This window comes from Scomber scombrus, chromosome 15, assembly GCF_963691925.1.
Source record: "Scomber scombrus chromosome 15, fScoSco1.1, whole genome shotgun sequence".
NCBI lineage: Eukaryota > Metazoa > Chordata > Actinopteri > Scombriformes > Scombridae > Scomber > Scomber scombrus.
The window spans coordinates 29,096,433-29,162,376 of NC_084984.1; the positions used below are offsets into that span (position 1 = coordinate 29,096,433).

The 65,944-nt window shown below is 38.4% G+C and overlaps 3 protein-coding genes across 6 annotated transcripts in view; all 3 read left to right on the plus strand.

Moving 5' to 3' along the window:
- The window catches only part of il6st (interleukin 6 cytokine family signal transduce), a 21,113-nt gene extending 10,018 nt beyond the window's left edge, over nucleotides 1-11,095 (plus strand). For 2 of the 4 annotated variants that reach the window (XM_062434065.1, XM_062434066.1), the window contains 9 exons: nucleotides 561-640; nucleotides 1,538-1,772; nucleotides 2,253-2,420; nucleotides 5,834-5,935; nucleotides 6,496-6,642; nucleotides 6,754-6,894; nucleotides 7,991-8,087; nucleotides 8,293-8,374; nucleotides 9,254-11,094. In XM_062434065.1, coding sequence (XP_062290049.1) covers nucleotides 561-640; nucleotides 1,538-1,772; nucleotides 2,253-2,420; nucleotides 5,834-5,935; nucleotides 6,496-6,642; nucleotides 6,754-6,894; nucleotides 7,991-8,087; nucleotides 8,293-8,374; nucleotides 9,254-9,844 — 1,643 coding nt within the window. In that variant the 3' untranslated portion in view covers nucleotides 9,845-11,094. Of the gene's footprint in view, nucleotides 1-560; nucleotides 641-1,537; nucleotides 1,773-2,252; nucleotides 2,421-5,833; nucleotides 5,936-6,495; nucleotides 6,643-6,753; nucleotides 6,895-7,990; nucleotides 8,088-8,292; nucleotides 8,375-9,253 lie in introns of all 4 variants that reach the window. The other 2 variants (XM_062434064.1, XM_062434067.1) reach the window with 2 other exon arrangements.
- A 5,114-nt stretch (nucleotides 11,096-16,209) lies between these two features.
- purg (purine-rich element binding protein G) lies at nucleotides 16,210-22,831 on the plus strand. The gene has a single exon (XM_062434856.1). The coding sequence runs from the start codon at nucleotides 16,705-16,707 to the stop codon at nucleotides 17,731-17,733; it is 1,029 nt and encodes a 342-aa protein (XP_062290840.1). The 5' UTR covers nucleotides 16,210-16,704; the 3' UTR covers nucleotides 17,734-22,831.
- A 7,518-nt stretch (nucleotides 22,832-30,349) lies between these two features.
- slc38a9 (solute carrier family 38 member 9) lies at nucleotides 30,350-60,261 on the plus strand. The gene is made up of 15 exons (XM_062434068.1): nucleotides 30,350-30,563; nucleotides 32,708-32,851; nucleotides 35,620-35,749; nucleotides 37,541-37,659; nucleotides 37,759-37,822; nucleotides 37,924-38,017; nucleotides 39,790-39,960; nucleotides 40,956-41,015; nucleotides 42,420-42,629; nucleotides 45,022-45,129; nucleotides 49,138-49,244; nucleotides 49,540-49,653; nucleotides 52,767-52,915; nucleotides 57,212-57,301; nucleotides 59,113-60,261. The coding sequence occupies exons 2-15, from the start codon at nucleotides 32,754-32,756 to the stop codon at nucleotides 59,276-59,278; spliced, it is 1,680 nt and encodes a 559-aa protein (XP_062290052.1). The 5' UTR covers nucleotides 30,350-30,563; nucleotides 32,708-32,753; the 3' UTR covers nucleotides 59,279-60,261.
- The last annotated feature ends 5,683 nt before the right edge of the window (nucleotides 60,262-65,944 follow it).

Consider the following 65,944-nt stretch of genomic DNA (forward strand, 5'->3'; position numbering starts at 1 on the left):
CAACTGGGTGCTGTTTTATAAAAAGTTAATAAATGACACATAAAATAACACAGTTATAATAATATAAAATATGTCTTCATACGAGTAAAGTTATACATTAATAAACACTTAAAATATCCTTATATTTGCTTATAACTACACTATAGAGTAGCTCGGGAGAGGAGCCAGATGAGGTGGCTCGGGCCTCTAGTTAGGATGCCTCCCGGACGCCTCCCTGGTGAGGTGTTCAGGGCACGTCCCACCGGTAGGAGACCCCGGGGAAGACCCAGGACACGCTGGAGAGACCATGTCTCTCGGCTGGCCTGGGAACGCCTCGGGATCCCCCGGGAAGAGCTGGACGATGTGGCTGGGGAGAGGGAAGTGTGGGCTTCCCTGCTTAAGCTGCTGCCCCCGCGACCCGACCCCCGATAAAGCGGCAAGAAGATGATGATGATGATGATGATAACTACACTATAGAGTGTCATGAACCATTTAAATGTTTAAATGCTGATTTATAAAAGCTAAATAGGCGAGATGTTACCATGAAAGATTTAGTGTTCTGTTCTTTTCCTTTGGCAAAGGACCAACAAGTAAACCGGATTTATGGCTGTCGAACAAGAGTGACAGCGTGAATGGACGACAAGTGACATTTATCTCTAAGGTAAATTCCCACATCACACTCAATCTAACATATTCATTTTTTTAACTTTCAAATATGTTTATTGTATTTCACCATTACATAAAATAATATGGCATGCTTAAACAAAACACATAAAGGTACTTTAAATACAACATGGCCAAGGCACATTCAGCTGTTATACCTGTAGATGGGATACTTAAAAATAAATGATCCAACACTCACCCAATCGGAAGTTTGGCGGTTTGATTCCCGTCTCTTCCAATCTGCATGTCCATGTGTTCTCTGGCAAGATACAGTTAAAATTGGTCCCGATGTTTGCGCCAACAATGTATGAATGTGTGTGATTGTTAGTTTCCCTCCTGATGAGCAGGTTGCACCCTGCATGGTAGCTCCTGTCATCAGTGTATGCATCTGTATGTATGTGTGTGAATGGGTGAAGGTAACATGTAATGTAAAAGTGCTTTATATAAGTACAGTCCATTTATCATTGAAGCTAGGAGTGTTCCCCTCCTACAGTGTTCTCTGTAGTAATGACAGAACCTGCACTACTCTGCCTCTGATTGGCTAGTACTGGTTGCCTTCCTTGCTTGGGTTGGTTAGGTTTAGGCATGAGGAGCTCTGTCAGGATGGCTGGTTGGTGATGTTTCTTACCTTTCATGTTAATGGTGCTACCTCTAATGTTGCATCTGAATTTCTTGGTGTTGTTGATTGTTATAACTTTATACCATATGTTTCTGGTCCCACACATACTGTAGAGCTGGGCATATTCTGGTTTTTCACACAGCCTCACTATTGAAAATGTTTCCTTGGAGGATTCCTTGTCAGTGAAGTCTGTGGTTTTTTTGTTTTTTGTTTTTTGTTTCTTGTAATTTGGATCCACTGCCCAGTAACATACAGTTTGTGACTTTGCCCTTCCAGGATCCCGTGTTTCCCAACGGGAGGATAACAAGATTTGACATAAATATCAAAAATGGAAGTATGATCTTGAAAAGAGTCCAGGTCAACGTGTCAGAGGCAGACCGCAGCTCTAGCCAGAGGAAAATAACTGTCCTACAACTGGATGACAGGGATTCTATTCAAGTGCGGATCACTGCCATCAATTCTGTGGGGAAGTCTCCTGAGGCGTTTTTAGGCATCCATGAAAAAGTGCATGGTACGTGTACAAGCTGAAGGCCACAGTCTCCAGGCCAACAAAATCTGTGTTTGGTACCAGGTACCAAGTTGCATATGTAAAAAGGCTTTGTATTATCAGACATAATTATCATCTGAAATTCCTTAAATAGAATAATAACCTTATAACACTGACAATAGTTTGATGTTCTTGTTTATCAGCCAATAACATATTGATACATACTATACACCACTGTCATATGTCATCTAGCACTAAAAGAAGTCATTGTCCTTTTTCTGTGTAAGAGGAGAATGTTATTGTTGAAATGTAACAATGTGTTTTTTCTGAGGGTTATGTTTGCTCAGTAACTTGCTCTGCAGTTCTTGTCACTGCTAACTCCACTGTTAACTTGAGGAGGGCTACAGACTTGTGTGGGAATTGTTCAGTTTCCCACCTTTGGGTGTGGTGGGGTTACTCTTCTGTGTCATGTTCAAATACAGAATTTAAATGTTTTTATTACAGAGCCTCCCGCAGTAGAGGGGCTTAAGGTTGAGCCCTGTGGTGCCCAGCTGTGTCTGGAATGGAAACCCCCTCGCAGTGCAACAGAGTATGTGGTGGAGTGGATGGCCTATGGTGATCAGATGGACTGGCAGAGGGAAAACAGAAGCACCAGACACACAGCCATTAAAGGTAATCTCTTTCCCTTAAATAATTAGGAAAGACTTCAGCAGACATTTTCATAATTTGATTTTAAATGTGCTGATGGAAATTAGTTTTTAGGGTTAGTTTGTATAGTTTCTTAAAATTCTAAGTCAAATCAAGTGTCACACCAAGATATTTAAAATCAGTGGTGATTATGTCAATTATTTCACCTTTGATGAGAATATCGGTATAAATAGGTTTTAGAGAAAACATACATCTGGTCTTATTTACATTTAGACTCAGACATGAATCATCAAGCCAATGTGTGATCCTTTCCAATGCAACTGTTAATTTAGCAGCTGTTAACTCCACTGTTTTCACATGTGTGTACACAACAGTATCATCTGTATACATGTGAAGCGCTGCATCATAACATTGTTGAGGGAGATCATTATATATAGGCTGAATAATAGGGCACCCAACACTGATTCTTATGGAACACCCATTGTGCACTTTATCTTTAGAGTCAGTCCGTCACAAACTTTAACACAATGTGTCATTTTAGATAAATATGAAGACATCCATGCCAGTGCTCTGGATGAGAAGTTAAATGTAGACAGATTTCATATTAAAACATTATGATTGACTGTGTCTAATGCTTTATGCAGATCTAAAAATACATTGCTGACTATAGCTATTCATTTGTCAGTACTGGTAGTATACATATTGGTCAGGTTTCAAGGTGATTTCCAGATTTAAAATGGGTGTAACAATGGCACATTTCCAGTCATCAGGTAAAGATGTGTTTAAAAGACAAGTTAAGTAAATGAGTAATTAGGTGAGTTAAAACATATTTGTGTGATTAAACAAATGTGTCAAACTGGAAAGCATCTCTACTTTTGGACCTTTTTCAGGAGCTGATGATTTTGTTTTACTTGTAATTCATTAGTCTCTACCAGCTCAAAAACCTGACCTGTAGTATCTATAGGAATTATATCTAGTTTCATTTTTGTATTTTTTTACCTAGCTCATATACAGACTCAAGAAAAAAAATATTAAAGACAGAAACAACGGCAAGATGATTTTAAAATCTAACTGTTCCTTAAGCCTTATAAATCAGCATGTGAGTGTCTCTTCTAGTTATAATTGCGTTCCTTAGGACAGCATCTTGGGATTTCATTAAACCATATTAAATTGTTTTTATTTTTAGATTTGATCTATATCTTCACATTAAATCTTTCCCTCACACGGTTGATTGTGTGAGTAAACGTTTCACAGCCATAGTCCAGATCATCAGAGAATAGTATAACATCACAGTTCAACCTGTTGATTTCACTGACACTACACTGCTTCTTGCGTAGCTCTATGCACTGAAGGATCATTGTTGGTATCATGTTCCTAAATCAAGGATCTTTTGTCAGTTTACCTGCGGGTTAGGTTGTGATCTGACCACAAAGTTCAGACTATGCTTTTTTATTACTGCAGTGATATTAGAGCACACCCCAGTGGTAATGCAGTTAACTGCAGCTTAGAGGACCTAGTGTGGTTGCCAATCTCAGCTCCTTAACTACAGTGGGCAGAACAAGTATTTGATACACTGCTGATTTTGCAGGTTTTCCCACTTACAAAGCATGTAGAAGTCTCTCATTTTTATCATAGGTACACTTCAACTGTGAGAGACTAAAATCCAGAAAATCACATTGTATCATTTTTAAGTAATTAATTTGCATTGCATGACATAAGTATTTGAAACATCAGAAAAACAGAACTTAATATTTGGAACAGAAACCTTTGTTTGCAATTACAGAGATCAGATGTTTCCTGTAGTTCTTGACCAGGTTTGCACACTGCAGCAGGGATTTTGGCCCACTCCTCCATGCAGATCTTCTCCAGATCCTTCAGGTTTCGGGGCTGTCGCTGGGCAATACGGACCTTCAGCTCCCTCCAAAGATTTTAAATGGGGTTGAGATCTGGAGACTGGCTAGGCCACTCCAGGACCTTGAGATGCTTCTTACGGAGCCACTCCTTAGTTGCCCTGGCTGTGTGTTTCGGGCCGTTGTCATGCTGGAAGACCCAGCCACGACCCATCTTCAATGCTCTTACTGAGGGAAGGAGGTTGTTGGCCAAGATCTCGCGATACATGGCCCCATCCATCCTCCCCTCAATACGGTGCAGTCGTCCTGTCCCCTTTGCAGAAAAGCATCCCCAAAGAATGATGTTTCCACCTCCATGCTTCACGGTTGGGATGGTGTTCTTGGGGCTGTACTCATCCTTCTTCTTCCTCCAAACACGGCGAGTGGAGTTTAGACCAAAAAGCTCTATTTTAGTCTCATCAGACCACATGACCTTCTCCCATTCCTCCTCTGGATCATCCAGATGGTCATTGGCCTGGACATGCACTGGCTTGAGCAGGGGGACCTTGTGTGCACTGTAGGATTTTAATCCATGACGGCGTAGTGTGTTACTAATGGTTTTCTTTGAGACTGTGGTCCCAGCTCTCTTCAGGTCATTGACCAGGTCCTGCCGTGTAGTTCTGGGCTGATCCCTCACATTCCTTGTGATCATTGATGCCCCACGAGGTGAGATCCTGCATGGAGCACCAGACCGAGGGAGATTGACCGTCATCTTGAACTTCTTCCATTTTTCTAATAATTGCGCCAACAGTTGTTGCCTTCTCACCAAGCTGCTTGCCTATTGTCCTGTAGCCCATCCCAGCCTTGTGCAGGTCTACAATTTTATCCCTGATGTCCTTACACAGCTCTCTGGTCTTGGCCATTTTCGAGAGGTTGGAGTATGTATGTGTTTGTGGGTGGACAGGTGTATGGGTAATGAGTAGAGAACAGGAGGGCTTCTTAAAGAAAAACTAACAGGTCTGTGAGAGCCGGAATTCTTACTGGTTGGTAGGTGATCAAATACTTATGGCATGCAATAAAATTCAAATTAATTATTTAAAAATTTAATTTTGTTTTCGAATCCGTCTCACAGTTGAAGTGTACCTATGATACAAATAACAGACTTCTACATGCTTTATAAGTGGGAAAACCTGCAAAATCGGCAGTGTATTAAATACTTGTTTTGCCCACTGTACATGTTCTACTTTGCATTTCCAAGACATTTTCCATAGACACATCTGTCAATGAACACTTGTGGACTGTTAATATTGTGTGATTCATCACAGCCAACATCATGTCTGTATTCATTGTCATCATGGTAATGCAGATTAAGTGCAGACTGATTTGAAAAGTCTGCACAGTTATAACAATTATTATGTTATTTCAAAATATTGAACTGATATGAATCCAGTGCAGCTGCTTTCCATGATATAAATGATAACTTATTACAGCCACCTTTCTATCCTAGACTGTACTTGATACATTTCAGTGGAGTATTACTTTACTGATGCATAGTCAACAGGCTTTACTGCAAACTAACATTTTATTTAACTCTTGGTCTTGATCTAGGCAACCTTGAGAAGTTTGTTTGCTACAAAGTATCTGTGTATGCAATATACGCTGGGTGGATTGGGAAGCCAGCAATTGTAGAAGCCTTTCTAGAGCAAGGAGGTAAGTCAGCCTAATGAGTGACTTCCTGAATGTTTAAGTCTTGTGAGTTGTGAATGATAAAACCAGGTCAGAGTTGGATTATAAAAGTATTATTTGCAGATAGAAACATTCCAGCAACACTGTTTTATGCCCCCCGATTTACAATTAATAAGCAGTATATAAGAATTGAATAAATGGCATAGAGATATCTTTATTGTCCCTGTGGAGAAATGAGTTTCCATGCTCTATTAACAAGTAATGGGCTCTTTTGATATAGCTGTATCACTAATCAAATACAGTAGCTTTGTTTTTGCTCAGTATAATGTTGTCACTTTACAGAACATCCACAGTCACATTATGTAATGATGATTGTAGATTTCATTTATCTCCCAAACTATTTGATCAGTACTTGTCTAAGCTTTCATGAATAGCAGCTATTGTTGTTAAAAACATTATAACATTACATACAGTCCCATTGGAGATGTGACCTCGCTTTATCAGTATAAAGTCAGTCTATATTTGAATTCAGATAAACCACAGTTGGAAGATTAGCATACATGATCTTGCTGTTGTGGTTGCAGCTCCGTTGGAAGGCCCATCTGTTAGACTGAAGGGTACACCAGGACGTAATGGGGCTGAGCTGGTGTGGGAGGAGATTCCCAAAAACAGACGACAAGGTTTCATCACAAATTACACAATTTGTTACACAAATGGGATTAAAAGATATGGTATGTACCTGTCAGACATTTACAGCTTTCTATTTGACTGCCAGAATAGTTTTCCTGACAGTATGAGAGCTGACAGTCTTACTTGCTACTTTCTGTTTTGTTTATTTGTAGACATAATAGTTCCAGGTAACACCACCTCATACACTCTGACGTCACTGTCTCGCAACACCAAGTATGACGTTTGGATCAAGGCTTCGACTATCGCAGGCTCAGCAAATGGCTTTAACCACTCATTTACCACTCTGAAATATGGTGAGTGTGACCTCTTTTACATGTTCCAAAAAATATGTGAGTAACGTTCTGCTCTCCAGACAGATAATTGGTAGTGAAACAATATAATCAAACACACAAATCCACAGCCAAAGTTCAGTTTAGATTGTGATATCTAGTATTCTGATACTACTTATTGATACATACGACTGTGTCACAAAAATACATTTGACAATGAATTCATTCAATTTAGAAACAAAAGGCATAATATTTAAAAGCTATAATAATTTAGTCTAGTATATTATGTATATAATATTATGAGAAAAAAATGTAATATTACAGGAATTCTTTTTTTATTTGGTTTGATTCTATTCTCTCATAAAACAACCTACACATAAACGCTAAAAATAATAAATAACAAAGAAACAACTGCACAACGTTGACATGCAGACACAAACAGCACCAAACTAAATGAAGCATGACAGAGGATAAAATAAACTACAGATACACAGAGATGCACAGCAACAACAATTATAACAATAACAACAATAATAATAAAAACATGACTAATAATAATGGTAGCAGAGGTTGTCAAGTAGGGCCACAGGGCAGAAGGCGGCCCACAACCACAAATCCAGATTCTACAACTCTGGAGGCATACCTGTGAAATGAAAAAGCACTAAACTGTGGGAGAGAGAAGATGCTAAGTTATTAACATTTATTAACGGGGCATTAATGGGTACAGATGGAGAGGGAGGAGGAGAGAGGAGCTCAGTGCATCATGGGAGTCCCGCGGCAGTCTAACCCTATAGCAGCATAAACTAGGAGCTGGTCCAGGACAAGCCTGGCCGGCCCTAACTATAAGCTTTATCAAATTACAATAATCCAGCCTAGAAGTAACAAATGGCTTGGCTAGTTCTGCTGCATTATGAGACAGGATGTGTCTTATTTTTGCATTATTTTTGTGGGTGTTAAATACAAATCCTGATCAAATATAACTACTGTTCCTTACAGTGGTGCTGGAGGCCAGAGTAATGCCATCCAGAGTAGTTCTATCATTAGATCACGTGGTTCTAAGGGGTTTTTGCTCAGTGCCTAGTTTTTTTCCTTCTTTAAATGTCCTCTGTGTTTCCCTCAGGACCCGGAGAGATCGAGGCCATCGTGGTAGGAGTGAGCCTTGGCTTCCTGTTTATTGTTCTCATGACCATGCTGCTGTGTTTCTACCAAAAAGATGTGTAAGTTGCACTTTAACACCTACAAATGAGCATTCCCCTGGCATTAAACCACAGGGCAGTCTAACAGCTGAAACTATTTACTACTGTAAGCCCCATTGTTCAGATACATTGTGATTGAAAACATTTTCAAAGTTGTTTCAGAGCTATTTTTAGCTTTGGACCCACAGGTTGTTTTTGCACATTTCTAATCCTAGCTCTCTTATAGGCTAAAGGAGAACTGTTGGCCTCAGATCCCAAACCCTGGAGAGAGCACCATTGGAAACTGGTCACCTGATTATCCTTTGAAAGTATGGACTTTTTTTACAACATACATGAGAGTGGCAACATGTGCAGGGTACAATACATATCAGCAGACTATAACAGTATAATCTATGGAAGGTTTACTTGTAAAAAGCAGATTTCTAGACATTTCTAAAGTCCATGTGGTTTTCCAGCTGATAGTCTGCTTTTCATTACTGCAGCTGACCCAGTCACACCACCACACTGACCACCTCTCTCTCACTCTCCACCACTCAGTAGATAAGCTGCAGCACTTTAAAGAGTCTTAAGCAGGGCACTTTCAGAGTTTGTGATTAATAACTTTGTCCACTCAGGGTAATTGATTGAAGCCACACATTTCTGGTAGATGAGCCTGTTGTTCTTACTGCAGCCACCTGCCTTTATTGTGAAATCCTGCCGAGTAAATCTCCTCTCCTGTTACCTTCATGAAATATATCACAAATAAGGAATTTGAAGCCGATTAGCCCATGAAGCTCGCAGGTTATGAATGAGAGCAAGAAAGCGGACATTTGTTCCAGAGTTTGTCCTAAAAGGATAAGTCAACAATGAACTGATCTACTAACAAGTGTTCTATGTACTGTATATCCAAAACCTCCCATTTTTGTCCAAAAACTATTAAACACACATTGAGTTGTTCCTTCACCCTGAAGTCAGTGGTTCTAGTTTATTTAGAAACACTCCAAAGAGTAAAAACAACAATCAGACACCAATACATGGCTAGCTTGTTGTGCTACATAACATAACCTAATAACATAATAGCTACATAACCTTGATTATAGTTCTGTAAGAAATGTACAGTGTAATACAAACACTAGCAGTCTGTAGGCTTATTAGTTTTCAGTCTGATTATAATAATGAGACTTTTCTCTTCAACTTGTCCTCCACAGGCAGAGACACCAAAGGAGAACTGTCTGTCTGGCATTAGTGTGCTTGATATGGATGTGTGTGATGGAAAGTCTGTGTTTGAGGAGGACAAAACCAGTCTGCCTCTGAAGAAGGACAAGTATCTGTCTGAGGAGCACAGCAGTGGCATCGGAGGCTCCTCCTGCATGTCTTCACCTCGCCAGAGTGTGTCTGACAGCGATGAGGGCGGTGACATCGCTGACACCACAGCCAACACTGTTCAATACTCCTCTGTGGTGGCCTCAAATGCTTACAAGGGTCAGAACCCAAACTCCCAATCTCAGCAGGCCATATTTTCGCGGTCTGAATCCACGCAGCCTCTGCTGGACTCTGAGGAGAACCCAGATATGTTGATGCAAGAGGGCAGCAGACAGTCACAGCGTTTTCCCCGACAGTCCTGCTTTACACATTCTGCAAGGAACCAAGACCAGCTGGAGATGGAACAGCAGGAGGTTCTGGAGCCTCTGGACTTCTGTCCCCTGGAAGAGGACTCTGAGCAGATTACACCTACAGATGGTCAGTCTGCACTGGGCTCCAGCTACATGCCTCAGCTGGGTGGTTACAGGCCACAGTAAGAACACAGATAGACCTGACCTGTTTCATCCATGTCAGTGGTGCTGTGCCTTGGTTAGTGAAGAAGACTGTACTAGTTTTTCTTTTTAGCTTTTAACCAAGTATAAATAAATAGTCAAAGGTGCTTTGGGACATTATATTAAAGTGCCAGCTTTGCACTCACATTGAAAAATACACAGCCATATCTTTATAGTATCATGATTCCCTAAACGTGCTTTGAGCTATACAGTAAATGTCACAGTGCATTTCAAAATGTCTCTTAAACTTCTAAATATGACGAGTGTGAACCACCGCTTCAGGAGTGATGGACTACAGTCAGCAGCCTCAGGGTGAAGCTGTCTCTGATTTGTGTTTCTCTCCTGGCAGCCCAGTTTGACCAGTGTTTCCAGTTTGTTAACTGGGTATTGTCATTTCACATAAATGTTTTCAGCTCAAGTATATACACTGCACATGAAGGTAATCAACTGATACAAGTTCACACTGACATGTACATACTGCTAATGAGATATCAGTGTATGTTCAATAAAAAGTTTCATTTTTACTGCCTTGGGAAGAAACATGTAACGCATGTCTATGTAATTCCTTTACTTTGTAAATCAGTTGGCATCACTTAGTTCATGGAAACTGTTTCATTTCATTTGTAGAAGAAAACTGATTGTGTTTACTTTGCCAGAGTAAACTGACAACTTCGACTTGTTTTCAGTGTTCCTACAATACCCATCAGTCACTGTGGAAGCTACATTTCAGAGCATGCACTGCTGTTTTCTCATCTTCCAATGTTCAAACACAATATTGAATGTACAGCCACCATACTGCTTCTCACTATAAACCCTGCAATCACAGCTGCTGTTGATAACATGGACTTCACTAACATCAGTGCAATCCTTTGTTAAATTCATATCCAGCTGGTGATGATCAATAGATTTTTGTTATTTCCAGACGATGTGGCATGCAGCTTTGAGTAATTATTGAGAAGCAACTGGACAATGTGATCATTCACTCAGTGTGATCACTGATCTGGGTCAGTCCTGAGCTCTACAGCAACAACTCATAATGGCTTGCTTAACTGCTCTGACTTGTGTTGAGGACTGCAAAGTTCTTCTGGTCAAAAACATCCATGGGATAAAGTAAGTGTCATGTTACATGAAAATGTAACATGACACATGAGGTCAAGTATTTCCTTACCTGCTGACAGTGAAGGAAGGTTTTTTCTGTATTGAAATGCTGTAAATGAGTATCACTATAACATTTGAAATAAATGTTTTAACTAATGTGTTGAAGTCAGCTGGCATTCTTCAGACATGTATAATTGTCTGACATGTTTCCATTCCAAAGAATCAGTTCAAAAGAAAGAAAAAGGATAGATGTAAGTTTAAACTTTACAACAATAAAAATACTCATGGTATCTCAACATTTGAATTACCACATCAACATTATGAGATGCTAAGTCAAAATTTAGACTTTTGACTTCATACCCATTAATTATTATCTAATAAATCTGTCAGAACATGTGCATCTTTGCTTTTTATTTCACATAACTTCTTATCCTGGAAGAAATGGACTTGGGAAGCCTGGACAAGCTGCAAAGTGAAAACAATTCTCTACTCCAAAACTGCCAAACTAACACATGTTATGCTGTAGAAATAGAAATGGTTACAGGTACTCATACTTTCTGATTAGCCCAGCTGATTCATCCCACAGTAACAACATTAACAATGATCATTTACATACACAATCTTATTCACAGATGGCCTAACATAGCCTTGGTTATGTGGATCTAATTTCAAACAACTATTTGACTCAATTACACTCATAGATTATAATTTACTCAAATGCATAAAAAACACACTTTAATATTTACTTATCAGCTGAGCAACGTGAGAACGATCACCAGTGAAAGAGACAAAAGAAGTCATTGGAGCCACCTCAGGTTACAGGTACTCATACTTTCTGCTTTATATACACAATCTTATTCACAAATGGCCTAACTAACCTTGGTTGTGTGGATCTCATTTCAAACCATGTGGGCAGCTATGGCAGGAGGTAGAGCGGTCGTCCTCCAATTGGAAGATTGGCGGTTCGATTCCCGGCTCCTCCAGTCCACATGTCCATGTGTCCTTGGGCAAGACACTTAACCCTAAATTGCTCCTGTGTGCCAACGGTGTGTGAATGAGAATGAATGGTTAAATTCCCCCTGATGAGCAGGTTGGATCCTGCGTGGTAGCCCCTGTCATCAGTGTATTAATGTGTGTGAATGGGTGAATGAGTTGTAGTGTAAAGCGCTTTGAGTGGTCGTAAAGACTAGAAAGGCTACTATATAAGTACAGTCCATTTACCATTTACAACTATCTGATGTAACTACACTCATAAATGATCATTTAGTCAACTACATAAAAGCCACATTTGAAATATTAACTTTTCAGCTGAGCGCTGTGAGGACAGTCAGCAGCAAATGAGACTGAAGAGATCATTGGAGACACCTGCAGTTACAGGTATTCATACTTTCCAATTAACCCTTTCAGACATTTGCCCATAACCAACATGTGGCTCCTGGTTATGTATATCTCATATCAGACAACATTCTGACTTTTAAGGTCAACGATGAATGGCAGCTCAGCAGTGGAAAACAACAGACAAAACCAGAAAGAGGAATCATAACTTCAGAAGAGCATGGACAGCTTCACACCAAGTCACACATGCAGTTTCATTTGATACACCTCACATGGATTTAGTCTGCATTTCCTGTACTGCTGCTATGTTCCCTTGGGAGACATATAATTGCATTTATTATATAAAATCTATATAGAAATGTACATATCTTCTGTCATCAATCCCTAAACCTTTGTATGTCAAGTTCTCCTTTTGGTTTCTTTTTTACTCTTTACCTTATATGTAGTCACATAAATGTCTCTTCTTCACTTTATTTCTGTGCCTCATCAGTGTGTGTGTGTGTGTGTGTGGCAGAAGTCAGTCTTATCATCTGATTTATATGAAATGTATGTGGTGTGGTTTACATGTGATATAAAGCATTATGACGTGTAATCAGTGGGTGTTCTCTTGCACCATATAGTGGATACAAGAAGTAGTTATATCCTACATGCAACATTTCTGGTCAAATGTGACCAGCAAAAATGATTTTAGGTATAAAAAATAAAAGTACTCATTCTGCAGAACAATTGTCCCTGTCAGTGTTTTACTATTATACATGATGTTATTATTACTGCCACATTGGTGTGTGTATGTTGCATTTACTGCTGTAGATGTTTACGGTTGTGCTAATTTTATCTACTTTATACACTGTTGGGAGGCTAAATCAACAACAATGCATCATATTATATATAAGATCATAATATGTTTGTAGCTTCACTTTCCAGTGATAACCACGTATTTCTAAAAAGCCAATTTTTCATGAGCTCAGAAAAACAGCCTGTTTCCAGCTTTGTGACAATTTTACAGCTAATCCAAGGCTTATCTTTAAATAGTTTATTTGACTTAAGGAGTGGGAGAATTTCCCCAACCTGTAAAAGAACACTTAATCCTTCAGTTTTTCACAAACAAACAAAGTCACCTAAATCACCTGATCTGCTAAATGCGCTGCTAACGCCAAACTTTATGTCTCGAAACAGGGTAAGAGTGTCCATTCTTGATTGAAAGCTCTGTTTTCTCTTTTTAGAGAACTTCTCTCTTATTCTTGTCACATCACCTCTCTGTTCTCTCCCTAACATGCTGGAATCGATCAGCAGAACCCTGAAACTCCACCCTCACTCTGCACTGAGCCGAGCAGATCACTGACTGCTGGTGTATTCAAAGTTTATAAGACGTATCACAGGTCTAAATTGCACCAAATTCTTTGTTCCCTAAGTGTTGAGTTGATCATATTAACTGTTTAAGAGATACGCAACACACATACATATAGACATATTCAATTTTATTCAATTCAATTTTATTTATATAGCACCAAATCACAATAAAATTCATCTCAAGGTACTTTTCACACAGAGAAGGTCTAAACCGTACTCTTTAAATGAATTTAAAGAGACCAAACATTCCCACATGAGCAGTATAAAACTCCTTTTTAACAACACAGAAACCTTGAAGACAAGAGAGCACAAAAAAACCGATATAAAATATACCTCTCTAAGTTAAGTTAGTAACATGACAGGCAGCAGAAGAAGGCTGCACTGTGTTGTTTTACCCTGCCCAAAGTCCAAACCAATGATATCCACAATTAACCCTGCCCAAATTCAACAATTAAACCAATCAAATTATGGTGGGTGGGATTAAACATTTGACTTGGAACACTGCACACACCCATTTTGCAGACTGCAGCTAAGTACACTTGTCCAACAGTGGGTCAGCCAACCAGTGGTTTAACTTAATCACCCAGTCAGTCAATCCTACTATGTTCTACTATTATTGGTGATCTTGAAGAAGGCCTGATGGTTGAAATGTCATCTAACTTTAAGAAAAAATCATATGGGGCCGGAATGTGTGACACTTACTTCCTACTCGTTTTCTATTTGTTCACATTCATGTACCATTAATGATACTTACTTAACTTCCCTGCAGCTTTTGTGCTCTCTTGTCTCACAGATTGCTGCAGAAGCCTGGGACCATGGACGTCCAGGTCCCCTGTGCTGACTGATACCCATGCATGCTGCTGTGTATCATCATTAGCAGAGGTGGGAAGTAACCAAGTATTTGTAATTTGTTACTGTACTTAAGTAGATTTTCCAGGTATCTGTACTTTACTTGAGTATTTATTTTTCTGATTACTTTTTACTATTACTCCCTACATTTGAACACAAATATCTAGATTTTCTACTACTTGAATTGTCAAAACAGGCTCGTTACATTATAAACAGAAGACATGATGTGCAAATAACCAATAGAAAACCAATTTTATTTTTTTCTCTTGGTGTGTACACCACTCCGTGACGCCCCGGTCACAAGCACATGGAATCAAAGTCCAACAATGTGTGTAGACAGTGCGGGAATATGACCAACACATGCTGAGCACTGTGCACAGTTTACAGAGGTTGATTATAACAGCAGTCTGTGACAGTGAGTGAGTCAGTGAGGAGAGATTAACGTGAGTTCAAACAGTAACGCGTTATGCTCGGCAGTGGCAATCATAGGATCTGGGGGGCCTCAGCCAAAGAAGCCCACTGTGCAGGTTGTTAACAAAAGAGGAAAACTATCCTATTTTTGTTTTGTTGAGTTTTTACTTTTTACTTTTGAACTTAAGTACATTTCACAGCCTGTACATTCTAACTTTTACTTGAGTAAAGGAGTTGAATCAGTATTTCTACTTTTACCAAAGTCTTTTTCTACACATGTATCTGTACTACTTAAGTACAGAATGTGTGTCTGTTTGTCCTCTGATCATTAGTCATACTCCTATTACTACCATTGTTGTTGGTACTGTGCCTCTCTGTCATCTCTTCTCTATTTCTCTCTCTACCTCTTCTCTCTCTCTCTCTCCTTCCCTCTTTCTCTCTCAACCCAACCGGTCGAGGCCGATTGCGGCCCACTTAGAGCCTGGTTCTACTTAAAGGGGAGTTTTTCCTTCCTGCTGTCGTTAAGTGCTTGCTCATGTGGGAATGTTGGGTCTCTTTAAATTAAACAGACGGTCTAGACCTGCTCTATATGAAAAGTGTCTTGAGATGACTTTTATTATAATTTGGTGTGTAGCAGCCAATAACGTAACATGATAACAACTGATAACGTAATAACATTATTATCATAACATTAAAAACCAGCAAAAATATTACATTACCGGCCATTATTACGTTATCGGCTGTTTTACGTTTTCTGCTGCTAAATTGTGCTATATAAATAAAACTGAATTGAATTGAATGTTGACTGACCAACAACTCACTTTAACCCCTTGCTGTCTGTTACATTTCCATTATATGTTTTTCCACTGATCATAGCCAGATAGACATCCCAGGGCTCCTGGTGCAAAAATGAACTCTTGGCCTCTGTTGTCCATCTAGTCTTAAATAGACTAATTAATATGTTAACTGATGATGACAGTAGGGTCCAAATCAATGACGAAAATTCACCTCATTCACAGAAGTGACTGCAACCCTCTGTCATCATTAGGCTATTATATTATATACGTACAGTCCATTTATTATATTGTCTTTATTATATAGTGTCATTATAATGACACAATATCTCCATTCTGACTTATTGCTTTATACTCATACGTTTTTGACCATATATAAATATATACCTGAATCCTTCCTAAATTATTTTGGTTTTCTAGAAAGGAAATCATTTAGTAACTGAATGATTGTATGTATGTTTTGATCTTTGGGGGCATTATTTCCTTCTAAATATATTTTTCGTTTATAATAAGTGCAGATGTGCTCGCTGCAGCTGAATAGAGAGTATCCGGTGTGAGAGGAGAGCTCCAGCCTCTACAGTAAATCGTGTCTCTTTAACTGAGGTATTCTCAGGACGGGTGGTGGTGATGGTGGTGAGAGGAGGGGGTGGGGGTGGGGGGGTTCATCGGGTTCATGTAGTATTGGACGCCTCCTCCCATTTCAGGTTGGCTGCTTCACTGGCTCCCTCGGTGAAAAAAGGGTAGCTGTAAGGCAAATAGGTGATGGAAATGGCATGGAAGTTTGCAGTAGAAATGGCTAAATAGTCGAGCCTGACCTTTATTTGGGACTCAAAAACTCGATCAGCTGATGACTCCAAACTAGCTGCCATTTTCAGGTCATTCGAGGCATTTCGCTAACTTGTTTCAAGCTCCAGCCAGTTGTATAAGCTTGCTTAATTCGTCTACTAATCGCCCACTGGGATGGGGAAATCGCTTTGTCCTGTGCTGGCAAGTGGTGGAATATAAATCATGATGGCTGATGGATGTTGCAGAGGGATGGAAAGAGGCAAGGGTAAGATTGCATCAGATTCTTTATCGAGACCCACATTTTCTCAGCAGTTTGTCCAGACCGGATCACAGCAGCTTGGCAATGACATCCAGGAGTTAGCCTCCAAACGCGTCGACATCCAGAAGAAACGCTTCTATCTGGATGTGAAGCAGAGTGTACGTGGACGCTTCCTCAAAATAGCCGAGGTGTGGATTGGAAGAGGCCGTCATGATAACATCAGGAAGAGCAAACTGACGCTGTCCATGTCGATGGCTCCCGCTCTACGCTACTGCCTGGGAGACTTCATAGATTATTACGCCCGGATCGGGCTGCGGGGAAGCCTCGCGCCTCCGCAGCTGGAGGAGCACAGCAACAATGGTCAGGGCCGCGCGCACGATTTCCGCAGGAGAGCGCAAGAGCACCACACGGTGCTGTCTCCCACCGGCTCTGCGCTGTCTGACGACCATGCACACCGCGTTCTTAAGAGCGAATTCATCGAGAGAGATAACAGAAAGTACTTTCTGGACCTGAAGGAGAACCAGAGAGGTAGGTTCCTGCGCATACGACAGACTGTCAGCAAAGGACACGGCACGATGGGCTACTACGGGCAGGGCATCGAGCAGACCATAGTGCTGCCCGCTCAGGGGCTCATCGAATTCAGAGACGCGTTGTCACAGCTGATTGAAGATTACGGCGACGAAGACAGCGATGACCGCGGCCGTGTTGGATCCAGAAACCACGACGACAACCCCGAGCTTCCAGAGGCTGCGTCCTTTCGGGTGGACAACAAGAGGTTTTACTTTGACGTCGGTTCTAACCGGTATGGTGTATTTTTAAAAATTAGTGAAGTGCGACAGCCGTACAGAAATACCATTACAGTTCCCTTAAAAGCCTGGGCTAGATTTGGTGAGAATTTCATCAGATATGAAGAGGAGATGCGGCGGATTTTCTCCTGTCACAAAGAGAAGAGGACAGACGCGCGGCAGGACAGTGAGGAGCAGGAGGACTGATCTGGGCAGTAGGCTGTGTCTGTGCTTTTGCATGTATTCTAGGGATTCTGTTAGTGAAGAAAATATCCAGACCTGGCAGTAAGCCCAAAATACATGATGTACTGTACGTATCCCTACAATACTACACTAGATGCAGCGTCCCTCGTTCACTTTTTGGCTCATCTACCAAGGGCTGGTAAACAAAAATGTAACCTGCCAAGAAATCATTCATTCATAGCCTAATGCCTACATCCAGTCACTTTCCAAACATTTCATTTCTCAGTGCAATGTAATGCCCTTTAGCCAGTTTGCCAGGGCCAGCCCAAGCCGATGTGGGGCCCTGAGCAGAATTTTAAAATCCCCCCCCCCCCCCACCCCTCCCCATTTAAATTTGAGCTGCACTGTAAATTTGTAAGTGACATAGAAAGGTGATTTTATGAATGTGGTGTAAGCCACTTTAATGTTTTCCCACAATGCATATTGGTTAACAGTTTTACAGTGCACAATGGTGCAGAAAAACTGTCAATCAAAGCTAAGTAAAAAATAAATGTTCATATATTAGATGAATTGACTTAATATGCGTAGTATAGTTTTCATTAAAAGTGGAAATTAGAAATTGCACAGACAGAATTATATATGATTTTAATTAGTACATTTATTTGTAAAACTTTGAAATAAAAAATAAACAGATGTGGAATTCCACATTTGGAATTTGCTTGTTTGGTGGGGCCCCCGGTGGCCATTCGGCCCCAAATAAAAATGTACCTTAAGTACAACACACACTGGCTGTGTTGTTCTGCCATAGTGCCATCGTCAGCGTGAAAGCAAACAAACTTACATCAGTTAGCAAAGTTTGCAAATAAGAAAAAATGATTCAGAAGATTCACTAGCTAGTGCAATTCATCACCTTTATAATTCTATCCAACACTAGTACTTCACCTTTCATTGAGGTCAGTCACACTTAAGTACTGATATCAGATTTGTTACCTACACGGTCGCCCATAAAGTTAGAATCATTTAGTTTTTCAGACACATTCCTCTTTTTATGTTCTATTTATACCCATCAGTAATCACCTTTGACCAGGTGCAATGAGATTGATCAATACAATGTTGAGAATATTTACACTTTATCTATCAAGAATAAATCACATCGTCTCATTTCATGAGAAGAAGTAAAAAATATATTATTCCAACTTTATGGGCAACAGTGTACCTTGAAGCCTCAACCACACAATTTTTAAAAAATGGCGTTGTGGTATTTCCCACTTGAAAAGATCACTGTATGAATAAATAATTGAGAAGATTCAATTCAGTTAAATTCAGTTTTATTTTTTATAGCCCCAAATCACAACAGAAGTTATCTCAAGGCACAGGTCTAGAAGATGTATTCTCCCCATCCCAATACCCATTTAAAGAGGAAACAGACACTCACTGCAGTCTGAAAAGACATTCATAGATCTCATTATTTGTGTATGTGCTACAGTCACATTGTTTATACTTTATGACATAGCCTACCAGCTCACATTTAAAATGCTTTATTTGCTAAGTTCTGCTGAGCACAGAGGAGATGATCTACACTGGCCACGCAACAGCATCCTCAGTCCTCCCTCAGTGCCTGCACTGCAGTGCTCACAGTGCTATACACTATCATGAGAGAAAAAAGACCCTGAGCGTAAAAAGATGCTCTGGGTCACTCAGCTAGACTGTTAAAAATGGAAGTGTGAATTTTTTGCAGATGAATTCCAGACAGACAGTTGAAACATGGAGCTGAAATACTTCCATCTTAGACAAGGTGTTAAGCCAGGAGCTAACTGGTTAACTGGTCTGCACTGAAACACAGCATTATATTTCCATTTGCTCCCCATTCTTTGACAGTTAGGGAAAAGAATCACTCAACTATGTAAGAGACTTACGGTACCAAAACATTTGGCTTGTAACAACAATGTGTATTTACACCCCCTCATCACAGGTTGAACCTATATATGAGTTGTGACCAGTTTGCCAAAGAGGAATTCATTCATTCTCAGATTTATTTTCATTACAAAGCTCAAATTAGGGCCAAGTCTAAAATAACATTTGTTACAGAACTATATTTTCTTTGCTTCCCTATCATGTTAATCATCTTATGATTCATCATGTGACCCCTTAAGGGTTCTAACCCCCCAGGAGGGAAACTGATATAGGAAGGCAAATGATTAGAATAATTAAACATCACAAAATGTAAGATTTTATGCCATTGTATTTATTTTGTGTTGTAATGTTTAAATCAAAACTAAAATCAGGCCAACAATTGGGCTTACAGACTTAGAAGCACTTAGAAGGTGAACATATTGATGCCTTTAAAAAAACTTGTGGATACTTGAAACTTTAAGAATAATATTTTATATTACTTGATGACACACCCCTTTTAAACTCAGACCTTTACAAACTGATCATGTCTGAATGAGAAAATCAAGATGAGTTATTACCTCATGTCATATGTTAGACCAGTATCTCCACAAATGGCTTAATGTGTAGGACATTTTTTAAATTTGATTTTGAATTGCTTTTAAAATGAACAACACATGGTGCTATAGAAATGTGGTCACACGTCATCTGTTTGTCATATGAAGTTGTTGTAAGCATGTAGGGCAGCTCAGATCTACAGCATGACCCAGATAAGTGAAGGCAGAAACAGGAATTGTTGTCTTGATGTCAGTGAACACCTCAGTGCTCATTGGTATGATAGCTGGATAAATGAGTGGTAATATAGAAAGGGCTCAGCATCCTGCTCAAACAGGGCTTTAAACCTTCTTTGTACCAATGTGCTTGTTTCTGCAGAACCGTGTATTCTACTTATCCATACTGTCTACTGATAAGGATGTGATGATGTTGTCTCAAAGTGTCTGTCTTGCTTGTGTGTGTTTTTTTTGGCTTTTGATCCTTAAAAATCCACAAAGTACTGCTTTTCCATTAGAGCTTAAATGGCAGTTTGGTGGCAGTTTGATGTATTTGACCGGCATGAAAGAAGAGTCATCACTAATGACAAAGGGCCTGATCCAAACTTTGACTTAATCGTCCTACAACAGTGTTTAGTCAGTTATTGTGCTTTACTGTCTTTAGACCTATCAATAGAACAAACAGGAAGGAAATAGCACTTTCACAGACTGCATCAATACCAGAGCGTCTGTCATTATTTGCGACCATTATGCCCAGCTGTGGATATTTATAGTGTCCATCACTATTAAACTCATTCATCATTATTAAATGTCAGATCTGTAATCAGTCATTTGCTTAAGAATCATTAAGTGAGAGAGCAGCTGATGGCCGGATGTAGGAAGTCAGATTGCCCAGCAGATGTTCCTCTATGAGGCAGTAAGGTGAACTGTGGCCAATCTGCAGATAAGCTGAAGTCGAGAGGTGTCTGAGATAATATCACAGTCTACAATGTTCTGGTGCCTGATCCATTTTTTAAAAGTCACAAAAAAAGATCTATATTTTTGCCGGACACTAGCTGTAAAGACATTTCTTATAGACATTTTGTGGCCTTGAGAAACATTAGTTTCTTATAGGCTGGCTGGTGTCCATTAAAAGTCTGTACTGAGATCATTTAAACACACCTCCAGTCAAAAGTTTCAATATGCGAGTATATTAAACTGCAGATAGCCATAGTGACAAACACTGATGTATCAAATGACATTAGGTGTTGATGGTAAGAGTAATACCACCATGGCCTAGATTGATTACAAATAAACTTTCAGTGATAAAAAGATTGAAATAAGCTTATCAGAGGTATCTGATTGAGAAGATACATCCAGCTTTGTTCTTAATGTTACATCATTTTTGTGGTCACATTTTGACCCCTTGTGCTTACAGTATTAGATGACATTATACAGATAGTAAGCTGCAGTACTGAGGTATCAATTATTCTTATTGTACTTGTTTGAATTAAAACTCACATTGTTTAAAGACAGTATAAAACTGAATAAACTAAGCTTCAAATTTGTGAGCAAAGGAGGATAACCTCATAATGTAATAATCCAGTCAAAGGTTTGGATAGGTTTGTCCTAACAGTGCAGTGTTGGTACTACACTGTATGTCTGCTCCATGTCTGAACAGAAGCAACTCAAATGTGGACATTTCAAACCACAGTCAGTAGTGTTTGAGTCGGGCTCTGTGTTTTAGTGTAACTCTGCTGTGTACTCCTTCTCAGCTGTCTGCTGTAATCTCAGTTTAGTGAAGCTAAGATGTAATTAAACCAATAGTCTTGGTGGAGGAGAAAAGAATGCAGTTAAGAAAATGAAGTGTTAAAAGATGTGTTACTGGTGACAGTTGGGTGTATGAAAAGCACAGGATTAGTTGGGTTTGGTGCATTTGTTGCATTGTCTTGTGTAGGAAGTGAATTATGTGAGTTGTGAGTTTTTATTTTCATACAAATGGTTTAAAAGTTATATAAAGCAGTGTAGAAAGTATAATTCAAAGCACAATTTATTTTAAAAAATGTGGAATTAGAATATATACTGTATACTGTAGTCCATTCTCTACATCCATTTGATTCAGCATCGATGGCCAGTGAATTTTGCTCAAGAAGCAACTTTTCTCAAATTAGATCTTTCCTCAGCCAACATATAAAGATGAAGACTTCATTTTTGTTCTCCTAGAAATTAAATGTGAATTCTTTAAAAGATGTAATGAATTCTAAATATCACTCCAAAAAGCACTTTAATAAAAGCTGCACTTTTGTTCTGCTGCTTTGTAATCAGTTGACGTATTGGGACCATTTCCATTCATGCCTTTGGTTTAAAGTGACAATCATAGATCCCTGCTTATTAGAATCTGATGAGCTGCAGTTGAACACAACTCCCATCATGATCTGTCAGTTCTTGACAGTCTGGGCATCATCTTGTGTATATTAATGCAAAAGTTGTATTAATGAATCATTGTCAGATGTACTGTGACGTCTCACAGAATTTTTTGAAATGAGCACAAAATCTGAAGTGCAGGTTTCATCCTGTGAACATGATGAACTGGATTATTTGGCAATGGAACAAACTAAGGTGGTCATGTTCTATTTCACTGTGTCAATTTGATCAAATTCAAAATTCGCTGTTTACAAAATAGAACATACTTTGTGACATTTTTTTTTAAATGCACAGTGTGTCTGCTCCTGTAAATGAGGCCACAGTGTGGTGATGACAATCCAGTGTTCTGCAGCCTTGGTACATCTCATACTGTCTGCTACTTGCCTGCTCAGAGCAGGTTAAAAGTGCAGAGCACTTGTGTTCTGTAATGTTTTGCTAAATATGACTATATTTGGTAAATGAACACCCATAGAAACCTCTGTGAAATTACACAAATCCCTTTATTCATGTTTTGCTACTGTTTTGAAGCAAGTTAACATACACAAAGAAACTCTTTGGTGTATTGTTAACTACAGCAATCCCAAACTTTACAGTGTAAAGTACTGATACATTGAAAACAGTTCACACAATCCCATGAAAAATCATAGGTCAGTTCAATTTCATTCCCTCAGGAATGAAACATATGGTGACAGACCTTCAACAAAAAATCATCTGCTCTGAGCTGCTGTATTCATATTAGAAACTTATTACGTCCCAAACAATACGTTTCCTTTGAGGAAAACTCTCCACACGGTTTAAACTGTCACTGTGTGTCTGTTTATGATAGCCTTAAACACGCCCACATATTGTCAAATATTCTTGCTAATCCTGTCCTTGCCACTTGAGATGGAGAGCCTTCAGCCTACCTCATTATTTCAAAAGAATATTCTAATTGCAAGATATGATTGCATACTTATGAGATCTATACTTAATTGTAAATGTATGGAACTCTAAGTTATATTTGGACACACTGAGGTCACAGTTTTTCTTTGGTGAAGGAGCTGCGCTTCCATAAAACACAATGTTCCCTTCAGAACTACTCTGTGGTGTGGAAGGATGTCTTGGCTTTGTGCTCATTTCACATCATCATGAGACCAGGATGAATGACTTAAGGATGAGATGAAAATGATCTCAGCTCTTTAACATGTATGCACCAGTATGCTCCTGGATGAATCAGATCTCATATGAATATAAAAGATTCTTTATTGTTGGGGAAAAAAGTTGTACTGTAAAGCCAAAAAGATTCTAAAGAAAGCTTAAAGAGGGTTAATAGTAAATTAGTGATCCTGATTTAAAACAACAAGCACTTTTCCTTAAAAACAAAGGGGCCCTCATGGTTCTTCCACCAAAAAAATAAATATATATATATCTGAGACCTGATGCTTTGCTTTATTTATCCCATTACCAACAAATCATGTATACTTTATATTACTGCTAAACTGTTTCTAACCCATGTCATCAGGTTTCCACCTCTGCTGTTTTCACATCAGAACTCAACTCCCAACCTCAATAATAACTAACAATATGCTAACATAGACATTGTGACTAAGAATCTTTCAAAAGATTGTCTTCAGCAACATCAATGAGACACATGTTAAATCTCTGATGTCTGAGCATGTGTGTGAGCATAGTGGCAATAGTCCAGCCTGCAGTCATATAGAAAACAAACAAAGCTTTTTACAATCAAGTACACAGAACTGAATCAGAAAACTACTGAAGACTAAAGAGAAGATAACCATTAGGTCAGGCTGTGTTACACCAACTAAACAAACAGGTTTTTCTAAGTCATTTTTACAAACAGATGTTTGGACAACTGGATCATCCATCTGTCCCTATTAACCCACTGGCCCACTCTTGCTTCAACTCTGACATACTGTGCTTATCGTAGTTGTGTGCACACAGTTTTCCTGTGCAATGAGAGGTTAGATGTACTCACTTATACTGCTTTCCCAAATAAAGTGGTTAAGATCATCCAGACAATTACTTTCTCTATTTTCCCAATAATTAGTAACAAATTATAGTTATTTTCAGGAACCTTTTTAGGTCATTATTTATAAATGACAGATGTGTAAAATAAAGTATTTCTGTTTATTTGCATGGCATATGACTGGTGGATACCAAATCAATCTGAAAACTGCTGATGTTCACAGTATTGTAAAGAATGTTTAGAATGAGAGTATCTGAACACCCTCACCATGTGTAGACTTAAAGGTTGCTGTAGATCGTTCACTGACAGAACGGCAGCTTTGGTCAGCTACTTCAGCTACATTGGATTGTAATGGTGACAAGAAATCAGTCATTTAATGTAAACTTACATTTGACATTAAATATCATTTTGTCAAAAGTTTCAATGTCAAGTACTCAACTTCTCTGCTGTGGAAAAAAACAACAACAATTTTTCTGGAGCTTTCATTGATCTCGTATAATGGAGATGGTCATGTCATGGTCAAAACAATCCCATGAGATACAGTATAAAACTGTGGCAAAAGCTAGTAAATGATAGTGTGCTCATGCCAATCATGATTTTTGTTTTTTGTTTCCAAGAATCAGATGAGATGTGAGATGTGTAGTTTCTAAACAGCCATATACTGAGACATGTGGCTAAATGATGTGTCAGTGCTGTCTGTCATCATCACAGTCATCACAGGAGAATGATAGCACAACCCTCGCGATATTCTGACCACAGCTGCTATTCTTAGTCTGTGAAGAAAGTACAAACAGTAGCAGAGTGTTTGATACTTAAAAGACAGATCTTGGGTTGAGTTGTTACTTTAAATAAAATACACAAAAACTGCCGGTATGGTGCTTTAAGTCTTAAGAGTAACTATATATTTGGTGTCAAACTTTCACCAAGAGTGGACAGTCAGCAGAGAGCTACAGCAGGAGAGTTCCAGGATGGACTTTGATGAACAACTTGATGAAAGGAGATCTGGACTGCTAACAAACATCTAATGTTTCCAACCCTGACGCCTTAAAGCACCTTCACAATTTGACTGTCTCTTTGCTTATTTTCATTCATGTGCTTTGTTTTAGCAGAAAGGAATGATAAAGTCCACTGGTTGAAGCTAACACAAATGTGGATGGTATAGTCACATGATGAAAATGATCATGTTACAACAGTGAGCATTCAAAGACAAAGAGGTGGGACTCACCTTACAAAGTGTACGTGTGTATTTGTGGTTGTGCAGGTAGAGTGATGTGAATGTATGCCTAGTGAAAAAGATGTTCTGGTTTGCTGTTTTGTTTTGCCTTCTGTTCACTATCAGAGTTTTGGAGTGGGAGATGTAGACATGTACATGTTTGGTAATCATTTAAAAATGAACTGAAGTGAAAAATGAAAATGTGAAAAGGTGTATATTTAGGTAAACGTAATGTAATACATTGGTGTGTCCTATAGTCCAGTAGAGTAAGACTTTAAAAAAAGGAAGTTTTGTACTCTAGCACTTTCTTTAATGTGTACTGTATTAGTTTATCTTCTACATGTAAAGTACTGTATGACTATTCATTACCTGCCTTGTAATGTTTGAAATGATGCTACATTTAGAAATGGTAATCAAGAAAACGTTTTTAGAGTGTATGCATGTCAATGGTTGGGTCCAAGTATAATAGGAAAATATATGAAAAAATGGTGCTATGTTACATTATATAAAGGTGCTTTTATGGACCCCAGCTGAATGCATGCCAAGGAACTATCAAAAGTAGGAAAATAAGAGAAAATTGATGTCCTACTGCTGTTCTCAAATAGTGCTGCTTCCCAAAGATGTCGGATATTTGGAAATTCCAACTTTCTATTTGTTAAAATGCAACAGCCCTTCAAGTTGAAATTCCAACTCTAGCTTATACAGGAGTCCAGTGCAAACCTGAGCACACAGTTTTTCTGTTAACCTGTGGATTACCTTCTTAACACATGATTCGTTTGTTGGGAAGTAGCATTTTAACGTGATCAAAGAAAGTTTCCATGTTGTCCATGTTCCCTGGTTTTTCTGAGCTACATCACTGGAACATTCAGTATAGAGGGTTGTAATAACAATCTGTCAGCTGGGAATTTTCAACTGAAGACGTGGAAATGGAATGCAGGGTAGGTGGCAGATAACCTACCTGATCACAAACAGTGTAACTGTAAAATCATCAATAACAACCTCCACAGCGCTCAGACAAACCAGAACCAGGATCGGGCTGAACCTGTTTGTGGCCCTGAGCAATGATGATCTAATATAGAAATAGACAATGTAAACCAACAATATGGAATTTCATGTCTATTTACAGTTACACTGCCTTTGTGATAAAGGTCTATAAGATTTAAAGACAATCTAATGACATCATTTTATACTCTTAATTCTTCAGATGTTTATGTGTTTGAATAATGTTTCATGTAGCAGAATTATAGGAAAGCAAACATCAATATAGTCTTTGAAAGATCAAAGTTATTTGAGTTTGGAAAAAACGTTGTGCTGATGTTGCTGGAAAAGAATTTGGAAAAAGAAAATGTATGTTATTGGTTGTATTGATCATCTTTCTTTTTATGTTGTTCATTAAATGTTTTACAGGATTATCAATGCAATTGTTTGTTTCCTATTTTAAGACTTCAGTCAGTGTGCACCTGCTGAGGTGTAAAATATGATGCTTCAAGAAATCATAACATATCAGTTAGACTTGTTTTAATTGTTTGATGATCATATTAACGTTTGTTTTACATAACTATCAAATGATTTAGAATTGAGTGAGGAAGGACAGAGGGGGACAGAAAAAATACTAACAGAAAATGTTTGTACCAAAGAATAGTGATGAGTTGTTAAATATTAATATTAATATTAATGCTATTACAAATTCAAGGCAATATCCTGGAAAGGAGACATCTGCAGGTTATGACACAAAGCATAAGTCTGGTGGTGCTTTCCCCCCTTGTTAATAAATCTCATATTTGGATGTAGACCAACCAACAACTGAAAACATGTCAATGAGCCACAAATGTTCCTTCATTACCATGGATACAACAGCACCAAATGTGGATTCTGAGCCACTGAAATTAGCCCTAATAAATGCACTACCTCCTCGTGTTTGACTAAAATGACAGTGGAGATTACTGAAATGAGTTTTTAAAAGTAAGAGTACCGAGAGAGACACTAACACATTGATGGTTTGGTCTTTTCATGGGTTTTGTTGACATTATGAAAAACAATGGAACATCACACTGACCTAATACTATATATATATATATATATGTACAGTTTATGTTCACTAAGGTCAGTTCATGATCTAAAATATAGTTTACGTATTTGCAAAACGTGATCAGTTTTCTAAAAACTGATGCATGGTTACAGATGAAACGCAAATGAAATGCATTGATATTAATTCTAAAATATACAGTATATATTATATTACTTTGATGCTATAAGTACATTTAGCTACTCGTGTACTTTCACTTGTCAAGTTTTTAAATGCAGGAGTTTGATTCTAATGGAATGTTTCTATAGTGTGTTATTTCTGCTTCTTCCAGAAGTATTCTTCCACAGAATTTGAAAATGATCCATTTCGTATCTGTCCTGACCATGTTTGAACAGTGTTAAAGCATTATGCATATTATTTTAGCAATGTGTTGCTGCTTGCAGATACTAAGTTATACAGAAGAGAGAAAGAGTGTTAAAAAAAAAAGAAAATTGAAATAGAAGGAGTATAGAAGAAGATAAAGAATAACATTAAAACATTGAGTTTTAACGGTTTCAATAGGCAAGACTGCATGGCTTTGGTAATGATAGGGAACCAGACCATGTAAATAGTTTTTAGAAGTATTATTTAGAGAGACAATCTAGTAACATTAAAGGCTATTTGTTATGAGATCATTGGGGGGGAATGGGGAGTCAATATCATTTCACTGAAGGTAATAAAGGACCAGCAAGCTTAGTATTAGTTAAATGAAAGATTAAAGATCATACAGAAACAAACAAACTGTTAAAGACTTACCAAAGTGGAGTTAGGACAGGAAGAAATACAGTTGATCAAGACAGTTGAAACTGACAGAAGTATATGGCACCCGTCATTCTTTATTTCACATTGAATATAACTGAGCATTTGCTTTGGAATGACAAAATATTATCTAATACAATCAAAACAGATGAAAATGGTTACAGTTTCTGTAACGCTGACTAAGACTTCTACATTTCTACAACTGTAGTTTGGCCCATTTTACTTGAGCAAACTGCTCCAGTTATCACAGGTTTGATGCTTGCTGTCTCCCAACTTCAGGTTTCAGCTTTTTCCACAGATATTCAATGGGATTCAGATCAGGACTCATGGTAGCCCAACCTTTTCTCCCATATACTCTTGAGTGCTTTTTGATGTATGTTTGGGGTCATTATCCTGCTGGAAGGCCCATGACATGCAACTAAGACACAGCCAGTAAGGAAAGTGGAGACATGGGCAAAGGAGTGGGGGTTTAGATTCTCAGTGGCAAAGACAAAGACAGTTTTTTCACAAAAAGAAAAATGCAGGCTCAGATTAGCCTTAAACCTCATGGAGGAAAGTAGAAAGAGTAGAATGTTTCAAATATGTAGGCATCTGGTTTGACAAGATTCTTACTTGGACAACATGTATTCAGAAAACTGTTAAAGAAACGTTAAAAAGTGTTGAATATTATAAGATGTTTGAGGGGCAAGCGGTTGGAAGACTATATATATTGGGCTATAAAAAGGGCAGCTGTAGATTATGGCTGCACAATTTATCAATCTTCATCAACTATACCGTATTCGGTTGTCCCTCCTTGGTTATTAGAAGAGTCTGTGGTTGACCAGCACATTTTAGGTGGCTAATGAAGAAAAAGATAGATAAGAACCAAGTTTACATAGATAGTTACAGAGAGACCTAGATGGACAATATAGAGTATGGGTTGCTTTTATCAGTCCTGATTTAAATATGATGTCAAATAAAAGAGTGAGCAACAATTCGTCAGTATTTACAGAGGAACTGTGGGCTATTCTTTTAGCACTCAATTGGACAGAAAACATCAAACCAAGCAAAATGTTAATAGGTTCAGATTCTAGTTGTGCAGTAATTAGTATCCAGAATATACAATTGTAAGCAAGACAGGACATTGTGTTGGAAATACCTCAGACTATTTTCAGAGTTAACAAAGGAGAAGTTGTGATATTCGTCTGGGTTCTCGCACATAAATGGGAGGAGGGAAATGTACTAGAAGAAAAATATGCAAAAAATGCGACTCAGAAAGTAAAAGTAAATATGACAATAAACTTTAGGCAGGCTGAAGTTAAAAGCATAATCAAATCAGTAATGAAAAAGAGATGGCAGAAGGAATAGAATAGATAAACTAAAGGTTGGCATTACTACAATATCCAAAAGAAGGTTGGAGAAATGAGAGAAACTAGCAGTTAATAAAGAATTAACATCTCAAAGATGAGATTTGAGCACACTAGTCTTAGCAGTACACTTAAGAGAAATGGTGAATATACAGCTGGTATGTGTGAGTATTGTAACATTCAGGAAATAGTAGAACATATAATCATTGATGGAAAGACATATTCTCCAAAACAAAATGCATCAAATTTGAACAGCTGTTGTTGAAGTCATGGCAGTGATGTGGGTTATAGAGCTATATTTCTACTTTTAGATAATACTCCGATCCGACCACACTCCGTTTCAGAAGGTGGCGGTAATGCACCTAACAGCAGTTTGCCAACCGTTAAAAAGAAGTAGAGGAAGAAAAAGAAGCAGAAGAAAAAGAATGAGAAGAGGAAGAAGTGGTTTGTGAGTGGCTGTTAGTTTTGACCCAGTGTTGTTTGTCTGTCATCAAGTGAACTACACAGTAACTCCTGTTGGATTGTTCTGGAGTGTTATGGTAGCTCTCCACACCAGAGACGACCAGTAGTGATGAACTGTTTGTTCAGCTTTCTTGTTGCTGACAAAGCAGATTAGAGATGAGCTGAAGACACAGGAAGAGACACTTCACCGCAGACATTGGTAAGAATGTAAACGTATGTTATAATGGTGAATATGATGAAATGACATGGGGCCGAATTATCTAAAGGTAGCATTTAGTTTGTGTGCTTGTATGTTTCACGTGAATAAGTTATGTATCCTAGCTATGGTAAACATACAGTTGTCCTCCGCTAACACACACACAAACATATACTACCTCATTTACAAATATAGCCAAAGCTCTTGCAGACACAGCATTTATATCCCCGCGTTACGATACAGCCTCCCTTTCACGTGAATGTTTTCTGTATACTTCCTTTCATCATCTTTAAATTGCAGTGTCAAAAATGATGATGGAGTTGAGTTAGCAGCTCAGACAGTCTCATGAATTAGGACTGGCATATATGATACATGTATTTGTGAGAGGATTTGTTTCTTTTGTGCAGGGCTTTATTTATGTTGTCACGTGCCACCTGGTTTGGCTCTGTGTATAAGGTTATCTAATGCAGGAGCTGGTATGTAGGTTGAGTCAATTACTGGGTTTGATTTTAAGGAAGGTGAAGGGAGCTTCAGATCTCTGAGCCTACCCGATGTTAATACAGCCAGCAAATAGACTTCTATCTACCCTCACCGCTAAAACCCATGTCACGGTTTGAACATGGGTGTTTAAAGCCCCTTTCACACTGGATAAACCCCCCCAATATCACCCATTAATTGGCTTTTGTCTGCAGTGGTAAAGGGTACGATCTGCATTCAGTCCCGGATTAAATGACTGCAGTAGTCACGTATTCATTGGCTCCAGATCTGATCGGCAGTGATGGGATACATCCCATGTCTCTTAAATTGCATCTACGTTTTCGTCACTTGCGTCTCTTCCCTCCATGAATGCATGGAGAGACGCGAGGAAACCATTGGAGGAAAGAGGAAACGAGAAAAATCTGGTTTTAGAGAAATGAGACGTCCTTTCCTCGGAAGCGTCACGTGAAGAGACGTCTTTCTGATGACGACGGCAGCCAATCACAGCTGGATCAGCTGATCACAGCTGGGTCACCTGTCAGTCGGCTTCAACAGCTGCAGTGACTTTTGATGGTGTTTGTGTGCACCGTGCTAATACTACTATAGGTGCACAGTTGTCACTAAAAGAGCAGCAGTGTTATATATTATATTATACATGTTTGACAAACACCTGCACATGGATAAAAAAACCTGGATTCTTCTGTGCACTCTGTGTTGGTCAGAGACATATGAACAATATCTACTTGCAGAATGTGTTTTGTATGAATAATTCATAATTTTTGTCTGTTTTTGTATTATTGATTGTCAATTCATTATTTAATTAACTCAGAATATGGTCAGGGTGAACACAGAACATTATTTAGCCTATTGGCCGCCTGTTTCTGAGTGGGAAAACTGAAACTATGCAACTTACATCAAACGAGACGCTCAGGAATTGTCAGGTTTCCGGTTCAGGCAAGGAAACGTCAAATAAGAGAGTTGAGATGTACCCATGGAAATACGATGCCTGAGTGGGGTGCGATACTATGACGCACCTTTAAGTTCTGGAAGTTGGTGTGTATCGCCAGAAACATTGTTCATTATTGTTTACAGTCTATGGGAACAACATGCAACAAATTTAATCCGTATTATTAGTTCTTCTGAGTTGAAGTCTTTTGACTTGAAATGATGAATTGAAAGTACTGCTGGGAGTGTACTTAACTCATTAAATTTCTAATCAAGCATGATAAGCATATCAACGTATTTCCCAGCATGCATTGTCTTGATGGAATACATAACAAAATCTAAATGATGTTCCAGGGAGACAGTTTTACCCCCCATTTAGATGTTAATTGGGGCCCAGCAGTTCATTTTTGCTCCAGCTAGGCCAATTTAGTTTTTTTACTTTATGGAATTCAGCTTCCACAAATTTGAAATTTGGAGCTTGAGTCAAATAATCCAGTAGCTGTCAGTGTTAGGGATTACCCAGTTCTCAAATCCCACGGGTTGATTTTCACAGCATGCTGAAGTGAGTGGGAACCAGTGGCTACCTGGAAGGTAGAAAAACACAGAAAGGTTTGTAAAAAAGTTTGCCTTAATGTGAGCCACATGACTGCAGTAAACGTCTGTACTCATTATATTTTTATGGTTGCACTGTGACTGACTGGACTTTATGACATATTTTCTCCCAGTCAGGTGATGAGACTTGAGAGGATCTAGCTGAAAGTCAGTGGTATCATGGAGGATGACTGCAGGCCTCTGCTGAGCTCAGAACAGACTGGAGAGAGCTACTCACACAGAGGCTCCACAGACTCTCTGGATGTCAAGGTTAAAAGGTAGATCACACTGACTACACCCATCAATATACAGTACTTTCAGCATTACACTTGCTGGCACATGACAGAGAATAATAAGTCTGTCCTATGAGATACGTGAGATGCATTCACTGGCACACACAGAGTAGGTGCAGTGCCATAATAAATACATTCATATGATAGATTATATTTATTCTTTTATTATTGATTTCTGGGTGTTGTACTTGATCAACAGAACTGGGGAAGAAACCCAAATAACATCAGTTACAGTGAAGAATGACTAAGAAAATGTGTCACTTGACCAAAGCTGAAGATGCCTCTTATATTCTCTGTGGATTACCTGTAATTTAATCCCTGTAAGGGATGAGGATAGTACTCACCAGATCAAATTTAAAGATCCCCTCCATATGTATAAAATGTATAAAAATATTTTCCTGTGATCAATAATTTGTGTCATGTTATTTTTCCACAAAACGTTCAATTACAACATCTCACAATGACGTCTATTCCTCTCTCAATGAAAAATCCAGAATGAATGAATATGCAGATATTGCTCATGTCAAAAGTTTCCTGCTGGACACAAAATGTGTCATACTCCATTCTTAGTGTATGTGCATTCAGGCAAGTGCACAGATTGACTTCTAATGGGGCGTGAACTTCTGCCCATTTGGCCTCCTAAAGAGAGGAGAAAAGAAGTAATGTTAACTGTTAAAATCTTTATCTTAAATAAATAAGAAAATAAACAAATGTCTAATATGCCTTATCTAAACCTTATGTGTTGCTCTTTAGAATTGTGGCTGAAATGCATAGTTTCTTCCAAGCCTCTATACTATGATATGTGAATTGCAGCAGCATTTGAACCAACCTCAGTCATGGGTTTGTTTTAAATACATATATTTTATTATCTCTTTGACAGTTTTGCAAAAATATTCATTACAAGCGCGTACTTATTTAATTATTTGGAGAAATGACCTTTTATAAATGTGATCCCCTGCACCTCTAACATCTTCGGAACGTGCCTGTGTGCACTGGAGACTTCAACTTTCCACATTACACTTTACAATTACACAGCTGGCTTCCAAACAAGTTTTGACTTAGTTCTAAGGTGAGCTCAACTCTGCAGAGTGAAGCTCAAACATTCAGGTGATGTAATGTCATGTCCTTTATTTTGTGTATTCAGATGGTAGCACTACAGCATTGCTTTGTCTTCATGTATGTGTTTATTTTACATGTGTGATGAGGTGGTGTGTGAATTAAGAAATGTGTAGTATATTGTCACTATAAAATGATTAATCATTAATCATACACCATGTTGCTGTGTACAAAAACAAATGTAAGTCAATACCATATCTTTTACCAGTTTCGATCCAGCATGGACCCTGGTCAGCTGGGCTGACCTAGACCATGCATGTCTCTCTTTTCTGATAGTGTTTGCTAGATAATTAACAAGGTGTTTTCTACTAGTTCGGCTTTCCTGGAATTGCTTGACAAGCAAATACTACACACACACGTGTGTGTTTCTCTTTGGCATCACCCTAGCATCATTCTCAACTGCATTAGCAGTGTGTGTGAATTTTAATCCAGTTAGGTATTTCACAGTGACCAACTAGCTTTCTAGTACATCAAGCATTGCAAACATTCCCTTTAGTGTCTATAAATTCCATCAGTAAAGACAAGTGTTAAAGGTTCAGAACAAAACAAGTCATTCCGAGTGTTTGTAATTGTGCTCTGTATAATTCAAATTTAGGTATGTAACTAACTATTTCCATTTCAATCAATCAATCAATCTTTATTTATAAAGCGCCAAATTACAACTAGTCATCTCAAGGCACTTAACACATAGAGCAGGTCTAAACCATACTCTTTAAATAAAAGTGGGGAATACAGAGGAGAGCGAGAAAGGAAAGGAGGGAAAAGCACATTGAAAATCAACATTGAAAATAGTAGGTCCAGGACAGGAATCTATCATCCCGACGTCTACAACCCCAGGTTACCTGTGAGACGAGAAAGCAAAGAGAACTCCGGAGGAGAAGTTTAAGTTAGTGAATGCATTAATAGTACATGAATGTAAATGGATGTAGATGAATAGAGAGAGAGAGAGAAAGAGGAGCTCAGTGCATCATGGGAGTCCCCCGGCAGTCTAAGCCTATAGCAGCATAAACTAGGAGCTGGTCCAGGACAAGCCTGGCCGGCCCTAACTATAAGCTTTATCAAAAAGGAAGGTTTTTGTAATATTACATAGATGATGTAATATTACATCATCCTTGATATTTGTTTTATGTGTGAATTAAAGGACAAATCCTGATTAAATATAACTCCTAGGTTCCTTACAGTGGTGCTGGAGGCCAGAGTAATGCCATCCAGAGTAGTTCTATCATTAGATAATGTGTTTCTAAGGTATTTGGGGCCAAGCACAATAACTTCAGTTTTTTCAGAGTTTAATAGCAGAAAGTTACAGGTCATCCAGCATTCTTGTAGTTTAGTTTAGTTAACTGGTTGCATTCATCTGGCTTTATTGATAGATATAATTGAGTATCGTCCGCATAACAATGACAATTTATGGAGTATTTCCGAATAATATTACCCAAAGGTAGCATATATATAAGGGATTCCACCGGTAATTGTTTCTCATTTATATGAAATAGAGAAAAAGCAGCTAATCTGCACACTGGACAACACGATTCAGAGAATGTTTGACATTTTTGCACGATTTAAACATTAAATTGATTATGAACACCTTGAGATATTCAGTATTTCCAGAAATTACATATTTTGTCTGCTTTTCCTAGGCCTTTCTATGTGGAGCCCAGGAACATTGTAGATGATGACCCGCAGGAAAGAGTGTCTGCTGAGGCTGCCATCCTCAACAGCAGAGTCCATTACTACAGCAAACTGACAGGCTCTTCTGACAGACTGCTGGTAGGTCTAATCACAACCCAGTTAAAACATTAGATTAAACATGACCATGGGCCCCAATTTGCTAATGCTCATACCTTTACACGACACACAATACCAAGCATAAGTTAACTGCACCCACCATGTATAAAGACAATGAATGTGTCAGGAGATTTTAGCTGCAATCCACAACCCAGTTTTTGGCAGCTTCACTTTCAATACATTCTGTCAGCTCTTATCAACAAGGTATCTGCTGGTGTTGAAAAGTTGAAAAAAACACAGAATCCAGTACCTTCAAAAAGGCCCTAGAAGGTATTAAAAATGAATTTCATTAACATATTGCCTCTTTCCTGCTGTGGACAGTAACAGTGGTTGTAATAACAGAGACTAGGCTTGATTTGATGATCACTGACAAAGCTGACTGTGCACCAACACACAGTATAAATACAATCATGAAGTTTGCAGGGGACACTACTGTGATAGGACTGATGCACAATGGCAATGAGTCTGCCTATAGGGATGAGATCTGCAAACTGTCACAATGGTGCTCCAGCACTCAACATCTCCAAAACAAGGGAGCTGACCATCAGCATCAGGAAACAGAAAGCGGTACCTGCTCCCCTACACATCAGAGAAGATAAAGTGGAGAAAATGACTAGTGTCAAATTCCAAGGCACACACACATCTCCCAGGACCTTACATGCTGTTAACACAACCTCAGCACAGAAGTGGCTCTACTTCTTAATGACACTGAGGAGAGCTAACATGTCCCAACAGCAGCTAGTGTCCTTCTATCTACTATTCTGTTGAACGCATACTCACATCTCAGTGTGGTATGCCAGCTGCACTGTGGTAAATCAGCACAGGAAATCACCAGCACTCTGCTATCTTCACTTGAGGACATATTGAGTCCAAAATAGGGAATGAGTCATAACATTTTGAATACAAGAATGTTTGATGCTTTGCATCTGTGGCAGTCTGTGTCATTCCATTTCATTTACTTAATGACATTTAACTTTACTATTTGCTATTTGATAATTACTAATAAATAAAACAATGCAAGCAAACTGACTTTGATTTAGAGATAGTAGATTTTTGACCCACTGTCAAAAATCTACTATCTCACCCACTGTCCTTTTTTTTTCGAGAAAAAAACCTCACAAATGTGCGAGAAAAAAACTCGGAAAAAAGGTGTTTTATTCTGCCAAGCAATCACCTCTACAACACTGGATAGAAGTCGCTCCTGCATTATGCTGCCGTGGAAGAACTGATCTAATTGTGCTTTTCAGTTGGGTTTAGTAATAAGGAGATAAAATAGACACCCATACTTACATAGGTTATAAAATAAAAACACAGAGGCTCCACTTCTTGAACAGTACCGCTACACATTTATTACTCTTCACTTTTCTGATCATACGTTAATTGCTGGACATCCACAGCCACCCACTTCCGTTATACTCCTATATATATATATGTGTATATGTATGTATGTGTGCATATATATGTATATATATATGTATATATATGTGTATATATATGTGTATATATATATACATATATATATATTTATATATATGTATATATATGTGTATATATATGTATGTATATATATGTGTATATATATGTGTATATATATATACATATATATATATGTATATATATATATATACATATATATATATATATATATATATATATATATATATATATATATATATATATATATATATATATATATATATATATATATATATGTATATGTATATGTATATATGGATCGATCGATCGTACCTTGATGGGTCTTTTTTCCTCCAGAGTCCTCCAAACCATGTGATCCCCACGCCAGAGGAGATCTATGTCTACAGCCCACTGGGTACAGCTTTCAAGGTGACAGGCAGTGACCCCTCCTCTAAAAACCCCAGTATCATCACCATGTAAGCCCTCCCATCATCAGTCAACCCTTGCTCACTGTTTTCTCGATACTAAAATGACTGTTTTATTGCTTTAATTACCTTGCTTTTCTCTTCTTGTAGATTTGCTATATGGAACACAATGATGGGCACATCCATACTCAGCATACCTTGGGGTATAAAGCAGGTGATTCTTATACATAATGAAAGTCCTTGGTTTGTTCAAAGGCACATCTAAAATGACTAGTTTTGTATTTCCCTTAGCTTTTTTTTTGTTGGTCCCTTTAGGCTGGTTTCACTCTAGGGATCCTCATCCTCATCTTCACAGGTCTGCTGATGCTCTACTGTTGTTACATTGTCCTCAAATCACCAAAGGCAATACGTAAGTCCAGCAACACTTATGATTACTTGAAAAGTTGGGATGAAGAGTCAGGACCAAAAAGAAGAAACGTTTCTGTCTTAAAATAGATCAAAATAATGTACTTAGTTTTATTCAGCACAAAAAGCAAACTACAAATTCTCAGAAGTGTAAAATGTACAAACCTAAAAAACGTCAGGGCTTTTACAGAATTTCACGGATCTCACCAGTGTGCATTTTGATGCAGAGGGGAGACCAGTGAAATTCATAACTGATAGGGAGTCACTCTGCTCTCAATGACTGTTATACAGTCTGCAGGCTCTTTGTCTCTTCTCACTTCAGTTTCTTAAACATACAGATTCTCTCTTCCTTCAGTCACTTTAATCATGTACCATCATTCAATGTGACTTGAGTGCTGTTTAATAATATTATCACTTTAAATGTGGATTGATATGCATGTTGAAGACATATTTTCCTAACTTAGAAGACATGTTGGAGTAGTGACGTCATGTCACTTCTGATCTCCTTTCAAAAACAGAACATTATGAGTTCAGATCCTGCATAGGGCAGAATTCAGTAGAGTTGAAGGTGAAAAAAAAGCAGATCAGTCTGCTGATTGAGGCTGAAAAACACAGTCCTCTCTCTTTCTCAGTTTTTAACTGATGACTGTAATGACATATTAGCTCATTAACCAGCAAAACTTTCTAGTTTTAATATTGGTGAGATTTAAAGAAAACATGTGTTGAGTGTCTCTGTACAGCTAGTTAACATTAGCATAAATGGTTTTATTACTTGCTTTATGACAGTTGTTTTGTGTTATATATTTTCTGTTAATGCCAGCCATCTAAAAAGGTAGCAAAATGGAGGCAGCAGTTTCATCAGTAACAGAAAGTTGGACCAAATCACGTAACCTGCAGATAAGACAAGACAAAGCTATCTTAAAATATGGAAGATGATGATATTGCCTATAGTTTGACATCAAAACCGCAGGTGTGCAGCAGCTGGTGAACAGCTGCTAACGTAGTGAAGTGGTCTCTGGATGACCATGACACTGAACATAACACAGGAGGCCACAGCTAACGTTATTGGTAAGTAGCTCAGCCTCACAAGATGCTGTTGTCAGTCGTCTTCCAGTAGCTGAAAAATCACTGTTGTTTCAATGTCAAACAACAGGCAATAGCATTATCTTTGATATCTTAATACAGCTTTGTGTTGTTTTACGTGTTTTGGTTCAAGCTCATGTTGAAACTGCTGTAGATGTTGTTACTGCCTCCACAATAACTGTATGTTTAAAAGCTACAGCTGGATGTTCTGGATAGCTCCTGCTAAGTATCACATTTTGGTAAAGAATGACAAGAATCTTTTTGATACTTTTTTCCATACTACTAGTATGGAAGCCCTTGACCTAGTTCATAAATATTAAAAACTAGACTCCTTTTCTGTGTTTTTAGTATGGTAAAAGCCTCTAAATGTGAAATTCATCAATCAAGGAGGCTGTTGCTATGGTGAAGCCAGAGGTACAAATAAGAGCTGTAGCAAATCAATAAGAACAAAACTCTACACCATAGCTGCATAATTAATCTAAAATTGGGCCAGAATATCTGAAATAGAACCCATTTAAATTGCTGCATGTACTCAAGAGGTCATTTAATAAGAGATCAGTGATCTAAGGTTTCTCGTCTTAGACATTTTGTTGGCTTTCCTTAGTTTTTTATGTTTACACGCTTATACCTATGACTTTATCACAAAACCACATATTCACTGCTCACCTCATCCCTTCTTTGTCTTCTGTCCAGCCTGCATGGATACATCAGACTGGGAGTTTCCTGATGTTTGTAGATACTACTTTGGCAAGTTTGGCCAGTGGTCCAGCTTGATCTTCTCTATGGTGTCACTTATTGGAGCCATGGTGGTTTACTGGGTACTCATGTCCAACTTCCTCTACAACACCGGGCAATTTATCTACAGTAAGCCAATGCTCTTACCAGTACAAGAAAGGAGGCAGCATATAATGATGTAGTTGGTTGATTGATTAAACTCAGCACTTAAAAGGTAACACACATCAGTGGTGTCTGACATGCATCAAAACACATACCCTCTCTGGCTACTTTTTCTGTGTGTTTGATGTGTCTGGTGTGTGCCATGGTTGTCAAATGACCTCACATTGTGCAACATCTCTGTTGTCTGTTGCCCTTAAGGAACATTTCATGAGAATTCAAGTCTAAAGTCTAGTTCATCAAGTGTTCACCAATGTTGGGTGGAATATCACACTTTAAAGATTTAATCAGCAAAATATGTCTCATTATAATAATGTTTAGCTGACACTGCAAAATACATGACCTCCACAACAGTCTTGTTTCAAGCAAATTTCAAAGTTACAATTCATTTGGAAAGTCCCTCAGAGATAGGATCTGAGATTGAATATGATTTAGTGTTTTTTAGTATGCATTCAATGTTGCTAAATGACTGAGACTCAGCTAAGGTGGAGAAATAGCTTGCATTAAAGCTAAAGCTGCATACTTCATATACAAAGTTTCATCTGGGTATTTAATCCTGATATAAACTGACAGATAACAATGAGATCACTGGATATATGAAAACATGTTTAAGAATGTGTTTCTGTATTAAGCATTAGCAGGCTAGTTTGTGTTCTACACATGTGATGGAAACATCAGTAATTACATTGTTTAGTGTCCAAACCTTAAACCTTTCAAAGGCTGCACCAATGTTCACCCTGTAGAAAGTATAACACATGCAGAGCAGGTGGTGGGTATTTCAGTAGTCCAGGGACTGTTGATGTTGAGACATCAGAACTTTATTCACACAACACATCAGAACTGCTCATAGATTAAGGTTATTCTGTTCAGGGAGATGGTAAATTATTAGTGGTTGCACCTTTTAAAATGTCTTGATGCAAGAGGTGCTTTTGCTTTGATCTGATTGATTCCTCTTCTTTGTACAGACTATGCTCACAATGTCAACGTGTCAGATTCAGATTTTGAAACCAATGGCACAGAAAAAGGTAAGTCACATACACTAATTTGTCTATCTGCCTGATAAAGCACATAAGATACGCAGGCTTGAACATAAAACATAATAGAATACATACTTTATTAATCCCGAAGGAAATTAAGGCATTCAGTAGCCCATATTAAGTCACGTCGTACAATCAGTCAGTCCAAAAAAGAAGAAAAGTCAGTCATCCCTCTCCTACAGTGTAGAGTTATAAAGCTGGAGGACCCTGGAGACAAAGGACCTCAACATGTCTGTTGAGCATGACAGCGACAGAAGTCTGCCGCTGAAAATACTCCTATGTCCAGTTAAAGTGCTGTGCTGGGTAGGTGTTCACATGTAAGCATAAGAATGTTCACTGTCAAAGATCCCATAAATGTTACAGTTACAATACACAACATTCAGCCACTAGATGTCACTCTTTGCACAAACATGTCAGGCGAGAACAAATCTGTGTGTTGTTTACTCAATGAAGTTTGGGGAGGAAAAAAGAAAGTCATCCCTGAACTGAAACTCAGCTCAATTTGTCAAACTACGCTGTGCTGATCAAATACGGGTTAAGATTCTGTAATGTTTCAGAAAAATATTTTAGTGTACTGTTTAACTGTAATTTAAGAAAGTTTGTGACACGGCTGCCATTTTGTAAATGGATGTGGAGGGCACGGAGGAACTCACATGCACCAGACAAGAACAAACAACAGGGAAGCTCAGATGACAACACACAGAGGGAGTATGGCTTCATTCACTGTTCAGGTTGCCATTACTCCTCTATATCATTACACAGCAAATAGTTGTTTGCTAAAATCTATTAAGGCTGAATGCAGGTTTTTGAAATAGAAAAAAGTGAGCAAGCAGAGACATGTCATAGATGTCAATTAACCTTAGCAAATCCATACTAATGTGTATATGTTTATGGGTGTTTACAGTGTTGCTGGGACAGCCTAAAATCACAGTGCAGTGGCTCTTTACTCATTGCTAAATTGCCTGCTAGCAGTAGCGTGCGGTGGTGTTTCAGACAGGGCCAGCACCCCCGCCCCAAAAGAAAGTATTGTTTGCTGATACAGCCAACAGAGCAGCCGCACACATATAGGCCTATGTCCTACAATACATACACATTGCGACACCAACATGACAGCTGATCACTTTTTTTTACTTGAAGACATAATAAAAGAGCAAGAAGAAATATTTACTATTACTATTATTTATACCATCAGTTTCTTTCATGTTGTCATGTCATGTGGTGTATATACTGATACAAATCTTGCATCAACTGTGTTAATTATTCTATGAGTTGAAGTACTGCCACGTTTTGAACAGGCATTGCACTAGTTATGAAAAATAGAATAGATGTTTCCTAAAAGAAATCTTAGTTAGTAAACTGAGTTTGGTAACGCTTTGATGATTTGTTCACCAGTCATCTGTCCATACCATAACCTTAATCCTGGAGAGAACAACAGTATCAACACACTTTACCTTGGTAACAGCGGAAATGAAACTTCTGATGTCATGTCTTTTGGACGCTGGTGGAGTAAAACCAACACCATCCCCCTCTACCTCATCATCCTGCTGCTGCCACTGCTCTGCTTCCGCTCAGCCTCCTTCTTTGCAAGGTTCACTTTCTTGGGTAAGAAAGATTGAGAACAATCATATGAAGACACACACACACACACACACACATATGTATATATATATATGGTGTCCACAAAGTCTCTTTACAATTTAAAAAAAATCATCACAAAAGCAATTGATGAGATATGTTAATCAGTTTGTTCTATGTACTCAGTGGTTATCAAAGTTTTTAATCACATTGCATTTGTGTATCGTGTACAGTGATGGGAATAACAGCGTTATAAATAAACAACGTTACTAACGGCGTTACTTTTTTCAGTAACGAGTAATCAAATGAATTACTGTTCCCCCCGTTACAACACTGTTACCGTTACTGCCCCCCAAAAATGCGGCGTTACTTCTTCAGACCTCACTGAAGATGTTTCACCCAAACAGGCGCTTCTTTCTGTCTCTCTCTGTCTCCCTGCCAAAGACTGGCTGCACTTAGAGGCAAAACCAAAGACATAGTAGGGGGCAAATGAGACACAATCTCCCGGAGTCTGGATCGAACGAGCACGAGTGCGCTGTAGAGAGTGACTGAGGGTATGTGTGTGTGTATGTGTGACTATCAATGCAGCGCGTGTGAGAGCAAAGCGTCCTGATAGCTTTTTTGAGGAATAAAATTCAATCGCTGCACATCTGCTACATGTACAATGATATTATTTACTTCTTTTTAGTACATTTCTTAAGCACAATTTATTTTGAATGTGTTTTGGGCCATTTGTTGTTGATTGGGGCAGCCAAGTCATTTGACGTATTTGTTTTTTGTTTTTTTTTAACCGTCTGTTTATTGAGTTTTACATATTACAAAAACAATAGTGTTCTGATTACAGATCTAAATACAATATACCCCAGAACAGATACCACCCCCCCAACCCCCCGGCACCCAGCTCCAACAGATGGACATGCATAGGTAAAAGTAAATTAAGGACAAACGAAAGAAAAAAAAAAAAGATAATAATAATAATGATGATGATAGAGGAAGAGAAAAGATAGGTAAATAAATAAGCAAATGAATAAATTAATGTATGAATAGATAAAAATAAATAAATAATAACAGTTGTAATACTCAAAATAAATAAATAGACTAATAAGATCAATAGGGAAACATAGATATGAGTTGGCAGGTAGTAGGAAATATAAATCAATAAAAAAATAATTAAACAAGTTAGTAATAATAAAGAATATATAATAACAATACAAAAAATATATACACATATATATATAAAAAGTGAATTAGTAAAAAATAATAATTTAAAAAAATATATATAAATATACAAAAATATATAATAACAATACAAAAAAATATATACACATACACACACATACCCACATATATATATATATATAAAAAGTGAATTAGTAAAAAATAATAATTAAAAAAAATTAAAAAAAACACAGGCTCAGCATTGCAATAGCTTCTCAGTTCACAGTGATCGGACATCTTGTGCTGTTAACATAAGACAGAAAGGGATTCCAGGTCTTCTCAAATAAGACATCCTTTCCAATCAGAGTCAGTCTAATTTTTTCTAATTTAAGAAAATAAAGCACATCCTTAACCCAATTTGTATAGGTAGGTGGGACTGGGGATTTCCATTTTAGCAATATCAACCTCCTGGCCAGCAGAGTTGTGAATGCTATTAAATCCTTTTTAGCTGGGGAAAGAGTAGGAGGGAAAGGCCATACACCAAATAGGGCAGTTAAGGCATTGGGCATTTGACGTATTTGAACAATAAAAAAAAATAAATAAATAAACGTAATGGTTACTTTTCCTGGTAATTAATTACTTTGACATTGATGTAACTCAGTTATTAACTCAGTTACTTTTTTGGAGAAGTAATGAGTAACTATAATTAATTACTTTTTCAAAGTAACATGCCCAACACTGATCGTGTATGGAACAAAGATACGGGACATCAACGACCTGAAGCAAAAGATCACTGATGCCATTGCCACCATTGATGAGGCTATGCTAAAGCTAACATGGCAAGAAATCCAGTACCGTCTTGATGTGCTTCGTGCAACTAATGGTGCCCATATAGAGGTGTATTAAATGATTACATTTCCACAGATTTGTCTATTCATTTGCTTTTGTAATAAAAGTGTTAAATTGTAAAGAGACTTCATGGACACCCTGTGTGTATATATGTGTGTATGTATTTATCATCTCAATAATATAATAAATCTCAATAATAATAAAATCTCTAATTCTTTAAAGATTCTAGATAAAAACAAGGCTAGTTTTTAACAATTGCTTAAAGGCCTCGACTTATGTTGCCATTTGCAGATTTAGAGGCAGAAGATCAATGGTAAACAAGTTTCATTGCCTGCCTGTGGGTTTTTCTTCTGAATATGTTTTGTACTGCATCATTCATCCATCCAGTGTTGTATCATTCCTTCTTTTCCAGGGACCATCTCAGTGGTCTACTTGATTGTTCTGGTCACTATAAAAGCTGTCCACCTTGGCTTCCACCTAGAGTTCCACTGGTTTGACACAACCCAGTTCTATGTTCCAGGTAAATCTACAGTTAACACATTTGAATGCTTCTTCATGTTTCTTTCAATGACTTAGATTAACCTAGTCATAGTAGACATACTAATTGGAAATAGTTGGGGTCTTACTCAAAAATTGTCGTTACTTTTTACATTACTTTTAAGTTTCTCCGGAACAACGTCTGAGATGTGAAATTGTCAGTTAACAATATAATGTTAAACCTTACGTATTATCAGAGCAAATCCCTATCCTGATAAAAAGGACATACACAAGATCTTTTTTTTTTTTTTTGGTTTTTTTTCGGCATAGACACCTTTTATTCAGCAGTAGACAGACAGGAAACATGGGAGAGAGTGGAGTGTGACATGCAGCAAAGGACCTCCGACCCGGATTCGAACCGGGGTCGGCTGCGTATGTGGCATGCGCTCTAACCACTCGACCACCTGTGCGCCCCAAGATCTCTTTTTTATGGTATTTAATGAAGTAATACCACAAAACCAGCCCTAAGAACACATCACGAAAGATGTCATGGTGAGAACCATGACAAGGCATGTCCAAATATCACTGGGCTCTTGGCCTTTCAAGCAGAACAATCAATGTTACACTGGCAGTAGGCTACAAATGCCTCAAAATAAAATGTTATCAGTATATAAAACTCTAAAAAGACTTGGTCAACATTACCTCCTGAGTACAAATAATAATTGCTTCAAAATAATATATCAATGAATAAAATAAGAGATTGGCCTTTCTAACGCCATTCGATGACTTAACAGGAAATGATATTAAGATTTCATATGAACTGTATTTCACAGGCCAAACGCACTTGAGTTGCTCGCTCACTATGGCTTATAGTCCAGCTTATTTCATATGTTTATCACTAAAGCAGTGGTTAACCCTCATGAGGAGGAGTCTCTCAAAGCGTTTGCCAGACAACTTGTTCTCCTTGAAATCAGCACAAGACTGCCCAGGCTGAAGAGCTTCTTCACGGGTGCCCTAGATGGCGTTTTCATCCAGGCATAAAACTGTTCTGATAATGGCTGCCCATTCCCTGGTATCTGTATTTTGGCGAATGGACTGTACTTATGTAATCACCTTTTTTAAACATAAGCACTAACAAAAACACAAACAAACAAAAACAGATATAAGATAAGATGATAATAATTAAAATTGGGAGTTCAGGGAGTCCAAGGAAGACAGCATAATACATACTGCAGTTTGATATATCAAACTATGGCTCTATATCCTTTTTCCAGGCCAGATCTATAAGCCTCACCTCATCCTACAAGATGCAGTGGCATCCAGGTAATCAAGAAATGGATCCCTGGGGCCTGTTTCAGAAAGCAGGTTTAGTGAAAACTCTGAGTTAATTCTGGTTTTTCGGTTTTACAAAGTCAATTCAGCTTAAGTGTGAGTCAGTTACCGTGGCAAAAATACTCCGTGAAACTAACCTGCTCGCTGGCAGGTTTTCTTCAACTAACCCTGAGTTTATCTTCCTTTTTAACTGAAGCCTGCAGACTGAAGGAGCTGTCAGACATGGTGTGTCCTTTTCTTAAAGAGTCAGTTAATATTGAAGCACAAATACTAAACAGAAGTCTGAAATCTCTGTCACCGGATGATCAGACCCTGCTGGCAAGTTTTCTGTTTGATTGTTTCCGTTTTGCTGCATCTCTCTCTCTCTCTCTCTCTCTCTCTCTCTCTCTCTCTCTCTCTCTCTCTCTCTCTCTCTCTCTCTCTCTCTCTCTCTCTCTCTCTCTCTCTCTCTCTCTCTCTCTCTCTCTCTCTCTCTCTCTCTCTCTCTCTCTCTCTCTCTCTCTCTCTCTCTCTCTCGCTCTCTCTCACAAACTTAAACTGTTTCTTTTTAGTTTAGTGAAGAAGGTTTATCTTTAGTTGTCATATTTTGGGCAGTGAAGAAGAAAGTGCTCCTCTGTCTCAACCTGTCTTCTGTGTCTGCCTGTTTCCACGGCTAGTCTTTCAGGATTTGCCTCGGCTTCGTACAGAGAGGAGATACTCTGCCAATTCATATTCTCTTTTTAGGGCCAAATAGGAATTCATTCTACTTTGGTTGCTAATTTGGTTTGTCATTCAGGGTTCATCTCTTGGGTTTTAAGTTTCTCAAATTGGAGTGTGTTGTTGGGACTATTGTTTAGGTGCATCCACAATTTTAAACTTCTTTTTTGGATTGATAGAGCTAATGGAAAACAGCCTAACTCTGCCCTACATGCATTGTTGGGTGTTTTTGATTGAACATTTAATACGGATCTGCAGAATTCTGCACGTAGGGCTTCAGTTGGATGCTTGTCCCATGTGGTGTAGTCATGCATACTGAGTGGACCCCTGACCTCACAGTCTCACAGGCTGAATTATGCTGTCAAATATTTGTTATTATATTCATTCATATTATTATATTATATATTTGTAATTGGGATGTTTATTTTGTGAAATGTTCATTTTATAGAGTAGGCCTTTTCTTTTAGTGCATTCACTGCCATGCTGAAACTCCCTGATGCAGTAATGATTAGACCGAGGTAAGTATACTGCCTCGTGTGCTCTAGGGCGGTGCTGCCTAGGCTGAACATGTATCTGTGTTCCTGACATCTGGGCTTTTTTTGGATTTACTGCCAGGGCCCAGGACTGGCAGTACTGCTCCAGCTGATCAAGGAGCTGCTGTAACCCCTGTTTTGAGGGTAACAGCAGCACCAGGTCATCACCAGGTTCCAATTCCCCCGCTAACTCATTTATGTAAATATTGAACAATGTTTTTCGCCAATTTGAATACTTGATTTAGAATTTGAAATTTACCCCCTACACCACATTGTAAAAGTTTGTAGTATAATCCATCATGCCAAATTGAGTCTAATACTTTTTAAAAGTCTACAAAACAAGCAAATATCTTTTTTTGGTCTTTTACATAGTAAAAGTAGGGCAGGGCTGTATTTTAGCATCGTAGGTCTGATGCTATCTGTGCCGCATGTCTTTTTTGTTTTTAATGTTTTTAACTTTTGGGCCAATTCTTCTGCTGAAAAAACAGTTCAACGACTACTGTGAGTATTGGAGGCAGGTTCTGTGGAGGGTTGTTGTTGTGACGAGGCATTTAACATAGCGTGGACTCCCCCTTAGGGGACTCACAAATGTTTTTGGGGATGTTAGAAATGGAAACTATCTGGGTTGTATGGAGCTTATCAGTGAATTCGACCCATTCCTCAAAGCCCACATAGAGAAATATGGGAATGTTGGAAAGGGAAACGCCTCGTATTTGTCTAGCCATGTATGCGAGGAATTCATAGAGCTGATGGTGGAGAAAGTCACTGAAATTGTCAAGTGAGTAAGAATAGCTTAATACTTCTCGATCAGCGTAGACTCCACTCCAGACGTGACCCACATAGACCAACTTACGTTCATCCTGCGCTATGTATCTCTAGAGGGAGATATCGAAGAGCGCTTCATGAAATTTCTCCCCATCACTGCCCATACAGGAGAAGCCCTCTTTTCACTCTGTCATGGGCGTACTTCAAGAATTAGACATTGATATCAAAAACAGCTGGGGGCAATGTTATGACAACGCAAGCAACATGTCGGGAACCTACAAAAGCCTGCAGTCCCGTATCAGGGATGTAAACCCACTGGCAGAGTGGATACCCTGCGCCTCTCACACACTGAACTTGGTGGGGATTAGTGCTGCAAATTGCTGTCAAATTCTTGTCCTTTGCGTAAGAAATTCGAAGTAGTATGCCACTCCTCAAAAGGTGTTGACCGCTCTGCCATTTTAGTCCTTTTTCCCGTTCGTGTGTACATGTGTGTCTGAACTTTGGGCGGCTGTGGCTCATGAGGTAGAGCGGTCGTCCTCCAATTGGAAGATTGCCGGTTCGATTCCCGGCTCCTCCAGTCCACATGTCCATCCCCTGGGCAAGACACTTAACCCCAAATTGCTCCCGTTGCTGTGCCAATGGTGTGTAGAATGTGAATGAATAGTTAGTTTCCTCCTGATGAGCAGGTTAAAATACACAATGTCTGTCTTACTTTGTTCTTTCAGAGTTCAGACTGCTCTTCCCTCAGCTGACTGGTGTTCTCACTCTGGCCTTCTTCATCCACAACTGCATCATCACATTGATGAAGAGCAACATGCACCAAGACAACAATGTAAGCGTTATTCACCAATGCTCCTGCAAAGCTTCACACACTGCAAACATGCATTCAACTGCACTGATCTTGTCTCTCCTGACTTAGTTCAGATAACGCAGTTCCACATTGTAAGTGATGGCAATACCTTTATTGTGCACTTCAGAAACTGGAAGGGAAGTGTCTTTTTAAATACCAAATAGTTCAGTAAGGACAAACCTCCCTCTCATTTTCCTCATCATGGTTTATTGATCTCAGAAAACACAATAAATAAGATGATGCTGAGGTTAAGGTGAATGTGTTTTGGTGTTTTCAGGTGCGGGACCTGTCTGTGGCTTATCTTCTGGTAGGGCTGACCTATCTGTATGTGGGAGTGTTGATCTTTGCTGCCTTTCCTTCACCTCCTCTCTACAAAGACTGCATTGAACCAGTAAGATTTACACCTCAGTTTTCTTTTCATTTTTTGCCATATAAAATTGAACTTGTACTCTAACTTGATCTAGGAAGGGTAGGCGAAGCAGAGAACAAGTGTCTTTTGGTGCAGATCCAGGTAAAATAGTGTCACCATTTTACCATTTAATTCTTGTTTTAGGGCGACAACTTAATGACCATGAGACTGACTCATGTGACACTTTGCCATGTTCATCCATACAACACATCGATTCACTTCTCATTCTTTTTGTCAGAATCAAATATATTCATAGAATATACACTCACTTAGCACTTTATTAGGAACACCTGAACACCTGCTTATTCATGTACTTATCCAATCAGTCAATCATGTGGCAGAAGTGCAATGTATAAAATCATGTAGATACAGGTCAGGACCTTCAGTTAATGCTAAAGTCAAACATGTGGGGAAATGTGATTTCAGTGACATGATTGTTTGTGCCAAACAGGCTGGTTTGAGTGCTTCTCAAACTACTGATATCCTCGGATTTTCAAGCACACCAGTCTCTAGAGTTTACTCAGAATCACATTTATTGCCAAGAAATGTTGCATGTAAAAGGAATTTGTCTTGATGTGGTGTATAAAAATCAAAATATAGAACAACAAGCATATCCAGTGAGAAAAATACAACCACTACAAAAGGCATGTGGTATAAATATATAAATAAAATTTAACCATAAAGAGTAAGCTACACATATATACATATAGTTCTGTTAATGTAATTAAATGTGATGACTTCACTGATATGCAATATAAGATTATAGATTTCACATTAATATAATCTATTGGGCCTGATTTACTAAAGTTCTGTGTGTGTAAAAACGTGTAAACTTGACATCACCCACAAAAAATATACAAGCTGATCTACTAACACAGCACACTGAGGTTTGCGTCTTTCAAAGGTGTAAGATAGTACACGCTGTCCATTTAGTAGTTTGTCATAATGAATATGTAATATGAGACGTTTTAACCCCAGTGTGTAAAATACAGGGAGGAGAAAATGCTAATATGTTATTTATCACACACATTGTGATTTACCAAACCTGAAGGTATTATTTCTGACACTAACTGTGTCTATAAATAATACCTTTGAAGGACAGGTATTAACCTGCTGCTCACTGCTCACAGATGACTTCTGTTACTGTAGAGAGGAGGAGACGGAGGCACAATGACAGAATACACACAGGACAGAGTTTTTACACCTGTGTTAATATTTTTGGAGTGGAATATTTTTGGTTTAACTAACAACATTGACTTCGTCACTAATACTCTCTATGTGGGTTTTTCTGGTAATATTTTTTTTGCTGTAAATCAATATGTTTGTTAATTTGTTCAACTAGAACCTCTAATTCCATGAGATGAAATTTCATTTTGTGCTTGCAGCTTTCTGCTCGTCCAAACTCTCCATTAAGACACAAAACCCTCATTTAAATACTGCTGTCTCCACCATGTTGTACCTGTTTTCATTTACACAGTTATTCTTAGTAGATCAGCTGCAAAACGCATGCTAACCAAACGTGGAATCGGCTGCAGTAGGGAAGAAACTATTATTGTGGCATAATGTTTTGTTAAAGATAGACTGCAGCCAAATAAAATGCTGTACATTACAACTGGCCAAAGATAAGGGTGGTATGGCACTGCCAAATTTAAGCGATTATTATCATGCATCACAACTCGGACCGGTAATAAAATGGTGTGACAAAGACTACAGCACAAAATGGAAAGATATTAACATGACTGTAGTAGAGTGGGCCAAACTACCATTAGAGAAGTGTAGAAACCTTATTCAGAGTTACAGAAAGAACTTGACTGCAGTTATTTCCTTCAAAGGATGTGCTACAAAATATCAAGTTAAGGGTACCAATATTTTTGGTCATGCCATTTTCATTCGTTTATTGTATCAAATAATAATACATTTGTAAATCAAAAGCAATGTTTCAGTTATATTCAATGTGAAATGAAGAATGATGGATACAATATACTTTTCAGTCAGTCAGTTTCAACTTAATAGAAAGAACATTTATTTTGTACCAATATTTTTAGCCACATCAACTGATCATTTCAACATACTGGCTTTGTATATGACCTTTTTGAACCATGGCTATTTGAAACATGACTGATTTTTGTCTCCATTATCTTGCTTTTTGTTGAAAATAAAGCCACAAGTTAAAAGATACTCAATAAACTCCATAAATGCCCCTTCCCCCCCTTAAAAAAGGAGTGGGGAGGCTTTTTGGTGTAGTTGGTGATCTGTGTGCCCTTCCAGAGGCAGAGTTGTTCTCTGAGAACTGCTGTTGAAGTTTCTCAGAGTATAGTTTAGCATCACTCACATCTTGCTAAATTGCCCGCACTGCTAAACGCTTCCTCGTGTTCCAACCTTAGCTGTCTGAGTCTCGCTGTGAACCAGGGTTTCTTGTTGTTGTGGACCGTGATCTCCACAACTGTCTACACAGAAGCTGATGTCTGATGTCAAAGCCTCAATGCACTCATCCAAACTTTCCAAGCACATAAAAACTTTGTTGAAAAAAAAGAAGAAAAAAAACTTTCCAAGCACATACAAGATCCTGCATAGATTCACTGGTCCACTTCCTAGATGTCCTCACAATGGGTTTAGAGAGTTTGAATTTCTGTCTGTATGCACCTCTATGTAGGAATCAGGTGGACTATGGCATGGTACTGTTGATTAATTGTAACAGTGTGTTATTAGTGTGTAACAGTGTGTTATCTTCTCTAGTCAGGCATTTAATTAGCTGACGGTATTTAACATAAGCTAATAATGTGATGTTTTGACCGGAACTCAACTATGAGGTCAGTGCAGCATCTGGAAAGTATACAGCATGCACTTATTAAAGATATCTTGTAATTCATCTTCACAAAATACAGTGGTTGCAAGCAACTTCTGATTCAATGGCTAAATAATTACACTTGCAAAATGAACATGAAACTGTTAACTTTCTATGTCATCACTCATAGACTTATGTCAACAGAGCAGATCAGCAGAAACAAACGAGACCTGCTGGTTGATAAAAGAAGCCTAATCTTCAGTCTCTGTAGCATTCTTACAGATTTTTCAAACTGTCTTCTGTCCTATAGAATTTCTTGGATAACTTCTCCAGCAGTGATGTGATGGTGTTTGTGGCTCGGACCTTCCTGTTGTTCCAGATGATCACAGTATATCCCTTGCTGGGATACTTGGTCCGGGTCCAGGTGATGGGTCAGATCTTTGGCAATCATTACCCAAGGTAAGTTCATATGTTGTTATTTCTTGGGTAGCAGACCTACATAGCAGCCTGGTTGTTTCAAAATATTTACTGCAGTGTATGTAGGCCTGTCACCATAATTACGTTATCGACTTATTTAACGATATACGGACATGACCGTGATCATTTTTGCCAACCTCGATATTGCCTGTTTGTTTACATGTTGCCAAAATGTTAGCTAGTCCTGCTGCTTCTTCCCACTCCCTTGCTCTGTGTGGGAGGTTGTGTTGACGTCACAGAGTCTGCACAATTGCTGTTGCACCCTGCACATTCAGGCAGCTTGTCTACACAGAGAGTGCAACAACAGGTGAAGATAACGTTACCTGAGGCTATGGTGGTTCTCCATATCCTGGGGGACAACCAGTTGTTGTGTCTTTACCACACCAAGTTTCAGTTAGAATGAGGATATCAATATTCACAATACTCTTTAAGAATTCAGGGTCTCTACTTTTCAGACCAAAGGCTGAGGAGCAGAGACCCTGAATGCAACTAATAACAAATGAACACATGCAAATAACTCGATTGGACCGTTATGACACAGATATGTACACAAATTAAAACAGTAAAATTGTTATGAAAGGTAACTAAAATAGACATAGTATGCAGTACACACCGTATAGTAACTTTTTTTTTTGAATCAATCAATAAATAGTCAATAAATCAATCAATCAATTACTAAAATTATAAACTAAGAAAAAGGACCTTGAAGTGCAATTATAACATATATATATATATATATATATATATACATATATATATAACAATAAAATAAAATAAAACATTTTAAAAAAGGGACCCTAACGTGCAACTATAGTGCAGCATTGTACAGTCTGACTGCAGTTGGAATGAAGGATCTGCAGAAGGGCTCCTTCTTACACTTGGGGTGTATTAATCTCTCGCTGAAGGAGCTACTTAAGGCCCTCACAGTGTTATGCAGAGGGTGACAGGTGTTGTCCATGATGGAGGACAGTTTGACCAAAACCCTCCTCTCTCCCACCACCTCTATGGAGTCCAGGGGGGCAGCCACAGACTGAGCTGGCTCTTTTAATCAGTCTGTTGAGTCTGTTCTTGTCCCGCTCAGAACATCCCCCTACCCAACACACCACTGCATATGAGACCACAGATGCAACCACAGAGTCAAAGAAGGATCTCAGCAGTGGTCTGCACACACCAAACGATGCAAGCCTCCTCAGCAGGTGTAAGCCACACTGACCCTTCTTGTAAACAGAGTCAGTGTTATCTGACCAGTCCAGATTATTGTTAAAGTGGACACCCAGGTACTTGTATGTCCTCACTCTCTCCATGTCAAGTCCCTGGATGTTCACCGGTGCTGTGTTGGAGGGTTTTCGGTGGAAGTCAACCACCATCTCCCTTGTCTTGCTGGCGTTGACTTGTAGGTGGTTCTGCTCACACCAGTCGACAAAGTCCATGATGACCTTCCTGTACTCAGTCGTTCCCCTCTGACACACATCCCACAATGGCAGTGACATCAGAGAACTACTGGAGGTGACAACTGTCCATGGAGTAACATAAGTCTGCTGTATACAGAGTGAAGAGGAAAGGTGAGAGTACTGTACCCTGAGGGGCCCCTGTGCTGCAGACCACCACATCAGACACGCAGTCCTGCAACCTCACATACTGGGGTTTGTCTGTGAGGTAGTCAAGGGTCCATGCAGCCATCTGGTCACTGACCCCCACTCTGTCCAGCTTCCTCCTGAGCAGTGTAGGTTGAATTGTAATGAAAGCACTGGAGAAATCAAAAAAGTGATCCTCACAGTACTTCCAGTGTCCTCCAGGTGAGACAGTGATCTCTGCAGCAGGTAGATGACATCATCATCCACCCCAATGCCAGGCTGGTATGCAAACTGCAGGGGATCCATGTAAGGGCTCACCAGGGGGCGGAGATGGTTCAAAATGATCCTCTCAAGTGCTTTCATCAGGTGAGAGGTTAAGGCCACAGGTCTGAAGTGGTTGGGCTCCTTGGGGCACACGGTCTTAGGGTCTTTTGGAACCACACAAGAAGTCTTCCACTTGACGGGAACCCTTTCCAGACTCAGGCTCAGGTTAAAGATGTAGCAGACCACCTGACAGAGCTGGTCTGCACAGTCCCTGAGGAGTCTGGAGCTGATGCCATCAGGACCCGTGGCTTTCCTAGCCTTGATCTTCTTTAGCTGTACTCTCACCTGATCCACTGTTGGCGGGGACCACAGAAATGATGGTGGTGGTGGTGATGGGGAGAGTGAGGGCCCCATAGATGATGGTGGTGGTGGTGGTGATGCAGAGAGTGAGGGCCCCATAGATGATGATGGTGGTGGTTGACAGGGTGAGGGTCAGGGTGAGGGTGAGAGCCCCATAGATGATGGAGGTGGTGTTGGTGAGGGGAGGAGTGAGATCGATCTAGGGTTGCCAACTCCCTGAATAATAACTAAGGGACACCTAGTTGGCAGGGCCGGCCGACCCGATGTCGTTCACCCCTCACGGCTTGGTGAAATGTTTTGCCTTTTTTTGTGTGTGTGAAACGATTTTTAAATTATTTGATTCGAACCTGAATTTAATTCGATGCATGTTTTTGAGTGATACGAATACATGGAAAACAAATTATTATTCAACAATTTATTTTTTAGTGCAAAAATAAAAAATCTTTTTAACAGAGCTGTCCTGCTTAACTTAACAGAATAAAGCAAATCTATTTCTTTAACAAAGCTGTCCTGCTTAACTGAAAACAGTATAAAATAACAAAAAACAATAGAAAGCAGAAACTTCCTGTAATAGTGCACATTTAGTGCAATAAGTAAAAGTTCAAACAGAGAGTCTGTGGAAAAGTTGTAAACATAAACACTTTGTCCCTCAAAATCTTGTCTTCCGATATCTTCTTGCAAGCAACAGTACCTCGACCAATGAGAAGAGCCGGATTCTGCATTGTCATTCTTGTGTGTGAGTGTGCTGTCAGCTCATTGGTCACAGAGCAAGAGAGGGCTGGCAATAAGAATACCGTAAATATTCATATAAAACAACCTGTCATTTATTGATTCCATTGACATATTACAGACTATTTTGATTCTCACGGAAATACGGGACAGTGCGTTCCTTTTCAGCTCAATACGGGACGCGTCATTTTGTTTCTCAATACGAGAAAATTACGTTTTTTAAGGGACGGTTGGCAACCCTAGATCGATCTGATCAATTTGGGAAAATAAAAGTAAAAATAATTATCTTAAAGTCTTCTTCTTCTTCTTCTTATAGTTGATATGGTAGAATTTTTAAATAATCTGCTTCATTTTTGGTCCAAAAATCAAAATATCTTTAGATTTATCTTTAGAGGCTGCTAACAGCTGATATGCTAACAGCTTTTCACAGGTCTGAAAACCTTGCAGCGGGTTTGCAAACATTTTAAAAGTATTGTAAAATATTACGGTAACATAATGAAGTACTATTACTGAAATTTAGACTGAAGATCATTGCCACTGCATTCAACTATCACATTACTCTTTCTGAAACAAGCTGTCCCAAAGCATGACTGCACCCTCCAAAGATTGAACAGGACATCTTCCAAACAAAACTGCATCATGATTACAGCTTGCAACAGATAACCTTGTCCAGACTGCTGTTACATTCTTTTATATGCTTTTTTATAATTTACTTCATTCAGAAATGTTCTTGTAATCCTTCTCTGATCTTCAGTAAATTGTCTCAGATTTCTCTGGAATGTTGCTGATGTCTTCATTATCAGCTCATTTCAGTTATTTTTTAACATGTCATAAAACTCTTAAGCGTCCATAAAAATGAAACAACAGTGACCAAGATTTCTAGTATGCAGGACATTTAACAGTGTCCGTTTTCTCTTGTGGACAAACTATTTAACTGAAACAATTTTGTAAATATTTCTGACATTTTTCCATTGATGTTTCTTGTTATTTATCAGCTGACGTGTACATCAGTATGGATACATCTGTGATGAGCTAAAATTGTCTGATATATTGATCACACGCTCATTACATACCGATGACACAGACTCTATTAAACTCATTACATGGCCCGTAAAAACAAATGGCTCACCGGTCATAATGTTAACGATTCAGAATAAAGAGGAACAAGTACTTATTTTGTTTTGTTGTTTTTTGTAATTCATTTTGGTCAATTGTACAGACTTATTTTCATGTATTTGTTATCCTAATATTTGTTCAGAAATGGTAGTAATTGTAGGATTTCAAAAGATTATTTACACAGTCTGTAAGTAATAAGTCTCTCAGCATGTCATACATTTTCATTTTTCCTTAGTTTCTTCCATGTCCTGGTACTGAATATCTTAATTGTGGCAGCTGGTGTCCTGATGGCCAAGTTTTATCCCAATATTGGATCCATTATACGGTATGTTTTGAAATTGTTTCTTTATTCACTTTTACTAAATGCCAGTTCATAATTCATGAATCAAACTGAATGAATCAAATGATTGCTTTTATATGCATTAATAAGAGGAACAAGAGACATATCTGTGGCTGTGATGAACATGACGTAGTTGACATTCTCTGTAAAAGTGTTGGTTGCATTGTTCCTTGTCCTTCATCTCCATTAGAAATATTTCAAAGTGGTGTGAAAAAAGTAGTATTTAGTATTAAGTCCAGTTAAACAGACTTATTTCAATCCCAGTTTGGCAGTAATGACAATACTCCTCACCATTAGTAAACCAATTTATTCTAACTTTTTTTTTTTTAATAGTCTTATTTGTTTGTACAGCAATATTAAAAAGAAATGTGATCATGCCATTCCAAATAATATCAATATAAATGTAACTAATAAAGGCATACAATTCTAAAAATAATAATAATATTACAATACATTTTTAAAACCAGTTCCTTGTAATAGATGTTTTATTGCTATTACGAGATTAAGAAAACAGAATGTGGTTCCTTCAAAAAGGCCTTAGAAGGTTTTATAAAGTTAATTAACAAAGATCTTTCCTGCTGAGGACAGTAACATTAGTCATAAACAGTCACTGGCCACTTCATAATGTACACTCATCAAATCTAATGCAATCCAACACAACAATGGTCAAATATTAGGAACATTTTTTGATATAATGCACTCAAGCACACTACCACCACCCACTCTGACCTCAATAATCAAAATAAATCTTTCGGTCAATAAACACAAAAACTTAAAACTTGTAAAAGTAGAATTTATGGCAAGACTGTTTTATTGGATTGCATTTGTTTGCACAGGTGGACCTCTAGCAAAACCTTGGATGAATTAATCAATTACAAATTATTTATTCATTTAAGTTTTTGCTAAAATCCTCACTCGACTCATCAATTTTCTCCCACTTACCTGGGTCCAGGTCTCATTAATTGATTGAATATATTACTAGGAATTATCGTTACAGCTGGGAAACACTGATTTAACAAAAAGTGATATAAATGTAAATAAATACTTAGTTTACTTTATAAAATAATTGTAGGCTTCATTGTCCCTACTAGTTTTCTGTCATTCTTTGACTGGTATGATTATGAAAAAGGTTTTAAATTGCATTCTGTGTGGATGTGCATAAACCCTTGATTATAATTTGGATCATACCCCCAAAATATACTTATTTTCCAAAATGTTGGAGCTCTGCTTTTATAAGAAATGAAAGGAGCTGAAATGATTGGCCATTATTGTTATCAGCTTCTAAGACAACCACTGATTAAAAATGATTCTTTATAATCATTCATTTACAATCATCATATAGTGGGCGGCTGTGGTTCAGGAGGTAGAGTGGTCGTCCTCCAGTCCACATGTCCATCTGTTGTTGGGCAAGACACTTAACCCCAAATTGCTCCCGTTGCTGTGCCAACGGTGTATGAATGATTAGTTTCCCTCCTGTCATCAGTGTATGAATGGGTGAATGAGACTATATAAGTGCTATAGAAGTACTGTACATATATGTATATACAGTCCATTTACCATAATCCATGTTAGTCATTGATTTCTAGAAACAGAAGCACCAAACGTTCCCCACCTGACAGCACTTTGCACTTTGATTAAAGTAATGAATGCTCAAAGACAAGTGATGTAACCTCACACATATTTCTGATATATTGTTGTGCATGCTTGTAACAGCATAACCTAACCTCAGATGTTTCATGTTTGAAGTGGTTTGCCATGTTGTGATGCTGTACTGATAAGTGTGTGTTCCCTCACAGCTTCTCTGGAGCAACATGTGGCTTGGCTTTGGTGTTTGTCTTTCCTGCGCTAGTCCACATGATCTCCCTGAAGCGGCAGGGGAAGCTCCGCTGGCCGTCAGCCCTCTTCCACAGTTTCCTAATCTTGCTGGGCATGGCCAACCTGGTGGCCCAATTCTTCATGTAGTGAAGCAGTCACACACAAACACCCTGAACCTTTCAGAGCCAAAATGAAAAGATGTGATGGAGATTTCAGATGGTAATCTCTGAAATTAGATGTAGAATAATGGAGTGCATTATTGTTCACAACTGCACAATGTGTATTATCCGATGTCATGGCTACCAAAATAATAAACCACTGCAGCCTCTAGCCGCTCAGATTCATCGTCTGTGACTGTGTTACAAGATTAAATATCACACACTTCCTGTAATAAAAATGATAGTTTTGCTTTGAAAAAGGTTTATGCTTCAGGGAAATAACAGAAATCTATTGTCTTGGTGGTTTGATCTTTGATCTTTTTATTTTCTTCCTGCCATTCAGTCAGTGGTTATTTTTATGATAAACCTTTTCTTGAAGATGATTTCCTACATGATGCTTATGATTACTCCTGCACAGACTGATTGCAGACCTGCCAAGCCAAGTGACAGAGACATGCCGTGTTCTGTATTTCAACTCTGTGTCACTCATGGTAACATCAGCTGCAAACTGATAGGAACATTTGGAATTAGGTCAGCATAGCGAGTGAGAGTATTCTTAAACTATTGTATTAAAGGTCTGCTTTTATGTAGATTCAAGCAGCATCTTAGTCAAACATGAAATGTACAATTTTGAGTGAACTTAAAATGTGTTACATGTGAGGCTTACAGCTGGATCATATAAAACCGTGTTGCTGACACCAGGGAATCATTTTCCTGACTAACTTTGTGATGATGTAAACGGTATGTTTTGAAGGCAGCCGTGTTCTGTGCATATTTTTGACAAAACTTTTGGCAGTCTTTTCATTTTTATGAGCAGTGTTGATTTACATGTTTGACAACATGTTTACATGATGCCTATTTTCTAGAGACTGCCCAATATACTGTATTTTACTAATGAAAGGATAGACAAAGGGAATATATGCGTGAAAATAAAACTGATCAGATTATGAAAACTGTAGTTTTGTGTTTGCTTTCAATCAAATTAAAGGATCATTCTGGGTTTGAAATACTGGGGTCTTTGAAACATAGTGTTGTTCATTACTTCTATCATTAATGATTATATACTCTCTGAGTTAGTAGTGATCTGGAAACCGGCTGACATTACTAAAAAGAAATCCAACAGTTAAAAATGAGCAGACGATGAGACGGGTTGGAAACAAATATTAGTATTTAGAAAAGAAAAGGAATGCTAATGATAAAATATCTTAATGTCAACTATCGGCTTGCTGGATATAATCTTATTAATAGAAATGATGGACAAAACTATCAAAATAAAACCCAGGTTGTAATAAACTAAACTTCAACTGATCACATTAAGTGTATGTTGCACCGGCTCATAGAATCTGCTGGAATTCAGCACACTAAAGCACACTAAAGGGAAGTTTGAAAACAAGCATTGTGAGATTGAACCTCAAAAACATTTTTGTATTCTTATCCTGAAACTCTTACTTTTTATCCGAGGTATTCCGATTCAGCAAACTTAACTGCACAAATGTACTGTATGGTAAATCTCTTATTTTAGCCCGATGAATGTCAACTGTTCTTGAGGTAGGAAGTCTGTATCCTCCATCCAAAGCTATGTTCAATTTGTTTGATAACAGGACAAACCATTATACAATTCATTATTTAGTTTTTCCATTTTTCATGTGACTAAAGAAATTTAAATTCCCGAGCTTTTCCCGGTTTTGACTACAAATCAAAAATTGTATTAGAAATTAAACAAAACTGAGAAAACCATTTTTTTCGGTTTTATAATTACCCGCACCTAATGACTGCGGGCGTATGGTTGGATCACCCATCGTCAAGCCCACAATCACTCATTCAATCTTTATTTATATAGCGCCAAATCACAACAACAGTCGTCTCAAGGCACTTTCCACATAGGGCAGGTCCAGACCATACTGGTCATGGTTGAGCACTAGGGGTGTGACGAGTTCTCGATATTTCTCGTCGAAGTGAATGTTGTGTCGCGAAGCTATAATTAAAGGTAGGGTTGGTAATGTTGGAAAGCTAGCAAGAGAGCTAGCAAGATTTGAAAATAGCACCTACTCCTGCCTCCACCCCGCTGCTCCCCCTCCCGTCAGTGAGTCCGTCCAAGCCACGCCCCCACAAACCGGCAACAGCGACAGGTGAAGACTGTGCACGCAAGAAGTAGGCAGGGAGAGAGGGGGGCGGATGCAGAACTAGACATGAAGGCACCTGATTGGTTTTTGCTTTTCGGTGTGAAGAGCATGGATTGGTCGGAGTTTTATCAGTCCTGTGGCTGTCACAGAGAAGTCAGAGATTTTTTCCGTTCGTTTTTCTAAAGTCATAATGTATTGATACCTATGATAATAGAAAAGTGCTTCTGAACAGGATTACCAACCCTACCTTTAAGGGGCGCACCAAAAAAAAAAAAAGTTGGTTTTCTATCGCTCACTTGCACGTCCTGTCTTCTTTTTCTAATGTCATGTATGGATCATTAACCTTGTTACAGCTTCTACCTGCTGAGAAGATCTCAGTCAGAAGTAAGAGAGGAGAGGAGCAGTGATAAGTTGAGCTCAGGGGGGTATTCCAGAAAGCGGTTTATGTGAACTCAGAGTAAGTTAACCCTGAGATGAGGGAAACTCTGTGTTATCTGTTCCAGAAAGAGAGGTAACTGAAACTCTGAGTCAGTCACCATGGTAACTGACTCTGTGAACATAACCTGCTCGCTGGCAGGTTTTCTTTAAGAAACCCGGAGTTTCTACCTGTCTCCTCCCACCTGAAGCAAGCTGCCAGACATGGGTTGTCTGTTTCTTCGCAATCCGATAGATATCGAGGCAGAATTAATTAGCTATGCCTTATGTCGGGAGATGTATTCAGGGCTCAATTAGATGTGCTTTCATTCAGAGATGAATATCTGTTAGAACGGTATCACTGTTCATTACACTCAATCATTTCTTAACATTGTCCGGCCATATCTGCCTTCTTCTTAATCTAATGTTTAGGAAGTATTTTATTTAATATTCATGTACACATCGTCACATGTTAGTCTTAAAATCAATGACTCCAATATGTATTATATGTAAAATAGTGTTAATTAAAAGTGTTAAAATAGTGTAAGCAGGATATTAGATGAGAGGACATATGTGTTAAGCAGCTTTCTGTTGGGGGTTTAAATTACTACATGTTGAAGTAGCCACTGAATTAATATTTACTTAGTTTAATAGCCTACGTCAACTATGAATAACATCAAAGCGAGGTACAATCATAGCCCAGCAAAATGTGCCTTACTTTTCTGAATTATGTTTTTTTATTTCATTTTTAGCTGCTTCCAAATACGTTACACCACTTTTTCACCTGTATGCTACAATTTTAAGTGAGGTAAGTTAAGTCAGTGGAGTGGTGCATTAAAACTGAAGCATTGACTCGGGCAGCAGTTTTCTCCCATGATGCTTCTCTCTCCTTAGCGTCTGCAGCGGTGTTACTTTTTGTAAAATATATGTTCATATTCACCACAGGCCTGCAGGGGGAGCTACAGTTACAGTGAGGTGACGTAACTCAAGCTTTTTTTCTCAGTAGTTGCCATGGTGAATCAAGGTATCGGGGCTCCATTGATGATGGCTTTGTATAGTGGTCGCGCACGTGCTAAACTCAAGGTTAACATACTCAGAGTTGATTTACCTAATTCAGATCAGCTGTTCTGGAACCGGATACTCAGAGTTTCCCATCTCAGAGTAAGTCAACTCAGAGTTCTGGGTTAGACTCAGGCTGTGTTCGAAACTGCATACTTTCCTACTACTCGTACTAACTCACCTCGCCTCGACTCGGTTCTTTTTGCGTTTCCACTAGGGATAGTACCTGGTACCTGCTACTTTTTTAGTACCTGCTCTGGTGAGGTTCCAAGCGAGCCAAGCCGGTACTATAATGTGACGTCGACACACTGCTGGCCGCTGATTGGTAGTTGTCGCTGGAAGAGTCATGAGCCGTCCCACACAAGAATCAAACCCTTCATTTTTAAATACCGGCAGCAGCGTTACAACCATAGTTACAGTGTTACCATAGTTACAGTCATACGGCTCAATTTTCTTGCTTTGTGTGACAAAAAGCCACATACAGCAGCAAGTACACCACTGCCTCAATGTCCTCCATTGTTTATGTGTTTTGTGTCGCGTATAAAACGAAGTCACGGCAGTTTCGCGGAGCCGTGCTATGACGACCCCGCCCACGTTGAGTAGGTACTTTTTTGTAATGGAAAAGGTCTGTTCTGGAACTGTACCGAGGCGAGCCGAGGCGAGGCGTGCTGGAACTGTGTAGAGGAAAAGCGCCATTTCTGGTCGTTTAGTGTGTAGTGTGTAGGATGGAAGTATGTAGTATAGAAGTATGTAGTATAGAAGTATGTAGTATGTAGTTTGCGGTTTCGAACACAGCCTCAGAGTTTGTTGAACCTCCTACCTGGAATACCCCCCAGGTCTCTACACTGAGAGCCTGAGGTAGGAGGAGCAGGGAATCTAGAGCAGCTATGGAAGCCTAATGATGCAAAAAGTCAAATGAATCACACTACCAAATTATAACACAATTTATATGTTGTTCTACTTGTGTATTTATGTGATACAGGATTTGTGCAATTTACTTTTATTTCTGTGTTTTTTTATTAGCAATATGTTATCATTTGTGATAATTGGATTCTTTATTTAATTCATATTTATATATTAGAATTGTTTCTACTCTTTATAATTTACTTTTTATTATTTGTGATTGTATGTAACTTTTGTATTTATGGTTGTTATTTCCATAAATACCAAAATGATCCATCTATAAAATATCTATATGAGGAAACCTTTTACAGTGCTGCATACTGCATATGATAATTATATATTTAGAAAGTAGAAACAAGTGATTCATTACAAGATGATTAGTTCAAACACTTCAATTCAATTTCCATTTTGTGAATTTTAAATAAAAGAACAGTCATGTATTTCCTCATTGTAGTTTTCCTAAAAATATAGTTAAAATCTCGTCTCGTCTCGATCTCGTGAACCCAATATCGTGTCTCCTCTCATGAGCTGCGTCACACCCCTATTGTGCACCCATCCCGTTGTAGATAACTCGTCCTTTTTTTTCCTTTTTTCTAAATGCACATTTGTCAAAGGAGTCAGGAGCAATTAGTACTATCAATGTTTCTGTATTACGTTAGATGCTACAACAGCTTAGTGATGTATGATCTGAGCTGTGGTCATCCTGCTGCCTGCAAATCCTCTCATTTCAACTAAGGACATCCCTTCATCACTCCTCTGCAACAAACAAATGTCTTCATGTTTCAGACAAGTTTGTCCTTCCTGTCTCCTCTAGACTGGATTACTGCAATGCACTTCTCATATGGAATGCAAAAAACGTGAAAATCAAACATTTGGACTGAAGGGTCTTACAGAAGCTGTAGCAACTGTTTTCAGTAACTGCCTGATTAAAAAATGTATAAAGGACAAAGGATGAGTCACCTTTGCAGCTATGTGTAACTACAATACATTAGTAACGGGTTATATAAAGGACAAACTTGTACTGAAACATGTTTATAAAGACAGTTGTGAATGCTGTGTGTGTGTGTGTGTGTGTGTGTGTGTGTGTGTGTGTGTGTGTGTGTGTGTGTGTGTGTGTGTGGGAGAATAGTTATGAAGGTATTCCTGACATTAGATGATCAGCAGGCAGCAGGATGACCACAGCATCATTACAGGACACATGGAAGGACAAAGTGAATTCAACAGCTCATATCATACATCACCAAGCTGCTAGAGCATCTAACGTTCTACAGAAACATTGATAGCTCTAATTCCTCCTGACTCACAGACTGCATTTACCTGGGCCAAGAAGAAGACTTCTCAGCTTATCATCTTTACAGTAACTGTCATGGAAATTGTCTCAACACTTACCACAAATATGAAATAATACACAAACTCTGCTAGTTTGAAGACTAAACAATTATTATTGTACAATAAGGAGACAGAAAACATACAGAATGACATCAGATCATCTCAATGAGCAAAGAGTATGCCTAAATGATTATAGTTTCTAGGAGAACAAATAAATCATGTGTGATCGGTCAAACATATAAGTCTATATGATTTTACCCAATAGTAGATGACCATGGAACAGAAAATATGCACATCCTAAACTCATGCAGCCCCAAAACAAGAGCATCACGTCGTAAATATGTTGTTGACACCTTACCGGGGTCCCCACACCTAAGTCTCTGAGCTTCTACCTTATTTGGACATATAGTGGAGCAGATAACAGAAAAATTGTGCAAATTATTATACAAGCATGAAATTTGGTTTGGTTGTTTTTATAGGCCCTAATGACGAAATCTGTCCGATTGGACGTTTGAAAATCCAAGATGGCAGCCATTTTTCAAGATGGCTTTAAGATACATTGTATTGTATGTGTATATACACATAGGTGACATTATTAATGGAAAAGGAGAAAAAAGATGAATATATAACTGTAAAAACTTGAATGTTGTTGGTAGCTGGATTCCGCATATAGCCTCTACATTAGCATATCAGTCAAAATATGAGGACCAGAGAAGTGCCTTCAAGCATTTATTTCTTCATTCAGTTGATAGCATTACACAGATGATTTGATTACTAAAAAATAAAGGAGACAGATTATAAATTAACATACAGGAATAAATCGTCTC

What these genes read in the sequence shown, in the direction of transcription:
- purg (XM_062434856.1), top strand. Translation starts at nt 16,705, where the DNA reads ATGATGGCTGATGGATGTTGCAGAGGGATGGAAAGAGGCAAGGGTAAG.
- slc38a9 (XM_062434068.1), top strand. Translation starts at nt 32,754, where the DNA reads ATGGAGGATGACTGCAGGCCTCTGCTGAGCTCAGAACAGACTGGAGAG. An exon ending in GCTCTTCTGACAGACTGCTG is followed by an intron (nt 35,750 to 37,540) that starts GTAGGTCTAATC and finishes TTTTTCCTCCAG; the next exon opens with AGTCCTCCAAACCATGTGAT. An exon ending in AACCCCAGTATCATCACCAT is followed by an intron (nt 37,660 to 37,758) that starts GTAAGCCCTCCC and finishes CTCTTCTTGTAG; the next exon opens with ATTTGCTATATGGAACACAA.